The 72,089-nt window shown below is 35.8% G+C and overlaps 1 protein-coding gene across 1 annotated transcript; it reads right to left on the bottom strand.

The window, feature by feature from the left end:
* Nucleotides 1-38,892: 38,892 nt before the first annotated feature.
* LOC114306199 (DENN (AEX-3) domain-containing protein) lies at nt 38,893-71,376 on the bottom strand. Its single transcript, XM_028251398.2, has 19 exons — nt 71,167-71,376; nt 69,553-69,878; nt 69,029-69,217; nt 68,846-68,929; nt 68,127-68,186; nt 67,696-67,740; nt 65,573-65,772; nt 64,077-64,553; nt 63,125-63,251; nt 62,829-63,026; nt 62,546-62,635; nt 60,471-60,533; nt 59,903-59,977; nt 59,699-59,749; nt 59,063-59,140; nt 44,975-45,109; nt 40,482-40,589; nt 39,653-39,718; nt 38,893-39,259 (listed from the first exon to the last, which is right to left on the bottom strand). The coding sequence occupies exons 2-19, from the start codon at nt 69,859-69,861 to the stop codon at nt 39,191-39,193; spliced, it is 2,424 nt and encodes an 807-aa protein (XP_028107199.2). The 5' UTR covers nt 69,862-69,878; nt 71,167-71,376; the 3' UTR covers nt 38,893-39,190.
* Between the last annotated feature and the right edge of the window lie 713 nt (nt 71,377-72,089).

Raw genomic sequence — 72,089 nt, 5'->3', positions numbered from 1 at the left:
ATTTCTTCCTGTTTCGGTGGTTTAAACACAACCCGCTTTGTTACACAATCAATTATGGCACAATATTTAGTTAACCAATCCATGCCCAGAATTATATCAAAGTGCCTAAAGTTCAAGGGCAACAAATCCACATACAGAATAGCATTCCCAATTCGCATGTCACAAAAACAATATACAGATTCACACAATACAGATTGCCCAGATGGAGCAGATACACATAGCAGATATGGCAATAATTCTAGAGGTCTACTCAGTCTAGATGCAAATGCACATGTTACGAAAGAGTGTGTTGATCTGGAGTCAATTAACACAAAAGCATCCTGATTACATATAGAAATAATACCTGAGACAACTGCATTAGCATTCTGTAGACCGCCCGGAACTCCGCTCCGCGTGCGAGGGCGCGAATCGTTGTTCTTAGCTACTATAGTTCAGACTCATGTCACGGTTCTGAATCTAATCTCGCAAAGTGCAATGCAAGACTGATAAATCACCAAAGAGTCCAAATCCAGCAAATCGTTTTGGAAAACTAATTTTTATAAAGAAGTGCCAAATATGGACTGCTTTGCCAGATACAGAGTCACCACCTAAATATTTTATTTTGGGACAATTTAAGAAACTCTTACTCGTGCCTAAAGCCACGTGTCTATCATCACCAAAGTTGCCTCGGCTCGAGAACTTGGGTACGAGAGGCGAAGGTCATGCAATGAGCGCCCCCGCTCGCCCGATCAAAAGATCGGCCTTTGCTAACATGATATTTTATTTTTGAAAACACATGTGTTCTTATTTCGGTTTATTAGCTAGCTTACTATGTGATGCGCACATCATACAAGTATAGACTAGATCGCCTAAATTGGAACAAAACATCTCATGTTTGTTTGTTTGAAAATGGTTTAGAGGTGCTACTCGCAAGTAGGCTAAGTCTTGGATTTTGCCACCCTCAAGTGGGCTTAGAAAACATGATTTTGCCACTCTCAAGTGGGCTTAAAACACACATTTTGATGATTTGTTCCAATTCAAGCAATCCAACCTTCATCCACAGGCATTCATGCAGTTAAACACTAAAGCAGTTAGCCTCATGGCAAGCATGCTAATCATGGCAATCACTTACACACATGCAAGGATGCTAAAGCATAAGGACTCACCGAGTACTCCAAGCCAAAACAAAAGCTAGTTAGTAATCATGCATCATCCTAGCTATGTTGAATGCCTAATGCAACACATGCAAAAGTGCAACTAAGATAGGCTCGGCTATTCTAGGATGGCATATGAAATGCAACAATTTTGGTACATGTATTCAAATAGGAATTGAAATACAATGCAGTTAGTATGATGCGCTGAGCCCGGTGCATGCAAGACAGATGAATGGATGCAAACATGCTAGCATAAGGATGTTAATTGAAATATGCCCTAAAACTAACCATCGAAAGCTGATAAGTAAAAGGGAGAAAGAAATGGGGTTGGAAGACATGCATCACACGCACGCACACTTATTACAAAATTTGCCTTCTCGACGGAGGGTTCGAATGAATAATACAAACCAACTAATTAACTAACTATCGTAGCTAATTGATTATTACAAAACTTTAACTAATTAATCAAATTAATTAATTTACAAAACCAGCTAAATAAGAAGCTAAAATAGGCTACCACAGCTCTGCCTCGGAATGATGGATGATGCGTGCTCAGTTGCGTCCTCCCGGAAATCCACCACTGTGCCTCATGACGCCTCCGTTTGCATTGCTTTAGACCTTTGAAAATTGTGCCAACCTCCAATATACTTCTGATCCACCTCATGGACATTCTGAGAGGTTATCGGCCAAGAGGAATGGCCATCAGCCAAGGTTAATGGCCATCGGCCAAATTTGATAGCCGATCGGCAGACTAAATGGTCGATCGGCCACTGCTTCTTGCAAATTCTCTCTTTTGCTGCAACAGAGTACTAACAGAGGCATGGCAGTGTATTTGCAAGAAAATGTGTGTACAACCACACTCCTTATCATGTCTAAGGCTCAAAGGAGTGTAGTGCTCGGCTCTCGAGCCATCAATCACGCATCTCAATGCATGATGGCCAAAGAGGCCGAGTTGCACAAATCAATGACAAATGAATGCACACCAATATCACATAGGACTCAATGAACCTCCACCTTATCATGCATGATCAAAGGTGTCGGTGACTTAAGGAATGAAGAGCGTTTCATCACGTCAAGTATGAAACGTGCCTCGTTCCTCATGTTTGGATTGACATCCGATCCAAACACAATGCAATGCGACAAACATGCAAAGATAATGCAACATGTAACATGCAAACAACATGAACATGCAACCAAATGCAAACCACAATGTCATACAACAACATGCATACGACAGTGCAATGGCAAGGGCTATGTAATACAACACTTCATGGACCAAACCAAACTCAAAGAAGCCTCATACATGCCAAGACAATGGCCAAATCATACTGAAAATGGAGTCCAAAAGTATATACAAGCATGCATGCCAATTGGTTCACAAACAAAGCATGAAGGCACCAACTCTCAAGCTCATTGAAGGAGTGGAAAATGTGAGAGTGTGGCAATAAAATAGGCTCTGAAATCACATTCCAAAGGATGCTAAATCATGCACATATGGCAAACAAAGCATGCTAGTGGGCTCAAGGCTTAAACCTAGCCACGGGACTCACACTATGGCCAAATCAAGCAAGCCCCAAAGGGCCAAGGCGACTCAAAACAGTCCCAAGGTAGGTCAAAATAAGGCCAAAACATGCATGGAATGAAGCCAAAACAAGCTAGCATGGTGAGCACAAAACATGACGCATACAAGGCCAATGAGGAGGATTACACTACACCTACCAAAACCAAGCATGAGATGACTTCACCAACTAAAATCAGAGTTATGGCATGTCAAAATAACACCAAAAATGCACTAATATGGCAGCCCACAAGCTTAGGCAAAAAGGCATGCGCATGGGCTCATGCTTAAGGCGTAGAGCATAACTCACTGAAAGCATTGAAATAGTGAAACATGAGAGAGTATTGCCACACCATATGCACTAAAATCATATACCAAGTGATGCCAAATCATGCAAATAGCCCAAGCAATGCATGCTAGTGGCTTGAAAACTCAAAACTAACAAGCAAGAATGAACTATGGCTATACAAAGCATGGCATGCATGACCAAAGCAACTTCAAACAGAGCTTAAACATGCTGAAATATGAGTAAAAGCTTCTTTGAGTTGAGCCAAAATCATGCTAAAACAATGGCTTAAAGCACAAAGCATGTTAGGCTAGTGAATGGAATTGCACTACAAGTGCAAGGTGCATGCATGATGTGATCAAACCAAGCCAAAACAGTGTTATATCATGGCAAAACAAAGCCTAAGACATGCTGAAATGGAGCCACAAAGAGGTAGAAAAACATGCCAACTTGATGAGCCATCAACACAAGTATTCAAGAGACGAGGAGGGGGGACAACCCCCTCTTATCTAAGGCCTCAAAACACACTTTCCACTACTGAAATTCCTCTGGAATTCAGTTGTAGAAAGGCTAAATAAAGGCTAAAACAAAAGCCTAAAGAGATGGTTCAAAGCAAGACCAAACAAGGCTCTAAAGGGGATAGACCACCCCCAACACCAAAGAGGCCTTAAACAAACATGTTAAACACTTAGAATCAAAGCCTTTTTCAGTTGAAAGCAAGTCCTAAAACAATATGCAAGGATGGCCAATATGGTATACAAACAAAGGCTTAAAAGGGGAATACACTCACCCTTGAAGCACAACTTCGAAACCAGCAACCTCTGAGGCAAAAACCAACTTTCAGAGCTCAAATACCACTCCCAAGAACCTCAGCTCAAAGATGGTGGTGTGTTGCTAGGTGTTGTAGTGCAAAAATGAAGAGAAATCTCACTTTAAGGCACAAACTAACACAATATAGAGAGAGAGGAAGAAATATATATAGAGAGAGATGTATATCTTCTATATCAGATTTTCAGAACCTCTGGAAAGGGAGAGGGGCCTCCCTTCTTATAGAAAATGAAGTCCCAAGCTTGTTTAGCAAGCTAGAGCTTGGTTCAAATCCATCCATACACGTGGATGGAGGATTCACCAAGTGACCAACAGCTGGCACCAGCTGGAAACAAAATATCTGTAAAAGCAGAAAAAGGGGTCTCTGCCAAAAATATGACCGATCGACCAAAAAGAGTGCTGACCGGCCAACACTTATGGCCGATGGCAAGAAGGAGAGGCCAATAGGCACAGGGCCTGGCCGATGGATTGTGGGGCTGGCCAACAAGCCACCCCCTTCCCTCAAAAACAAAACCACAAGCTCTTGGTCCACAACCAAGCACAAAACAGACAGGTCGAGAGGCTCCAAGGCAAGGCGCGCAGCCGAGACCTTCCGAAACTCAAAACGAATACGAGCATAGATAATCATCGAGTGTTCAAACGATGATGTCTAAGTCTTAAGAACGGTCAAAAATAGGGTGTCTACACATTCCGTGTATCGCCCGGAACAAGCGCGAAGACTTTCCCTTGCCTCATGGTATCTCCGGTGGTAGTAGATGTCATAATATTTCTCGGTTTTGGGATCGATACAGTGGAACTAGCAGCTATCTTCCCACTGTTCTGATTACATTCTCTGGCCATATGCCCTGCTTTTCCACATTTAAAACAAGCTCCCGACACATGGAACATACCCCACGATGCCTTTTACTGCAAATATTACACATTGGGGATGTATCTCGGGAAGAATTAGAAGTACTCGAGGAACCCGTATTTTGCTTCTTCAAAAATTTCTTCTTCGAAAAGAATCCGTGTCTTTTACTACCTTTCTAGTCTGTTGTTGATCTAACCTGTCTAGCTATGTTAGCTTCTGATATTATGGCTCGGTCTAGCACCCCAATACAGGTTCCCAGCTTCAAGACATTCACCCTTTCTAAAATATGGCTTCGAAGTCCACCTTCATAATGTCTCGCTTTCTTATAGTCAGTATCGATCACATGTGGTGCAAACCTGGCCAATTCAGTGAATTTGGCCTCATACTCAGCTACGGTCATACTGTCTTGTTTAAGTTCCATGAACTCCGATACCTTCCTGTCACAGACACATTGTGGAAAGTATTTGTCGTAGAAAATTTCCAAAAATTTTGTCTAGCCAACTTCTTTGTGATTCTCACGCATTAACATCCACCATCTTCTTGCCTCATCTTCTAGCATAAAGGTGGCTAGAAGTACTTTCTGTGCCTCTGTACAAGGAAACACTTCAAATAGCTTTTCAATGCCGAGTACCCATGCTTCAGCCTTCAACGGATCTAATCCCCCATGGAACTGTGGCGGTTTCATTTTTTTAATCTCTTTGGTGAGGGCTATTATTCGGTCATCATTCTGTAAGTCTGGCACATATGGTGCCGGAGGAGGAGGTAGAGGATGTCATTGCTGCCACTGTTGTCATTGCCTCAATGTGTCTGCCATTTCTTGGATTAATCTTTCCATCCTATCCATTCTAGCAATAGAGGACTCTTCTATCTCATCACCTCTTGTTCTCACCATCTGATTGAACTCGCATTATTCTTTATATAGAAGTTTCGCAAGTATGCATATACCCATAAGTATACATATTCAAATAATTGCAATGCAAGTAAGGCACAAACATATAACACGTAATCATTTATCCCGAAGCATTTAAGCACATTCTTGATGCGTTCAGATTTATACTTATCACATGAATGCATCCTAGGTCTTTTCTAGATGCTTATTGCTCTTTTGGACAAGTGTGTGAGTTATTAACTCGTGCTTTGATACCACTCTGTCTTGACCCGAACCCACCCCATGGGTTAAGGACATAACCGACAGTAATCACGAGATTACCTACGGCCTTAAACCGAATCAGATATAATTTAACAGAGTTAAGGGGGCCAAACGGAAGCAATTTCAAACTTTTGTCCATAGAGCTGTGCTTACTTGGCACGTCATAACATTTCATAAACATACATTAATAACTCGCATCAAGGAAACACATATAAGCTTTACACAACAGGATCATTCAAGTCATGGTCAGCCAATCAAAACTATATACAACCGTAATCCAAAGCTCTCGCCAACATGACAAAAATATAACAAAATAGCAAAAGGGCGAAAACAAGTGTCGTGCGTGAGACGTATGGGCTGACTCTTCAAAACCTTGACTGTTTCACACAAACTTCACTGAGGCTAGGTTTGGACCTCCCTTGGCTCACCTACAGACATATGAATGAGCCTGAGCAAAAGCCCAGTGAATAATATCAAATAAAGAAGATACACAAACGGTACTTAGAACAACATACATCAGACGACCTTGGGCCCAATTCATATTTCTATCTATTATATATATATATATATATAGGTCAAGTGACTGTAGTTCCAAACACATCAAACAGCCTCGGGCCCAATTCATTCATATCCGACGGCCTTTGGCCTAGTCGTTCCTGTCCGACAGCCTTTGAACCAATCATTCGTGTCAAACAACCTTTGGCCCATTCATTCATGTCAAACGGCCTTTGGCCCATTCATTCATGTCATACGAACTTTGGCCCATTCATTCATATCAAACGGCCTTTGGCCCATTCATTCATGTCAAACGGCCTTTGGCCCATTCATTCATGTCAAACGGCATAACAAATATTTGTCCACAATTCAATTTAACAAACTTGTAAGACTGATATGGAACTAAGCAATTGGACGAATAACACATTTCAGATATCTTTATTAAGATACTACTCATAGTGTTCTGCTGGTAGATTTTCCCTGGAGCTTGACCCTACACATTACATAACACATATGGGTCACAATCAATTCAATTCGTTCTTAATTCATACATCCCTCTTAGGCTTCTTTCTTATTCTTTTAATTCATTCATAATGCTCAATGCATGCCTAAGAGTACTTAGAAGTGAAAGAGAGAACAGAAAATGAAACACATGACACCTTTACAAATTTTCTGAAACAAGGGTCCCCGCTCAAAGCGTGGGTTCCGCCGCTCGAGCGGACCCTCAAGGTCTGCAAAAGTACTGGTTGCCTCATTTTTACGCTCGAGCATGAATTCGGACGCTCAAGCTGAAAGTCACACTACATGGCTCCCCGCTCGAGCGTGAATGTCCCCGCTCGAGCAGACATTAATGTCTGTAAAAATTTCAGGAGCTCAAATTTCACGCTCGAGCGGCGCTTTCCCCGCTCAAGCGGACATGCCAAATTCTGGGTTTCCCATAACTGTTTTTCAAGTTTAAACTCAAGGTCCAAAGGTTCAAACTCAAGTTTTTTTGGACATAAAAACATATAAACACATTACATAATGTGAGGACACAACCAATATGAAGCCAATTGTTCAAAATCATAATCAAACTCTCAAATTAATCATCATTCCCTTGTACGGTTGAAACCCATGCATTCAAACTTCATTTAATCTTCATATTTCCCTTAATCAAACATGCATGTCAATTTTGACTCCAATTCTAGTGCAAATAACACTTATAATTATGAAACTCATGGAGATCATACATGCATGTGAGATTTGGTGCCCCATTCTCCTTGTTTAACATGATTCATGCTCAACTATGAAAATTCATAGCAATTCTATGCATGCATGTACATATAATCTTTCAATTCTTCAATTTCATCTCAATTGATGTTCTTGATCACCCAACTAGGTTGAATACACAAATTTACAAACTTATACTCATGAATTCATACTCAAGTACTTACCTAGAAGCTCTAATCACCCAATTTGGTTAATTCTTGAGTTGATCTTCAAGATCTTCAAGCTTCTTGATTAATTCTTCAACTTGAGCCTCCTCTCTCTCTAACCGACCCACACACTCTCTCTCTAGAGTGTAATCTCAGCAAAAATGAATTCAAAGAGAGGAATTGTGTGTACAGAGGCCTATTTATAGGCTCTCTTAGTCAAAGTGATTAGAATTACTTAATTAATCGTTCTAAATCTAATTGTTTTGATCCGAACAAACTTTCAACTAAATTTCACCGTAGGCTCTAAAAATTATGCTAATCACAATGGCGTAATCAATTTCGGATTTTGTGGCCGATAGGGCCTTCAATTTAAATTCTAAAGTAGATAATCAAACATATTTTCCTACGGTGAGCAGATAGAAATTAAAAACCATATATATTCATATAAATGGCACTCAAAATCATATCAAACACATAATTACAACCATAATTAGATTAATTAGCGTGATACGGAACAGGGTTATCACATGTAAGGCTTGCTTTAGGGATGCATTGCATAGCCCATTTTTGAGCATTCCTTCTTGTCTTCTTGAAATACATTTAGTGAACTTTGCTATGTATTTGTAGGTCTTGGATTCCTGCCTTAATCCTTGCACCCGAAGAGCTATGTGAGTGGTATTTTTAATAAAGCTATGTTCTAGTGTTTTGATAAAAGCTTTGCTTGCTTCATTTTGGAAAAGTGTTTGTTCAAGTATGAATGATTATTCCTAATTTTGTATCAAGTATTATCTTGTTTTGATGACATTTTTGGAAAGTCCTTAGTGCTAGGGGACTATAATGCAACTAGTACCCTTGTTTGAGATATCTCCCTTGTCACCGACGGTCTTGTACGGGTGGGTTTTTCTAATCGATTCCGAATCGATTATTCCCTTGTTTTGTCACGAATGTCATCCCTTGTATTATATTGATGCTAGTAAGCATCCCTTGAAGCTTTGAAAGACTTGATAGATGAACTTGGTTCATCCCTTGATTTGTACAAGATATACTACGTAATGTTTTGATAAAGATCTCGAATATCATTCATTCAAACCTTTATTACTAATATCATTCACTGAGTATCCAAGCTCATCCTCTCCTTATATATATGTAGGTGACGAGCAAGAAGGCAGTGACGCCTAGATGTATTTTGCAAGTTGTGTTTGGATTCATATTTTGCTAGCATCTTGAAGATTATTCTTCTTATCTTTGTATTTCATGTCTTTGGTATATGTCGGCTTGAGAAGCCTTTTGATCAAGATGTAACATGCACTTTGTTTTATTTATATTCAAGTTGTAAAACCATGTTAAAATGTATGCCATTTCATTTGATCTATGCACAGCTCTTATGGATTAATCAGATTTAAATTTATTGCTTCCGCACATGTAAGCCCCATTTGTATGATCTGATTGTGTGAACTTGTTAAGTTGGCCTTTGGTAATCTCGGATTACTGGCCATCATGGCACCATTCTACTAGGGGCGGAATGGGGTCGTGACAGATTGGTATCAGAGCACCAGTTCCTTATAGTACGTTATTCACACACTTTGAGTCCCAAAGAGCATAGGATTTCCCTTAGAATGATGTTAGGGTTGCATCATATTGCTTGCTACTTGGTATGATGTGCATCATCTCAGCATGATTATATGTTACTTGCATGCATGTCTATTTGTTCATTTTGTTTTAAAGTCACTTTGCATACTTCTAGCATTATGAGAAGAGGTAGACCTCCAGTTGGCCGAGATTAATCCAAGGATAAGTTAGACAGATTGGAAATGTTAGTTAAAGGTTTGGCTCGTGAGTTGAGGCAAACAAGGCAACAGAACACCAGCACTACATCTACTCAGGCCGAGCAGACAAACAGCCGAAATGTAGTTCCGCCCCCACCTCCTCTAGTGCCGCAAGTGCCTCCACAACCAGCTTTATATGGGGACGACACGATAACCTTGATCAAAGAATTCAAGAAAATGAACCTGCCGAGATTCCATGGGTCTCTAGAGCCGATGAAAGCCGAAGTGTGGGTTTTGGAAATGGAGAAGTTGTTTGAGATTTTTCCCAGCACCGATGCTCAGAAGGTGTCATTGGCAGCATTCATATTGGACGACGACGCTCGAAGATGGTGGATGATGATCCGAGAAGGCAATCCAGGTTTGACTTGGGCCAGATTTTTGGAGTTGTTTTATAACAAGCACTTTTCCCTCAGTGTCCGAGATCGCAAGACCATAGAATTCCAGACTTGGACACAGGGCAACAGAACAGTGGCTGAATATGACCGTGCTTTCACCGAGTTGGTGAGATATGCACCCCACATGGTCAATGATGAGTACAAGAAAGCTAGGAAGTTTGAAAGTCGGCTTCGTGGACCGATACAAGATTGAGTTAACATGCTCAACATGTCGACTTATGCCGGAGTACTAGACAAGGCCATCCTGGCAGAAGCCAACTTAACCTGATATCAGAGTTCAGGAGAGAGCCAGAGGAAGAGGCAGAATTATGATAACCGCTGAGTACCGTTTGGTGCCAAGAAGAAGACGAATATGGGCAGTTCAAGCAACTCAACTCAGGAAGGTGATACTAGACCGACGTGTTCCAGTTGTGGGAAGCCACACTTTGGGGTTTGTCGTTGGGCATCCAGAGCTTGTTTTGAATGTGGTGAGATAGGTCATCGTGTGAAAGAATGTCCGAAGACAAAGACTAATGATGGTAAGAAAAATGGGAGTACTTCGGGCTCTACACAGAAAAGCAACGTCGAGAAGGCGTAGATGAGGCAGGGCAGAGTCTTTGCATTAGTGCCAGGAGACACCTAGAGTGCCGAGACAGTAGTGTCAAGTGCCCTTCTAATTTGCTCTCAGGATGCATATATATTAATTGATTTGGGTTCTACACATTCATTTGTATCTGCTAAATTTGCCAAGAGGTTAAATAGGGAACTAGAACCCCTTGGTTATGTGTTATCTGTATCTACTCCATCTGGGAGAACTATGACTGTTGCATCCATTTATAGGGCGTGTGTTGTTGTGATTGAGGATATTGAATTATTAGTTGATTTGATGCTGTTGAATATGACTCATTTTGATGCTATATTGGGAATGGATTGGTTGGTAGTTAATCGTGCATCCATTAATTGTTTCCAAAAGTGTCACATTGAAACCCCCAAACCAAGCCGAGGCTATGTTTCAGTGTAAAGGAGTAGTATCCCCACCTTACTTGATTTCGTCCATGAAGGTTTATCAGCTGATCAAAAAAGGGTGTCGAGGTTATCTGTGTAGTGTACTAAGTAATAAGAATGGAAACGTTGAAATTGCCAATATCCCAGTTCTTAATGAATTCCCCGACGTCTTTCCAAATGACTTGCCTGGCCACTTAGTCGATAGAGAAATAGAATTTACTGTTAATGTTATGTTGGGAACCCAGTCTATCTCCAAAATACCCTATAGAATGGCCCCAGCTGAGCTTAAGGAATTGAAACTGCAACTACAAGAGTTGTTGGATAAGGGTTTTATTAGGCCGAGCACTTTACCTTGGGGAGCACCAGTTCTATTTGTTAAGAAAAAGGATGGTACACTTCATCTTTGTATTATTACCGAGAGCTGAACAAGGTAACCATTAACAATAAGTATCCATTGCCGAGGATTGATGATTTGCTTGATCAATTACAAGGAGCACGAGTCATTTCTAAGATTGATCTCAAGTCGGGCTACCATCAGCTCAAGGTTAAAGCCGAGGATGTTGAGAAGACTGCTTTTCGGACAAGATATGGCCACTACGAATTTTTGGTAATGCATTTTGGAGTGACTAATGCTCCTGCAGCATTCATGGATTTCATGAACAGAGTCTTCAAGCCATACCTAGATGAGTTTGTGGTCGTTTTCATCGACGATATATTGATATATTCCAAGAGTAGTGATGAGTATGAGAAGCACTTGAGGCTTGCCTTACAAATTTTGAGAGACAGAAAGTTGTTGTAGATGTCCCCCGAACGCCCCGGGAGGATGAGTCCCGTTCTGTTCGTTTGTGGGTTGGCTACAGTTCGGACTCGAATTGTCACGGTTCTTAATCTGAACCAAAGAGTCCAAATCTAGCAAATTGTTTTTGAAAACAGATTTTTTGTAAAGAAGTGCCAAACATGGACTACTTTGCCAGATATAGAGTCGCCACCTAAATATTTTATTTTGGGGGAATTTAGGAAACCTTGACTCGTTTGCCTAAGGCCACGTGTCCGTCATCACCAAAGTTGCCTCGTCTCAGGAACTTGGGTACGATTGGGGAAGATCAGCTATGAGCACCCCCTCTCGCCCGATCCGAAGATCGGCCTCTACTAACCATGATATCTTGTTTTGAAAACATTATGCATTCTTATACCGGTTATTAGCCTAGAATTACTATGTAATGCGCACAGCAAAACAAGTATAGACAAAATTGCCTAAGTCGGAACAAAGCATCACATTTCCGTTTGTTTGAAAAATGGTTTGAATTTTGCTACTCGCGAGTAGACTAAAATACGGATTTCGATAAATTATCCCAATTCAAACAATCCAACCTTCACCCACAGGCATTCATGCAGTTATATCACATACGCATATAGCCACATGGTAAGCATGCTATCATGTTAACATTCACACTCATGCGAGATGCTAAAGCATAAATACTTACATCGTACTCCGTACCAAAACACTGAACCAGTTAGTAATCATATGCATGATCCTAATTCATGTTAAGGTGGCTAATGTATCTCATACAAAATGTCACTAGAATAGGCTCGGCTAATCTATGAATGGCATGTGAGATGCGACAGATAACATGTATTCAAGTTTGATTTGAAATACAATGCAGTTAGTATGATGCACCGAGCCCGGTGCATGCAAGACTGATGAATGATGCAAACATACGAGCATAAGTATGCTAATTGAAACATGCCCTAATACTAACCATTGAAAGCAGGTAAGTAAAAGGGAGAAAGAAGTGGGGGTTGGAAGACATGCACACACGCACCCACACTTATTACAGATTTGCCCTCGCTCGGAGGGACCGAAAGAATAATACAATTTAACTAACTATCGAGCTAATTAAATATTACAGACGATTAACTAGTTAAGCCAATTAACTAAGCTAATTAAGCAATAAAAGCAGTCTCGGGAAGAGGGCCCAATGCATGCGCGCTCAGTTCCGCTCGGAAACCCATCACCATGCACAAGTTTGCCCCTGTTTCCCCTACTCTGCTCCTTTGAAAATTGCACAACTCCTAAGGTATGCTCCATGGACACTGTGGATCACCACCGACCAAGTGGAAACCCCACCAACCATGTCCAGATGGTCATCGACCATTTGTTGAGCTCTCGGCCATCAATAATTGGTCGGTCGGCACTCCATGTAGTCGACTAGCCAAGTCTTCCTGCAGAACCTATTTTGACAGCAGCAGAGGGCAAAACAAGGCATGGCAATGCATTCCAAGCAAATGTGTGCACCAACACACCCCATATCATGTTTGTGACTCAAAGGGGCATGGTATTCGATTCTCGAACCACCAATCGCGCATTTCAATGCGTGATGGCCCAAGGAACCAAGTTGTGCATTTTCAATGTAGGATGAAATGCACATAAACAAACAATGTACTCAACCTCTATCATACTCAATTCAAGAGGCAGAGCATGCATGCCAATGCAATGCAACCTAGGCATGCGAACTAGGCATGCAATATGAACATGAAGACAAGTATGCTAGGCACACAACCTAAGCTACCAAGCATGCAAGCATGTAATAACTATGCTAATGATCAACATGCAAGATGTAACCTAATCATGCAAGTGTGTAAGGCGTGCAACATGTTATGCAACCTAGTCAAGGAAATGCGTGCCAAATGCAAGTGTCACTTAAACATGCAACAACAATACATGGTAAGTCAAGTATGCAATCAACACACAAGATGAGCATGCCACAATATGCAAAGGAGGGACTTACACTAATTTGGACAGCTCTCTATTAGGCCCAAAACAGTGGCCAAATGCTATGGAAATGAGAGGCAAAACACACACAAGCATGCACATGTTAAGGCCTAAACACTTAAGCATCAAGAAGCATCTTTTAAGCACACTTAAAAGGGAATAACCATGGACATATGGCATACATAATAAGCTTTGAGAACATGTAGGAAATGATGCCAAATCAACCTACCAATGCAAGCTAGGCATGCAACCAAGCCCAAGGACCTAAAACATGATCATATGACACATGAAACAAATGACCAAAATGAACCAAAACAGTCCTAAATCATGCAAAAGTAAGCCCTAAGAACCACTTAGATGGCATTTAAATGACCTAATCCTAGAGGCATACACAATAGCACAAACATGAAGCATGAAACACCAACCTCTTAACACATTAAAGGGGCATCAAATGTAAGCATTCAAGCATACCATGAGGACTAAAATGACATGGCAAATGGTTCCAAACCACTGAAACAAAGCAAATAAAGCATGCTCCACACTCACACACCCAAGGCTAACAAGCCAAAATGCAAGGTGGCTATACTAAGCATGTCATGGTCAACCAAAACAACCAAAAATAGAACTTAAGCATGCTAAAACAAGCACAAAAGCTTCACAAAGCTAGGCCAAAACAAGTAAGCATAATAGGCTGAATGCTAGGCACATGTTAAGGCAAATTATGGCATTACAAGACATGTATGCAAGCCAAGCATGGTGTGTCTAAACCAAGTAAAAATAGTGCTATATTATGGCATAATAAGCACAAATAACACTTAAGACATGGCCAACATGCACTTAAAAATGGTGCTCACACATGAGGTTAAAATGGCACATATTGAAGACAACAAGGAGAGGGGGTGGCCCTCTCCTTCTTAGGACCTTAAACCACTATCCTCACCACTGAAATCCCTCAAGATTTCAGTGGTGAGGATGCCCAAACAAGGTGGTCTCGGAGCTCACCAAAATAGCACAAAAATAGGGCCTAACAAGGCCTAAGAGGGGTCAAACAACCCCAAAGCTAAAAGCAACCTTAAACAACTATTTTAAGCGGGTAAAAACAAGAATTTTATATGTTATACACTAAGCTTGAAACAGTAAGCAAGGTAGGCAAAAAGACTATGCAAAAATGGGGAATAAAGGGTGAAGTTGTTACCCTTGAAGACCTCTTTCAAGAACTGAGCTCCAGCCCCTTCTTCAAGCTTGAATCCACTCAAGAACACCAAGAACAGCTCTCTAGCCCCTCAGAAACCATGAGAAGGTGTAACTCTATGTGTTTGTGTGCAATAGTTAGACTAAAACACACACTTTTGCACTAAAGAGAGAGATATAGAGATAGAATAGCCACAACTATGAACTAACCCTAACTCAGAGCTCCCTCTATATTTTTTTAGTGTAACCCTAATGGAGGGAGAAGAGGCTCCCTCTTATAGAGCTCACTGTTGCAAAGCTTCTCAAGTAAGCTAGGCAAGAGTAAAATCCCTCCATACACGTCTATGGAGGGGGGCAAAGGTGTATGCCAGCTAGCACAGCAGGCATAAAAATATCTGCAAAAGCAGATGCACAGTGATCAGCCAGCCAAAAATGCTTTTTGACAAAAAAAGATGGCCGGTCGACCACAAAGAGTGCCGGTTGGCCAAACATTTGGCCGATGACAACAAACCAATGGCCAGTAGCCTCAAGCCATGGCTGATGAGGTGTGAGGATGGCCAACAAGCCATTCCCTGCCCTCCAAAGCAAAAACACAAGTGTTTGGTGCGAAATCAGACACAAAATAGTCGAGTTGAGAGATCCTGAGGCAAGGCGCGTAGCCGAGACCTCCGGAAACTCAAGACGAACACAAACAAGGATGATCACCGAGTGTTCAAACGGTGACGTCCAAGTCGTGAGGATGGTCAAAAATGGGGTGTCTACAGCTGTATGCCAAGCTTAGCAAGTGTGAGTTTTGACTTTCTAACATTTCATTTTTGGGTCATGTGATTAATGAAGAAGGTATTTCGGTTGATCCTAGTAAAATTGTAGCCATTATGAACTGGCTGAGGCCGACTAATGTGTCTGAGGTCCGTAGTTTTCTGGGTTTAGCAAGTTATTACAGAAAGTTTGTGAAGGACTTCTTGAGGATTGCAGTACCATTGACACAATTGACTCAGAAGGGAGTGGTATATAAATGGACCAAGGATAGAGAGTCAGCTTTCCAGGAACTAAAGACGAGGCTAGTCACAGCACCGATCCTTATACTACCGTCAGGTAATGAGGAATTTCAGATTTATAGTGATGCTTTGCATAAGGGTTTGGGTTGTGTATTAATGCAAGGGGGTAAAGTCATAGCATATGCATCTCGCCAATTGAAACCTCACGAAAAGAATTATCCTACCCATGACTTAGAGCTAGCAGCCGTAGTGTTTGCTTTGAAAATTTGGCGTCACTACATGTATGGAGCTTCTTGTCAAGTTTTCACTGACCACAAGAGTCTAAAGTACTTGTTCACTCAGAAAGAATTGAATATATAAGGCAGAGAAGATGGCTTGAGTTATTGAAAGACTACGACATGCAAATTCAATATCACCAGGGTAAAGCAAACTCAGTGGCCGACGCGTTGAGCAAGAAGCTAGTTGGGAATTTGGCTTGTTTAGCAATGATTTTAGTAGAGCCGACTATTATTGAGGAGGTAAACACCAGACAGATGGAGGATGAATTCTTCAAGAAGGTAATTTATGAGATTGCCACTAAGCCGAGGCCAGGGTACACCATCGAAAATCAAGTACTTAAGTTTGATGAAAGATTGTGCGTGGCCGACGTCCCAGAGTTGAAAAGAAGAATTTTGCAGGAAGCCCATGGTTCCAGATTCGCCGTCCATAGGGAACACCAAGATGTATCAAGATGTGAAGCAAACCTTTTGGTGGCCAAATATGAAAAGAGAAATAGCCAAGTTTGTATCCCAGTGTTTGTATTATCAACAAGTAAAAGTAGAACATCAGAGACTAGCAGGACTTCTTCAACCTTTATCAATTCCTGAATGGAAATGGGAACACATCTCCATGGATTTTGTGGTTGGTTTGCCGAAGACACAAAAAGGTATGGATTCGATTTCGGTTATCGTTGATAGATTAACTAAGTTAGCACAATTCTTGCCCGTTAAGACTACCTTTAATGCCGATTGACTTGCTTTGTTGTATATGAATGAGATTGTTAGACTTCATGGAGTGCTGATGTCCATTGTGTCAGATTGAGATCTGAAGTTTGTTTCTAGATTTTGGCAGAGTCTACAAAGAGCTTTGGGAGCCGAGTTGAGGTTTAGCACAGCTTTTCATCCCCAGACCGATGGGCAAATAGAGAGAACAATTCAGAAAATTGAAGATATGATTGGACTTCAAGGGAAGCTAGGAAGTGCATCTGCCATTAGTGGAATTTGCTTACAACAACAATTATCAAGCTAGCATTGGCATGGCGCCATATGAAGCTTTGTATGGAAGGAAGTGCAGATTGCCGATATGTTGGACCGAGGTAGGAGACAAAGCTTTGATTGGTCCCGAGGTAGTCCAAGTGACGACTGAGAAGGATTAAGCTCATTCAGCAAAGAATCAAAACCGCTCAGAGTCGATAGAAGAGTTATGCTAACCAGAGGAGAAGGGAGTTAGAATTTGAAGTTGGAGATCATGTATTCTTGAAGATTTCGCCGATGAAAGGAGTTTCAAGATTTGGGAAGAAAGGTAAGCTAGCACCCCGATACATTGGGCCATTCGAAATTCTTGAGAAGGTTAACCCCGTTGCCTACAGGCTTGCTTTGCCACAAGGATTAAGCCAAGTCCACAATGTGTTTCATGTTTCGATGTTGAGGAAGTATATTCGGGACCCACTACATGTGATTGATTATTCCAGAATTATGGTTAATGAAGATTTAGGCTACAAGGAGAAGCCGATGAGAATTATTCATAGGCAAGTGAAACAGTTGAGGAATAAGTCGATACCGATGGTGAAAATTGAATGGAAGAAGCATTACGACAAAGAGGCTACATGGGAAATGGAAGAGGAAATGAAAATCCGTTATCCGGAGTTGTTTTCAGGGCAAGGTAACTTAAGTTTGGAGACCAAACTTCTTCAAGGGGGGTAGACTGTAATGACCCTATCCTCGTTTTAGCCATGTTCATGTGCATCTGCATGATTTTGTTTTGTTAAGCTTGCATTTGTAGATTTTGACTTGTTTTGCCTAAAGTAAAGATCCCTGTCTTGTTTTGTGCTTTTGTGATTTGCTTGAGTATTGCTTGTATGCTTTGTTCCTTGCTTGGTGTGTGTAGCCTAGGTCACACCCTTGAACCTCTTACACCTAGGACCGTCTTGGAACCACTTTGGTTGACCTCCACCTTCACCCTGACATATTGGCCGAGATGTCATCATCTAGGCCGAGGTGTGCATCACCTAGGCCGAGATGTGTATCATCTAGGCCGAGATGCTATCATCTTGGCATCCAACATCCTTGATCCTTGCACCCAGTGATCTTGTTCCTGGACTGGTATGACCTAGACCGATGTGTGGCACATCTAGGCCGAGGTGTGGCACAGCTAGGCCAAGTGTTATCCTTCCTAGCCGAGATCATCGAAACCTTCTTGCCCGAAGCCTATGTCTTGATCCGAGGTCATTGCCTTGTTAGAGTGCCCTTGTCACCTTACTTGTTGTACACCCTTTGTCATGCTCTTGTCTTGTCATTCAGTCACCTTTTGAGGAAACCCAACCAGACGTTGCCACGTGTCCCAGCAGAGGGTTAAGTCAGTAAGCTATTGAGAAAACATATCATTTTCTATATATCTTTTCCCTAAAAGAGAGAGAAGCTCTAGGAAGAGGAAGGAGTTCTTGAGAGAGAAGCATATTTCCAAGCTTGATCCTTAGAGTTTGAACTGTTTGATCTGTGTTTTGAGGTTAGAATCTTGATCTTCTCTTGTTGTTCTTTGTATATATATGATCACATTGCATGATCTAGCATGATTCATAGGCCATGCATTGATTTAAAGTTGTTTTAGAAAGAAAAAGTGATGTTCATGTGTTCTTGAAGAAAAGCCTTGTTTTGATCTGAAAGTTTATAACAAGTTCCATGTTTGTGTTTGTTTTCAAGAAGATCTTCAACTACGGGTACCCACGTCCATGCTTTTGAACTCATCTCATGAAATCTCAGATTTTGAATAAAGAAGTAATGATTTTGGCATTCATGCGCTTCATGTTCATGTTCTTCACGTTCTTCAAGAGGAAACTCAGATTTTCCAGACTTCATTTCCCTAAGTGTGGTCACCGAGACCCACTCTTGCCTAGATCTCACACTTAGGCCAAGTATCGTATCTCACCTTGGTCTTCCTTGCATGATCACCTGCACTTTAGTCTACCTTGCATGCGCACCTAGGCCTAGGAGACCATACCTCGGCCAAGAGGTGTGGGACCTCAGCCAAGACCTGGTTGGTACCCAGCATGTTTTCCCGAGATGAAAAACAGTGTTTTAACTCCCAGCACATGTTTTGCTTTGTCTTGACTTAGTTTTGAAAGAAATGCCGGGATCATTTACACTCATGTAAGGCTTGCTTTAGGGATGCATTGCATAGCCATCTTTTGAGCATTCCTTTTTGTCTTCTTGAAATACATTCGGTGGACCTTGCCATGTATTTGTAGATCTTGGATTCCTCCCTTAATCCCTACACCCGAAGAGCTATGTGAGTGGTATTTTTGATAAAGCTATGTTCTAGTGTTTTGATAAAAGCTTTGCTTACTTCGTTTTGGAAAAGTGTTTGTTCAAGTATGAATGATTATTCCTAATTTTGTATCAAGTATTATCTTGTTTTGATGACATTCTTGGAAAGTCCTTAGTGCTAGAGGACCATAATGCAACTAGTACCCTTGTTTGAGATATCTCCCTTGCCACCAACGGTCTTGTACGGGTGGGTTTCTCTAATCAATTCCGGGTCGATTATTCCCTTGTTTTGTCAGGAATGTCATCCCTTGTATTATATTGATGCTAGTGAGCATCCCTTGAAGCTTTGAAAGACTTGATAAATGAACTTGGTTCATCTCTTGATTTGTACAAGATATGCTATGTAATGTTTTGATAAAGATCTCGAATATCATTCATTCAAACCTTTATTACTAATATCATTCACTGAGTATCCAAGCTCACCCTCTCCTTATATATATGTAGGTGACGAGCAAGAAGGCAGTGACGCCTAGATGTATTTTGCAAGTTGTGTTCAGATTCATATTTTGCTATCATCTTGAAGATTATGCTTCTTAACTTTGTATTTCATGTCTTTGGTATATGTCGGCTTGAGAAGCCTTTTGATCAAGATGTAACATGCACTTTGTTTTATTTGTATTCAAGTTGTAAAACCATGTTAAAATGTATGCCATTTCATTTGATCTATGCACAGCTCTTATGGACTAATCAGATTTAAATTTATTGCTTCTGCACATGTAAGCCCCATATGTATACTCTGATTGTGTGAACTTGTTAAGTTGGCCTTTGGTAATCTCGGATTACTGGCCATCATGGCACCATTCTACTAAGGGCGGAATAGGGTCGTGACAACTAAGAATTTACTGAGAAATTTATTGAATACTTTACTGAGAGTTTACTGAGTATATATTGTGGAATTTTTTGAGAATTTACTAAGAAATTTATTGAGTAATTTACTAAGAATTTACCGAGAATTTACTTAGGAATTTACTGAGGAATTTACCGATAATTTACTGAGTAATTTATTGAAAATTTCATGAGAACTTACTGAGAATTTATTGAGTAATTTACTAAGAATTTTTTGAGAATTTTATGGGAATTTACTAAGTAATTTACCAAGAGCTGAATGAGTAATTAACTAAGAATTTCTTTGTAATTTAGTGATAATTTACAGAGTAATTTACTAAGAGTTGACTGAGAATTTACTGAGTAAGTTAGTAAGAATTTAATGAAAATTTACAGAGTAATTTAGTAAAAATTTATTGGGAATTTACGGAGAATTTACTAAGTAACTATGTGGGAATATATTGAGAATTTACTAACAATTTAATGAATAATTTGCTTAGAATTTAGTAAGTAATTTTTTGAGATTTTATTGAGTAATTTACTGAGAATTTACTGAGTAATTTAGGAAGAATTTTCTGAGAATTTTCTGAGTAATTTACTAGGAGTTATTGAGTTATTAATTGAGAATTGTTGAGTAATTTACTAATAATTTACTGAGTAATTAATTGAGAACTTACTGAGTAATTTGTTGACAATTTACTGAGTAATTTACTCAGTATTTTTAGAGAAATTACTTAATAATTTACTGAGAATTTACGAGGAATATACCGAGAGTTTATTGAGAATATATTGTGGAATTTTCATAGAATTTACTAAGAACTTACTGAGAATTTTTTTTTGTACTATACTGAGAGTTTGCTGAGTATATATTGTGGAATTTTCTGAGAATTTACTAAGGAATTTCTTTAGTAATTTACTAGGAATTTGCTGAGAATTTACTTAGGAATTTTCTGAGAAATTTACCAAGAATTTTCTAAGTAATTTATTGAGAATTTCATGAGAATTAACTGAGAATTTTTTGAGTAATTTACTAAGAATTTACTAATACTTAACTAAGTAATTTACCAAGAGCTGACTAAGTATTTACTGATAATTTACTACATACTTTAGTAAAAATTTACTGAGTAATTTACTAAGAATTTATTTGGAATTTACTAAGAATTTATTGAGTAATTTACTGGGAATTTATTAAGTAATTACTGAGAATTTAGTGATAATGTATAGAGTAATTTACTAAGAGTTGACTGAGAATTTATTGATAATTTACTGAGTAATTTACAGAGTAATTCAATAAGAATTTACTGCGAATTTAGTGAGTAGTTTACTGAAAATTTAGTGAGCAATACTGTGAATTTGTTGAGAATTTATTGAGTAATTTATTGAGAAATTTTCAGAGAAATTACTGAGTAATGTATTGAGGAATTTACTAAGTAATATACAAAGAATTTACTGAGCATTTACTAAGAATTATTCATAATTTTTCTCAGAATTTAGAAAGAATTTACTGAGTAATTTACTGGGAACTTACTAATAATTTACAGAAAATTTGTTAAGAATCTACTAGGAATTTACTAAGAATTTTTAGAGAATTTAATGAGTAATGTACTGAAAATTTACTAAGTAATTTACTAAGAGTTGAATGATAATTTACTGACTAATTTACTAAGAATTTATTGAGAATTTACTGAGAATTTTTTGAGTCATTTACCGAGAATTTAATGAGAAATTGCTGAGCATTTATTGTGAGATTTACTATGAATTTTGAGTAACTTGCTGAGAATTTACTGAGTAATTTAGAGAGGAATTTCCTAACAAACTTACTAAGAATTTACAGAGTAATTTACTAATAATTTATTGGGTAATTTTTTGAAAATTTATAGAGAATTTACCGAGTAATTTACTGAGAATTTATTGATAATTTACTAAAAATTTACTATGTAATTTACTAACTAATTTACTAAAATTTTGCTGAAAATTTTCAAAGTAATTTATTAAGAATTTATAGAGAATTTACTGAGTAATTTACTAAATAATTTACTGAAAATTTACTAAGTAATTTACTAAGATTTTATTGAGAATTTATTAAGTAATTTATTGCGAATTTACTGAGGATTTTACAAAAAACTTACTTAGAATTTATTGAGTAATTATGTGAGAATTTACTGAGAATTACCGAATAATTTATTGAGAATTTATTTAGAATTTTATGAGAATTTATTGAGAAACTTACTAAGTAAATTACTGACAATTTACTGAGTAATTTTCTGAGAATATTTTGAGTAATTTACTAAGAATTTACTGAGAATTTACTGAGGAATTTATTGAGAATTTACTGAGTAATTTATTGACAATTTACTAAGGAATCTACTGAGAATTTACTGAGTAATATACAAAGAATTTACTCATAATTATTTAAAATTTTTCTGAGAATTTCTTAAGAATTTATTAAGTAAATTTACTAAGAATTTGCTGAGAATTTCCTGAAAATTTACCGAGTCATTTATTGAGAAATTATAGAGTAATTTACTAAGAATTTACTGAGGATTTATTGAGAATATATTATGGAATTTTCTAAGAATTTACTAAGAAATTTATTGAGTAATTTACTGAGAATTTGCTAAGAATTTACTAACGAATTTACTAAGAAATTTACCGAGAATGTAGTGAGTAATTTACTGAAAATTTACTGAGTATATATTGTGGAATTTTCTGAGAAATTACTGAGAAATTGATTGAGTAATTTACTAAGAATTTATTTAGGAATTTACTGAGAAATTTACCGAGAATTTACTGAGTAATTTTCTAAGAATTTACTGAGTAATTTACTGAGAATTTATGGGGAATTTACTGAGTAATTTAATGAGAATTTTTTTTAGAATTTACTGATAGTTTGTTGAGTAATTTACTTAGAGTTGACTAAGAATTGATTGATAATTTACTGAGTAATTTAGAAAAAATTTACTGAGAATTTACTAGGAATTTACTAAGTAATTTACTGATAATTTAGTGAGTAATTTGTTGAGAATTTATTGGAAATTTATTGAGTAATTTACTAGGAATTTACTAAGTAATTTAGTGATAATTTACTAAATAATTTACTAAGAGTTGATTGAGAATTTACTAAGTAATTTACTGGGAATTTAGTAATTTACTAAGAGTTGACTAAGAATTTATTGAGTAATTTAGTAAGAATTTACTAAGAATTTACAGTAATTTACTAAGAATTTAGTGAGTAATTTCCTGAGAATTTATTGAGAAATTCATTGAGTAATTTCCTAAGAATTTACTGAGTAATAAACAAAGAATTTACTCAGAATTATTCATAATTTTTCTTAGAATTTACAAATATTTTACTTTGTAGTTTACTGAAAATTCACTAGAAATTTACAGAGTAATTTAATGAGATTTGTTTGAGAATTTATAGAGAATTTACTAAGAATTTACTGAGTAATTTACTGAGAATTTGATGAATAATTTACTGAAAATTTACTGAGAGTTGACTGATAATTTACTGATAATTTACTTAGTAATTTACACATAATTTATTGGGAATTTACTCAGAATTTACTAAAAATATCTGAGAATTTATTCAGAAAATTACTGAGAATTTATTGAGTAATTTACTAAGAATTTACTAAAAATTTACAAAGAATTTACCGAAAATTTATCAAGTAATTTACTAAGAATTTATTGAGTAATTTACTAAGAATTTATTGAGAATTTACTAAGTAATTTACTAAGAATTTACAAAATATTTTACTGAAAATTTATTGAGAAATTTGCTGAAAATTTATTGAGAAGTTGCTAAGATTTTACTGCGTAATATACAAAGAAAATAATTGAGAATTTATTGAGAATTTATTTAAATTTGTTGAGAATTTACAGAGAATTTACTGAGTAATTTAATAAGAATTTATTCAGTAAGTTTCTGAGAATTTATTGAATAATTTATAAAGAATTTTCTGAGCAATTTACTGAGAATTTTTTGGGGAATTTATTGAGAAATTTATTGAGTAACTAATTTCGAAATTACCGAGTAATATACAATGACTTTATTGAGAATTTACTCAGAATTATTCAGAATTTTTCTGAGAATTTATTAAGAATTTACAAAGTAATTTACTAAGAATTTATTAAAAATTTACCGAGTAATTTACTGAGAATATATTTTGGAATGTTTTGAGAATCTATGACAATTTACTGAGAAATTTATTGAGTAACTTAATAAGAATTTGCTGATAATTTACTAAGTAATTTACTATGAATTTACTCAGGAATTTATTAAGAAATTTACCGAGAATTTACTGAGTATATATTGTGAAATTTTTTGAGAATTTACTTGGGATTTTATTTAGAAATTCAATAAGAATTTATTGAGAATTTTCTGGGAATTTACTGAGAATTTTCTTGAAATTTACTGAGTAAGTTAACTCCCAATCTCATGATTCATTACAATTTGCATAAAAATATAAACTTTTGTATTTATATAAGGAAAATACCACAAATCTATCTATATATGAGAGTATTGAAAGAGAACTAAGAACCCCTACCTCTAGAAGCCAAGAGATGGCGACCCAAACATCAATGGCAAAGAAACCACGAACTATTCAGACCAAAAGGATGCCGTTGACGAGATCTACACTCTTTCTCAAAGGACCATGGTGAAAAGATCACTCTAGGAGATCATAGTGCCAAAAGCTTGAGTTTAGAGAGAGAGAGGAGAACTCACGGTTTGAGAGAGAGAAAAGAGGAGAAAAGTGAAATGAAACTATGTTTGGAGCCTATTTATAGTAGTAGAAAAGTAACCATAAGGTTAATAAAAATAATAGGCCCAAAAATCCCCCCAAGGTAGGGCCCATACAAACCCCAAAAATCTTAAAAAAAACATGCAGGGGTGACCTTTCGGGTAGGGGGTCGACCCTAATTTCCAGCAACTAACACAGATTCTGCAATATAAGAGGGTCGACCCTCCCAGACTGGTGTCGACCCTATATTCCAGCAGCACTTTCAAAAACTTCACCAACAGGTAAGGGTCGATCCTTAGAAAGGCTGGTGTCGACCCCAGAATAGAATTTCTAAGTTCGTAAGGAACTTTTTGACAAGAATAAGCGCAAACAAACAAACTCGATGAGTTTAAATCGAATCATACTCCTCCGAAACCAACATTCAACAACTCCAAAGACTCCCAAAAAGAAAATAAGGAAATTAAATACACTCTCCAAAGGATTAAAGGATGCGGGTGTTACAGTATATGACTTAGTAAATTATTTAGTAAATTACTCAGCAAATTATTTAGTAAATTCTTGGTAATTTACTTAGCAAATTATCAGTCAACTCTTTGTAAATTACTTAGTAAATTCTCAGTAATATACTCATTATATTTCCAGTAAATTCTCAGTAAATTCCCAGTAAATTCTTAGTAAATTAGCCGGTAAATTTTCGGTAAATTACTCGATACATTTTCAGTAAATACTCAGTAAATTCTCAGTAAAATTCTAAATAATTCTCAATGAATTCTCAGTAAATTCTTTGTATATTACTTAGTAAATTCTTAATAAATTCCTTAGTAAATTCCAAACAAATTCATCAATAAATTTTTCAGAAAATTCTCAATATATTCACAGAAATTCCAAAATATATACTTAGTAAATTCTCAATAAATTCTCGGTAAATTTCTCAATATATTCTTAGGAAATTACATAGTAAATTGTTAGCAAATTCTAAGTATTTTTCACAGCAAATTCGTAGAAAATTCCACAATATATTCTTAGCAAATTTCTAGTGAATTCTCAGTAAATTAATCTATAATTTCTCAGTAAATTCTCAATAAATTCATAGAAAAATTCTGAAATATATACTTAGTAAATTCTCAGTAAATTATTCACTAAATTCTTGGTAAATTTCTCAGTAAATTCTCAATAAATTACTCAGTAAATTACTCTATAAATTCATAGTAAATTTTCAAAAAATTCTGAATAATTCTCAGTAAATTCTTTGTATATTACTTTGTAAATTCTCAGTAAATTTCTCACTAAATTCTCAGCAAATTCCTCAATAAATTTCTCAATGAATTCTCAATAAATTCATAGAAAATTTTGAAATATATATACTCAGTCAATATCCAGTAAATTACTCAGTAAATTCTCGAGAAATTTCTTAGTAAATTCCTCAGTAAATTCTTAGCAAATTTTAAGTAAATTTCGTAGAAAATTCCACAATATTTTCTTAGTAAATTACTCTATAATTTCTATGTAAATTACTCAGTAAATTTTTAGTAAATTCTCATAAAAATTCTAAATAATTCTGAGTAATTTCTCTATAAATTATTTGTATATTACTCAGTAAATTCTCAGAAAATTAGTTAATAAGATTCTTAGTAAATTCCTCAGTAAATTCCCAGCAAATTTTAAGTAAATTACTCAGTAAATTCTCAGTAAATTACTCAGAAAATTCTCAATAAATTTGTACTAAATTACTTAGTAAATTCTCAAGAAATTATTAGTCAATTCTCACTCAACTTGGCCTCGTTTGGGAACAGGCTATTTTAGTAACTTTTTGGCTTTTTACGAAAAGATGTGCAGAAAAGTAAAGAGGTGATGTGACTAGTTTTAGTTGGCTTTTTGGCTTTTTAGCTAAAATAGCCACTCCCCAAACGAGTTAGTAAATTAATCAATAAATTATCAGTAAATTTTCTGTAAATTCATTAGTAAATTCTTAGAAAATTCTCAGTAAATTCTTAGTAAATTACTTAGTAAATTCCCAGTAAATTCTAAGTAAATTACTTAGTAAATGCTCGGTAAATTTCTCAGCAAATTCTTAGTAAATTTCTCAATGCATTTCTCACTAAAATTCTCAGTAAATTCTCACATAATTACTCAGTAAATTCTCAATAAGTTTCTTTATAAATTCTTTAGTAAATTCTTAGTAAATTACTCAGTAAATTTTTAGTAAATTATTCAGTAAAATCTTAGCAAATTACTCAATAAATTCTTAGTAAATTTCTTAATAAATTCTCAGTAAATTACTTAGTAAATTCTCAGTAAATTATTTAGTAAATTCTCAATAAATTCTCAATAGATTCGTAATAAATTAGTCAGAAAATTCTCAGTAAATTTTCAGTAAATTCTTGGTAATTTACTCAGTAAATTCTTAGTAAATTATCAGTCAACTCTTTATAAATTTTTTAGTAAATTTTCAGTAATATACTCATTATATTTCCAGTAAATTCTACGTAAATTCCTCGTCAAGTCTCAGTAAATTACGCAGTAAATTTTTAGTAAATTACTTGATAAATTTTTTAGTAAATTCTTAGCAATTCTCAGAAAAATTCTGAATAATTCTTAGTAAATCTTTGTTTATTACTTAGTAAATTCTTAGTAAATTTCTCAGTAAGTTCTCAACAAATTCATCAATAAATTTCTCAGTAAATTCTCAATAAATTCATAGAAAATTCAAAAATATATACTTAGTAAATTCTTAGTAAATTACCCAGTAAATTCTTGGTAAATTTCTTAGTAAATTTTTTAGTAAATTCTTAGTAAATTACTTAGTAAAGTCTCAGCAAATTCTGAGTAAATTGCAACTAAATTTGTTAGTAAATTCTCCGGAAAAGTCCAAAATATATTCTCAATAAATTTTCAGTAAATTTTTAATAAATTCTCATAAAAGTTCTGAATAATTCTGAGTAAATTCTCAGTAAATTATTTGTGTATTACTCAGTAAATTCTCAGAAAATTACTCAATACATTTCTCAATAAATTCCTCAATAAATTTTCAACAAATTCTCAGTAAATTACTCAGAAAATTCTTAGTAAATTCTTACTAAATTACTCAATAAATTCTCACTCAATTCTCAGTCAACTTTTAGTAAATTAAAAAGTAAATTATTAGTTAATTAATTAGTAAATTCTTAGAAAATTCTCAGTAAATTACTCAATAAATTCCCAATAAATTCTCAGTAAATTACTCGGTAAATTTTTATTACATTCTCAGTAAATTATTTAGTAAATTCTCGATAAATTCCTCAATAAATTCCTAAGTAAATTCTCATTAAATTCTTAGTAAATTACTCAAGAAATTTCTCAGTATATTCTCAATAAATTCTTAGAAAATTCCACAATATATACTCAGTAAATTCCCAATAAATTACTCAGTAAATTCTTAGTAAATTTCTTAGTAAATTTCTTAGTAAATTCTTAGTAAATTCCTTAGTAGATTCTCAGAAAATTCCACAATATATTCTTAGTAAATTCCCGGTAAATTCTCAGTAAATTACTCTATAATTTTTGAGTAAATTACTTGGTAAATTTTTAGTAAATTTTCAATAAATTACTCATTAAGTTCTTAGTAAATTCTCAGAAAAATTATAAATAATTCTGAGTAAATTCTTTATATATTACTCAGTAAATTCTCAATAGATTCATCAGTAAATTGTCTGTAAATTACTCAGTAAATTTCTCAATAAATTCTCAGTAAATTACTCAACAAATTCTGAAAAAAAAATTTGTGTGTAAATTACTCAGTAAATTCTATTAAATTACGTAGTCAATTTTCTGTAAATTTTCAGTAATTTACTCAGTAAATTCTTAACAAATTCTCAATGAATTAGTCAGTAATTCTCAAATAATTACTCAGTAAATTTTCAATAAGTTTTTTTTTTTTTTTTGTAAATTCCTCAGTAAGTTACTCAGTAAAATCTTAGCAAATTACTCTATAAATTCTTAGTAAATTTCTCAATATATTCTTAGTAAATTAGTTAGTAAATTCTCAGTAAATTATTCAGTAAATTCTTAATAAATTACTTAGAAAATTCTCAGTAAATTCTTACTAAATTATTTAGTAAATTACTTAGCAAATTACTTAGTAAATACTTAGTAAATTACTCAGTAAATTATTAGTAAATTCTCAATAAATTACTCGGTAAATTCTCTTAAAATTTTCGATAAATTACTTAGTAAATTCTCAACAAATTCTCAGTAAATACTTAGTAAATTTTTAGCAAATTACTCAATAATTTTTTTAATGAATTCTCAGTAAATTTCTTAATAAATTCTCCGCAAATTCTCAGTAAATTACTCAGTAAAGTTCCATTAAATGATGCAGAAAATTTTTAGTAAATTACTCAGTAAATTCTCAGTAAATTCCTAATAAATTCTTAATAAATTACTTAGTAAATTCTCAGTAATTATCAGTCAACGCTCAATAAATTTTCAATAAATTATTCATTAAATTCCCAGTAAATTAGTCAATAAATTCCCAGTAAATTCTTAATAAATTTTCAGTAAATTCTTAATAAATTGCTCGATAAATTCTCAATAAATTACCTAGTAAATTCTCGGTAAATTTATTCGTAAATTCCTAAGTAAATTCTAAGCAAATTCTTACTAAATTACTCAATAAATTTGTCAGTTAATTCTTGGTAAATTCTCAAAAAATTCCACAATATATACTCAGTAAATTCTCAGTAAATTATTCAGTAAATTCTCGATAAATTTCTTAGTAAATTTGTCACGACCCTATTTCACCCCTAATGGAATGATGCCATGATGGCCAGCAATCCGAGATTACCGAAGGCCAACTTGCAAAGATTCACACAAACAGAGTATACATATGGGGCATACTTGTGCGAAAGCAATAAATGTAAATCTAATTAGTCTGTAAGAGCTGTGTATAGGTTAAATGAAAGGACATACATATTAACATGGTTTTACAACTTGAGTACATAATAAAATAAACTTAATGTTACATATTGATCAAAAGGCTTCTCAAGCCCAGAACATATAAAAGAAATGAACTGTAAAGCTAAAAAGCATAATCTTCAAGATGCTACAAAAATGAAAACCAAAACACATCTTTCAATAAAGCTTAGGCGACATCGCCTTCTTGATCATCACCTACATATACATATATATATATATATATATATATAAGGGAGAGGGGTGAGCTGAAAACTCAGTGAATGATATAAGTAATAAAGGTTTGAATGAATGATATTCGAGATTTTATCAAAACATTACATATCATAGCTTGTAACAAATCAAGAGATGAACCAAGTTCATCAATCAAAGTCTTTCATAGCTTCAAGGGATGTTTACTAATGTCTACATAATACAAGGGATGGCATTCATTGACAAAACAAGGGAATAACATTTGCGGATTGAGTGACTTAGGAATTCATTGTGTGGTGAGATTTGGTTATGCAGGTTTTGTATTATCTGGATATGATGTCTACTTATGTGGAGTGTCATTCTCAGGTTTTGCTAATATCAATGGTGACAGAGGGGAGGCTACAGACATGAAGACCAGGCTATAATGTTACGCCAGTCAAGTGCTCTCTGCCTCATAGGATATTGTTGCATTTCTTTATGTACAATGGAGTTGTTACTATTTCTGTGTTGGTACCTCAAATATGGAGCTGGTTAGGCTACACTCTGGTGGTCTGTCTACACATTCTACTGGAGTGTGATGTGTTCTGCTATGTAAAACTGTCCAGGTGCCGTGTCTGCCTGCTGTTACTGTCTATAAATTCTACACGTTTGTGATGTGTATGCTTTAGTTTAGCTGCTATAAATAGCTACCCAGGTGCTGCGTGTGAGAGTGTGTCTCTGCCTTGTTACTGTTGATTCTTCCTTACTGCTGCTAGCTTTGTTTGCTGGCTGTTTAGCAACTGCCCACGTGTAACATGCCCGGGGAGTACCCGCGCGCGTTAAACAGTTAGGACTCTCTAGCTCTTTGATCTAGTCTCACGAGTGCAATGTGAAATATAGATGAGAGCCCAAATTTGGTAACTTTATAGAAAATCCATTTTATTACAAAATTATTTCCATAAATGGACTACATCACCAGATCTTAGAGTCACCACCTAATATTTATTTTACAAAAATTAGGAAACCTGTGACTCGTGCCAATGCCATTATTCGTCGTAACCAAAGTTGTCTCAGTTCAGAACCTTAGGTATGAGAGGAAAAGGTCATTAATTGAGCACCCCCGCTCACCCAATCAAAAGATCGGCCTTTACTAACCATGATATGAATTTTATTTTCTTTATATGTTCATGTTATGATTATTTAATAAATTCTAAAATTTATTATGTGAAACATACAAGTATAGACTGTTCCATTCATTTTGGAACAATTTGATTTCATGTATTTTGAAAGAGTTTTGATGTATAACCCAAATAAATTGAGTTTACAAACATGAAAAATTAACATCATTCCAAATTAAGCAACACAACCTCCATCAACTGGCATTCATACAGTTATATCAAGTAAGCGAGTAGCCACATGGTAGGATGCTAAACATAGTAAGAAAAACACATACAAACAGGATGCTAAAGCATAAAAACTTACTTGTTTGACGTCCCGCGAACATGCTACAAAACAAAGTTAGTAAAACATGCATGATCTTATATACAAAATCCTAATGCAATTCACTCATGAGATTCAACTAAAGATTCAAATTCTAAGATATGACATGTGAATCATTTCAAGAACATAAGGAAGCGTACATAATCACATAGGAATTGATTAAATCCACAAATGTAAAATTAGCTGAATTAAGATGTATGAAACATGGATGCAAAACATGGATATAATAAAAGACAAAATATGATGCATATTCACAGATAAAGAAAGTAAGTAAAAGAACAGGATAGAAAGAAGTGGGGCGGGAAATTATTACAATACTTTGAATAAATTATTACAAACCGAATAAGAGAGAGAGAAGGTGTAGACGTCCCCGAACATCTCGGGAGAAATCCCATTTTGTTCATTGGGCTTACTACAGTTCGGACTCAATGTCACGGTTCTTAATCTGATCTCGCAAAGTGCAATACGAGATTGATAAATCACCAAAGAGTCCAAATTCGGCAAATCATTTTGAAAAACTGATTTTTAGAAAGAAGTGCCAAACATGGACTGCTTTGCCAGATATAGAGTCGCCACCTAAATATTTTATTTTGGGGAAATTTAAGAAACCTTGACTCGTGCCTAAGGCCACGTGTCCGTTATCACCAAAGTTGCCTCGGCTTGGAAACTTGGGTACGATTGGGGAAGGTCATGCAATGAGCACCCCCGCTCGCCCGATCAAAGATCGGCCACTACTAAACATGATATCTTGTTTTTGAAAACATATGTGCTCTTATTCCGGTTTATTAGCCTAGAATTGCTACGTGATGTGCACAGCATACAAGTATAAACTGGATTGCCTAAGTTGGAAAAAAGCATCGCATATCCGTTTGTTTTGAAAATGGATTGAAGTTTGCTACTCACAAGTAGACTAAAATACGGGTTTCGACGAATTATTCCAACTCAAGCAACCCAACCTTCACCCACAAGCATTCAGGCAGTTATATCACATAAGCACATTGCCTCATGGTAAGCATGCTATCATGGCAATCACTCACACACATGCAAGGATGCTAAAGCATAAATACTTACCAAGTACTCCGAGCCAAAGAAAGAAGCTAATTAGAAAACATGCATAAATCCTAACTATGCTGAGATGCCTAATGCAACATAGGTAAGAATGCAACTAAGATAGGCTCGGCTATTCTAAGATGGCATATGAGATGCTACAGGTAATATGTATTCAACTTGGAATTGAAATACAATGCAATTAGCATGATGCACCGAGCCCGATGCATGCAATACAGATGAATGAATGCAAGCATATGAACATATAGATGCTAATTGAAACATGTCCTAAAACTAACCATCATAAGCTGGTAAATAAAAGGGAGAAAGACGTGGGGTTGGAAGACATATATCACACACACGCACACTTATTACAACATTACCCTCTCTCGGAGGGTCCGAATGAATAGTACAGAATAAACTAGCTAATCTAAACTAATTAAACTAATTATTATACAACATTAATTAATCAATGAATTAACTAAGTAACTAAGGAAACTAGCATGCAAATTAAACAAAATGGACTGCCTCAGCTCTGTTCCGAATGATAGGGATGCATGCATGCTCAAGTCGCCTTGTCGAGAAATCCATCGCGATGCCCCGATTTGCCTCTGTTTGCAACTGGTCCCAGAACACTGTACAAAGCTCCAGAAAGCTGTTGACCAATTTTTGCTGCTGGTTTCCAGTTTGCTGCAACAGAGAGCGAGAAAGGGGCATGGCAAAGTATTTTCAACATATGTGTGCATGACCACTCTCCCCGTCATTGCACAAGCTCCAGGGAGTGTAGTTCTCGATCCTCATGCCACCAATCACGCATCTCAATGCATGATGGCCGAGGAGTCCGATTGCACGCCTCGATGTAAAATGAATGCACATATAAACACAACAAGGCCTAAACTCCATCATGGGTAACCTGGAGTGTCGGCGACCGAGAATTGAGGCACGTTTCGTCACTTGGAGTACGAAACGTCCCTCGTTTCCCGTGTTTGGACTAAACCCTATTCCGAACACAATGCAATACACATGGCATGCATGAATGCAACTCTAACATGCAACCTAAACATAATGCCACTAAATGATGCAAACATGCAAATGATGATATGCAAACATGCTACTAGCATACACAATGCTATGAAATAATCAATGGCATACTCAATGCACATGAAAACTATATGGCATACGCAATGCACACATGGAGACTAACAATGAAATGATCGAGGCATACACAACGCAATGGTCAATCATGCAACAACATGGACTAAATGGCATATACAATGTAAGATGGACTTAAACCAAGATAGGTGAGCCTTAGCCACACCCAAATCAGTGGCCAAACATGATGAAATTAAGGCAACAACACTTATGCAAACATGCACAATGCGAGGGACCAAACCTAAGGTACAAAGTGCAACTCTACTAAGGCATGGCAAGGGATTAAATATGGCATACAATCACACATTTTTCAGCTCTAAAATGTCATACAAAGTGGCTCCAAATCATGCAAACACCTCACACAATGCATACTAGATGGCCTGGATACCGAAACTAGTGAAGTGCATTACACTAAAGGTATGCAAAGCAATGCACAAATGACCAAACCAGCCCCAAACAGTCCCTATGCAGGCCCAAAACAGTAGGAAAATGGACTAAAATGATGACTCGAAAGGCATGGAAATGAAGCTCATGCAATGGCCCATAAATGAGGTATTTAAGCACGACTCTCAAACACATTTAAAGAGTGAAAAATATGGGAATATGGCATAAGTATAGGCTCTGAAATGACATGCTTAATGACCCCAAAACATGAAAGCACCACCATTCAAGCATGCAAGAAGCTTCAAAACTCAAAGCTAGGCATGGACATTACACTACAAGCATGCATAGCAAGCATCATTCGACCAAGAGGTCTAAAAACAGAGCTAAGGCAGCCCAAAACATGCACAAAATCAGTTTGGAGTATGGCCAAAATATGCTAGAATCAAAGGCCAAAATAGCATGCAATGTAAGCTAGTAAAGAGGATTTACACTACAAGCATATGAGGCATTCAAGAGGTCACTAAAACAGCAAAACTCAGAGGTATGACATGCCAAATAAAGCCCAAAAACACACTGAAACATAGTCAATGCATGCAAGAATGGCATGCTCCTTTGATAAGCTATGAAGAGGGTTGTTCTACACATGCAAGATGGACACCCAATATGGAAAAAAAAAGCTCTGGACAGAGCCTATGCAGGTCCTAAAACTCACCAAAAATGGCCTGAAACATGGCTCGGAAGCATGCAAATAAGGGCTCCTTTGTTAGGCCAAATATGCTAGGAAACAAAACAAGGGGATAGAGGGTCACCCCTCTCTCATTTTGGCACTCAAAACAACATTTCAGTGGCTAGAGGGCCAAACAAAGGTCAATGCAAAGGCCCTAATGCATGGCTCAAAATAAGGCAAAATGAAGCATGCAAGGGGGTACATGACCCCCAACAAAAAAATGATCTGAAATAAACATGTTAAGGACCTCAAAATAAGACTTTTTCCAGTTGATGACAAAGCTCAAATATTCTTGCAAGTATGGCTAAAAGTTGAAGCAAAATAAAGCCTTATTTTATCCCTATACCTATTTTAGCCAAAAAAAACCAACTTTCTAACCTCGAGAAAGAGAGGAAAGCCCAATTGTGCTTTGATCAAAGATATTTTTCAAAATTGGTGGCCGGTTTTATTAAAAACATTGATCGAAAAGTAATTCAGGCTTACTTGGGCACAAGCAAGCCAAGGGTATGGGACCCTGCACTTGTGCATGCATGGATGGCACATGTATCGAGGCAAGTGGTGCGCATGCACGTGCGTTGTGCGTGCGCACTTCCAAGTGTGGCAAAACGTATTTTAGAAACTCAATTTTGTTGCATTTCAATGCAAAATTGTTTGTTTTGCATACTTTTATGAATATTATTTATTTTAGGTTGGGTTTATGGCTATGGATTGATAAAATCCACTTTTATTGAAAAATCATTGTTTTTGGAACAATATGACTTTATTCTCTTAATCTAAAATAAATAGTATTTTTATTTATTTATCTAAATCACATAGATTTAGGTTAGTTAAGGGTTTTTAGGTTCAAAACGATTTGTATGAATAATTAACCATTAAAATCATAAAATAGAGAACTAGTAGAGGTCTATCTTTGAATTGAACAAAAGGAAGTGCTTTCATTCAATAACCTTCCCCTTTTATACCTTAGCTCCCGAACTTGTAATTTCTGATTATGACAAGTCAGGTCTTTAACTTAGTTTTCCTTGTTAAAAGTTTCTTAATTCCCCTTTGAAAAGTTAAGTGGCGACTCTATGTTGATTAAAGTAAGTTGGCACAACATTTGAGTGGAAATGTATCTAATACCTAGAAAGGCACGGCGTCCACAATACCATCGAGGGAGGTACCACCAAGGTAAGTGATATCGCAGGAGGTACCATCGAGGTACATACCAAAATAGTAAAGACCGAGGGACGCACTGAGGCCCTGCGGTTAGGACAAGGAATATTTCATGTGATCCTAAAGACGCATGTCATCACCCTATTGGCCATTTGGTATTTTCAATATCAAGGAAAATGCTATAAATAGGGCCCATTTCCCAAGATTTGAAAAGAGGATTTTGAGGATTTGGGGAGATGCTACCAATTTGTTTTGTTACCATATTCCTTCATATATTGCTTGCCCTACTCTCACTCGGCTACTCGCTCTCCAAGCCCTCAAATTATTTACTGGTTACATAATTTTGTCTCTCTAAGTGATATTATTTACATTGCACGTTTCAAACCTCCTATACTAGCGGGAGGTGGTTGAGGATGGTTTCTAACCACCGAAGGTGGTGATTGGCAGTAGTTGTCATAGGTGATAGTGACTAGATGTGGTGATAAGCAGTGGGTGATAGCCAGAGTTAATAAGAATTTTGAAAAATTTGTAAACTATTTATAAAATGTTTTAAACAAAAATAGATAACAAACAAATTTTGTTTATAATTTTCAGTTTTTTTTAGTAAAATTAACAGAAAACTATGCATTACCAAACAATTGATATTGTTTTTAATTTTTGTTTTACATTTTCATTTTCAAAAATAAACAAAATTTGTTTATAATTTTTAATTTTTTTAATTAAAATTAATAGAAAACTATGCGTTACCAAACAATTGATATTGTTTTTAATTTTTGTTTTACATTTTTTTTTTCAAAAATACACGGCTTATTTGTAAAATTATTTTTTTAAAACTATATTGGTACAATATTCTGACAACCACCACTGTTTACTAAACATCAAAAGTTATTTTTCATTTTCCTCAAATTGTTTTGCAGAAGAATTGTGAAAACGATACAAAATGATAGGGTATTGTTTTTGTTTCTAAAGATGAAAAACGAAAATTAAAGCCTAACCCCTGCCCATTTAATAAACTGGTTTAAACAAACTTGGTTAAATTGAGTACAAATCAACCCAATCAACCAATTTAATTATTTATTTGATAAGTATAGACATATTATTATAATTATAAATAATTTAAAAGTAAAAAATAAAAAATAAAAAAACGTCCAGATGATGCTAACGAATACAAAAGAAAACACCCCAACCACTGCCCACTATACAAATTCCAAAAAATCTAGAAATGAAAACATATCCAGATCCATTCTCCCCAAAACCCAACCATACAAAATTCCCAACAGCCCACACTTCAACTGAACCACCGGCTCTTCCTTCTCTAGGAAAATCCTTTGATTTTGCTCTAACCAAATAAACCACATAAAAGGTAGGGGCGCAAGAGACCAAGCCTTCCGGCCATGCTTACCAACCCACCCCCGCGCCAACTACAAAGAACACGCTGTCCCAAACTGAACCAAGGACAACCCATTTAATTAATTTAACTCTTTGTCTAACGGTGGTGGGATGGTCCAAGAAGAGGTGGCAGCAACGGCGATGGTGGTTATGGTGGAAGTGGAGGTGAGATTGTGGTGGTGGTAGTTATAATATATACAAAAATACCAAACTTCAAAACCCGAACAAACAATCACACGCACAACAATTCTAGAACGAAGATAAGGAAAACAGAGTCCCAAAGCAACACAAGAGATCTACATGGTTCGCCCAAATTCAATGGCTATGTCTACGAAGTCACTACGGTTTCACTTAGATCAATATAAAAGGAGTTTGGAGCTTGGCTTCAATATGAAGGGAGTTCATACTTAGAAACTGGTTTTAAATAAAAGTAGGTTCCGAGGTTAGTTTGGAGTTTTTGGATTTTCGCACTTCTAAGTCTTGAGTGTCCTGATTTGGTGGGTTGAGGATACAGCAGTAGTCATGAGGACTGGAGGATGGCCTCCACTTGTAGAATCACAGTCAGACGAAGTGTTAGAAGTAATGTCAACCACCACCAAACATAACTGAGTTGGCTCTTGGCTGGCTAGGGTTTGGAAGAATGTGGTTAAAGGATTCTAGTGGTTTAGTTGGTTGAGGATACAGCAGTAGTCATGAGGACTGGAGGATGGCCTCCACTTGTAGAATCACAGTCAGACGAAGAGTTAGAAGTAATGTCAACCACCACCAAACATAACTGAGTTGGCTCTTGGCTGGCTAGGGTTTGGAAGAATGTGGTTAAAGGATTCTAGTGGTTTGGTTGATCAGATTCAACTAAAAGTTCTTTAGCCTAGGCTGGGGAAGAAGCAGAAGTTGATTGAGACGGATTGGAATAGGCACCGGGATAAACAATTAAGACATTTTTTGTTTTGGATGATGTGATAGAGTTACTTGCGCAAGTTCACAGAGGCGATGAGGGAGAAAAGAGGAATGGTTGAAAAGATTATAATCGCCAAATGGAGAGAATTATGCAAGTGGTTGGGACATGGTTGGCAAAGAGATCAGGAATGACAGACTTGGGAGTAAAGAAAAAGGATCAAAAGATGGTCAAACAGACTTTGGAGGAATTGGAGTTGTGCCTTCAAGCTTCCTACAGAGAGATGGCCATTATGCTTAGGATGGTATAAATTATGCAGAGACTGGTAAGCAAATCAGAGCAGCAATAGAGTTTGGAACTTATCTCATCGCACAACCTCCATGTGGGCTTCAGTCTTTGATTGCGTAATTCGAGCTTCATTTCCTGTTCATAGTTTATGGGTCTGGACCACCTCCACCACAAAATAACAGGGGTAGAAAGGAATACATATAGAATACAATATGACTCATATTTCATATGGAATACCATTACAAGTCTGATCATGACACCAAAACTGCTGTAAAACTAATCTTTTGTTTAGGTATATGATTACAGTGAAGATTTGTGAGGATAAGAAGAAAGAAGAGATATAATGCTTATCAAACACAAAACGGGGAAGAGGGGGGGGGGGGGAGATAAGGTAGAATTAAATTAAAATGTCAGCTAAAAACAAAATTTATAAGCTACAGAACTTGCGTTCTCTAGATAAAGAAAATTATACATTTCCAGCCAACCTTGCGTGGCAGCACTACTCCTTTTGAAAGAAAGAGAGTACAAGATCCGTATGTACAGAGAAAAGTTGCGTGTCCACAAAATGCTGTATCACAGAACAAGAAGAGAATTAATAATATGTTTTCTACTTTTACTACCTATACAAAGTCGCAATTTAAACAGCACTAAGAGAACAGGAGGCAATCATATGGCCACTAACCACATGAAATTTGTTCCAAAACAACGATATGAAAGATTAGAACTTTCGATACTGAGATCCCAAAACAAATGTGAAAGAAAATAAATTATCCAAAATAAGCCCAGTAGTAATGTATACACTAACAAACCATTGAGCACACTTGGAACAATGTCATAAAAATACAGAGACGGGTGCCAAGAATAAGAATTTATCAGACTGTAGTCAAGATAAATGAACCAGTGTCACTGAATTTCCACAACTTGCATTAAACAGCATAAATTATATTGGCAAGGAACATACCTTCATAAAAGGTCGGTCACGACTGGGAAATGACTCAAGGAAACTCTCCTTTAAAAGCAATGACACCTAAAGGTCAAAGAGAAGATTATAATGAACAATTTACTGATGTCAATTCTGGAATATAAGGAGTGTTCATCAACAAACTATTCAATGATTGTGGGAATGACTACGCATCAAAGCCCTGCAGTGTCCTTTGCAAAAGAGTGTGATGAAGAAATATGACCTCACTTTCATAACTAAAAAAGAAAGGGCTTCTTGCAGTGAAAGCTTCGAAATCAAAAAACATGCCGATTGTCTCTATATAAGAATATCTTTTTAAGTAAATTCAAATCGCTGGTAACACTGCTAAATAACCCATGAACAATACATACTCTGTTGCCAAGTTTTTGCATTGTAAGCAGTTAGGGGCAATCTCTGCAGAAGGCTAAGATACCAATTAATTTTGCATGCAAATTACAAACGAAGTATATACTAGTTACATGTATAGGCCAACTTCCATCCACGATGAAAGTATAAATATAATGAACCTTATACCTGTTCCATTGAGTTTGGTTCACTGGAGAAAGGAGTACATCTAGACACCCATTGAGATATTTCTAACTACTACACATCTTGAATTTTATCAGTTTATCCCATATTTTAAGACTTAATTGTGTAGTAATATCTATAATTTAGTTATTTAAGGAGAAAGCATTAAAGTAGGAAAATAATTTCCTTCACTGAAGAAGTAATGAAGAATTTCCTGATTCTTTCAGCAAATTCATTCAGTCCATTCTTTCAGAAAACCCAGCTACAAAAATACAAAAGAACAAAAAAGAAAAATATAAACCTTATCATCATTGGACTGGACGTTTGTAATTGTATGAGAACGAAGGTTAGAGCAAAGAGAATCCAAGTAAGATCTCAATACTCCTAAGAAACCCTTGGCAGCTTCAACCTAAAATAATAAGAACACACATAAAACAGTAATTTGGAAGCGAAGAAAATTACTAGGCAATATTACCAGATACACACTTCAATTATGTTGCATTAAATAAAATATGGAAACATGAAGTGCAAACAGGAAACATGTAAATACTAAGACAATTATTTTTCAAAGCTTTACAAATGTTCAAATCACCATGCACAATGAAGTCATAAAAAGGCAAGAAGCCAATGGCCCAAGAACGCCTAGCAGGCATTTGGTATAAGAGGTCAGGGAAAAAAAAAAAAAAAAAAAAAAAAAAAAATTTGTGGGTTTCTAGTCTGGGTGAGAAAAAGAAAAGAAATAATTACATTTTCTCACTATCTTGTTTGGATGGGTAATAAAGCAAAGCATGTAAGAGATGGATATGACTAAGATTTCTTTCTCTTTGTGTTTTTGTAACAATCCCAATTTTGTTTATTTAATTTAGATTATTAATTGTTTTCTTTTAAAATTATTGCCACCCTAGATTTATTTCATTGTGTTAATTGGGTTATTGGAAGATGGATTTAGTTATGTTTGATTGAGCTTCAAAAGTGAGAGAACTTAGCAGTATATGATGTATGCTTTTTGCAGATGATATCATGTTAGTGAATGAGACTAGAGGAGTTAACTCCAAGTTGGGGACTTGAAAAGAAGCACTTGAATCTAAAAGATTTAGAATAAGCAAAATTAAGACAGAGTACATAGAGCGTAATTTTAGTAATAATAACCATGGAAACAAAGAAGTGAAGATTGAGAACCAAGAACTATCTAAGAGTGAAGATTTTCATTACTTAGGATCGATTATCACAACGGTTGGTCCATAGAATTAAGGCGGAGTGGCTTAAGTGGAGGAGTGTGTTTGCGGCGGTATTGTGCAATAAATGAGTACCCACTAGACTTAAAGAAAGTTCTATAGAAACGCTATTAGACCAGCAATGTTGTATGAGACTGAATGTTGGACAACTAAAAAATAGCATATAGATAAGATGAGTGTTGCTAAAATGAGGATACTAGGGTAGATGTGTGGCAAAGCTTAGGAATGAGTATATTCGTGAATGGATAGAAGTAGCATCGATAGAAGTAAGCTGAGAGGGAATAGATTGAGATGGTTTGGTCATATACAATGGAGAATAACAGAGGCAGTAGTGAAGAGATGCTATACAGTGACAGTAAAGGGAAGTGTTAGAGGAAGCGACAAACCTAAATTGACATGGGTTAGTGTAGTAAATAGAGATATGAATTTCCCTAATTTGACTAACCAAATGGTCTTTGATAGAGTCGGGTGGAGAAGAAAGATTTATATAACCGACCCCATTTGATGGGACTTAGAACTTGGTTTGGTTTAGGTCAATCGGGAGGTCCACGAGCCCTCCATTCGCGGATAATACCTTTATGGTATCCCATTTTAATTCTCAGAGCGAACAACTGCTCTATAAGATCCAATCAACCAGCTAGTGTATTTTTGGCTGCATTGTTTTCTCCGTCATATGCTATATTAGTGGGTGTGGGCTCCACACTGTATATACATTTATAACATAGATACATCAACTTATACCCATTCTTACACTCTCTGCACTTAGTTTTCTCACTCACTAACACTCTAGAATGCTCACACCAATACTATCAAGAAGGAAGAAGTAGAGACTAATCCCAAATCTTGTAAAGAGTAGTCGTAGATTGTCCAAGACTCTTGTTTTTCATCATTTGGATCTGTAATTTTTACCAACATTTCTAGACCAAAATTTCTTCATTTGGACACTAGGTAGGAGGTTTCAACCTTTTACATGTATTCCTTGGTGTTTTGTGTTAATTTCTAAAATTATTCATGAGTATGAAACTTTCTCATATCTTTGTTTCTTACAAATATGAGATGAGCACGATTCTTTGATATTCTTTTGAGTTGAAAATACTTAAATCCCACCCTAATTTTATGTAAAACATGTTGATATTGAAAAACCCCAAATTGATCCTAACCGTAGGAATGTGAATTCTGAAATTGTGAGATTTTCATTGCATTAACATGAAATTTGATTTGGAATCTTATTAAAAATGTTAGAACTTCATAAATCTTGTTACAAGCTCTAATTGTATAACTTGGAATAGGAACCCTTTTGGGAGGAATTGTTGTGCTAATTATGTTGGGGATACTCCTCGAGGGAGGAATTGAATTGAGATAAATTGATGTACATAATGCACTTCTTTGGGAAGGAAACTGTATGATGTAGAATGTGTGGAATAAAATGTGGGTGTTATACTCCAAGGTTAGAGACCATAAACTTGGCCAAGTGGGATGACAGGTCCCTTAGGATAGCAACAGGAAAAGCCAAAAACTTAGCCTATGCCTAAGGCAAGGTGCAATGGATAAGCAATCCCACTGTCTGTGTGTGTGTGTGTGTGTGTGTGTGTGTGTGTGTGTTGTAAACTAGTAATTTTGGCAATGCCTGTTAACTATCTGGTTAATGCAAAGTTTAACCCCTTGTTACTCTATATGTGAATTCTCTCATATGTTCTCATTTTGTTTATCATAGCCAACTGCACATGTTATACTCTACTCCATGCTCACTCGCACACTTCACCATTGTGGTGCTGGTACCTGTTATTGGTAGACGTTATCTACTGATATGGGCTCAAACCGTTTTATTTTCCATTTTAGATGCAAGTGGGTCTTAGTTGGGTGAGAAGCTATTTGTGCTGAAGTTTTGGCGCTTTCATGTTTTAATCTGTTAATGAGCATTTACCAGTGCAAATTTGAAAGTATGTCGGAAATTATTACATTTTTATATATTTAATCATTTAAACTATGTTGTACGGCGTAGAGACTTGATGCACGTATTTTGGCCCTGGCGTTGCAATGTTTTGTAATCCTTATATTTGGAACTTGATTGCCTAAACTTGTATGCTTGGATGGATTTGGATGCTTGCATGTGGGGAACAGGGAAAATCTTATAAATGATGCATCACGTGACAAACTTCTTTGATAAATTTTGAATGCAGCGTAAACAAATATTTACTAATTTTAGAAATATGTTTTCAAATATATGAATAATAATTAAATAATTGTTTTAGAAAAATCGCGGTGTGACAATTTTAATGGGCAATCTCGATATTATGAAAATGTTATGGTAAATTACAAATACACCCCCTAAGTTCTCTTAAAATACGATTTGTCCCCTATTGTTCCTCAAATTACATCACGCCCCTTGAAATTTCCAATTTCCTAACAAATGACCCTTTTTATTAATAAATCAAGTCAATTAACTGTTTTTAATAATATTACAAATTCATTTCAATTAATAATTCAAGTAATTTAATCTTGATATAGAAGAGTAGTTAAGAATTTCATTTTTTCATTTTTTCAGTTAATTCTGTTAAATAAAAAATTCTGACAATGGGATATTTATAATTTTTCAAACCACGGGGAACAATCAGTATTTTAAACAAACCTCAAAGGGTGTATTTGTAATTTATCCAAAATTTTATAACCAAGCAATTTGTTTCTCACCACTTTTGGTGAGAGATGAAATAGGCAAAATAAGAGAGCTAGTTCTCACCATTTCTCACCTAATTTATAAACCAAGCATGAGAAAAAGTTATGTTTCTCTTCATTTCTTATCACTTCTCACCAAATCACCCCATCCAAACACTGTTAAAGTTTGTAAGTCAAGTTATGAATTGATGGGGAACACAAGCTAAACAGTGTTAAACTTATATATATCATTCAGTTATCCAGAAGAACACCAGTTGTCATATTTTGAGCCATGTAACTTATTAGGTGTAACTATGGTAAAGAGAAACTAATCACCATGCTCGGTTTCAATTTTTCAAAAACTGTTTTCAGAAAATTCTACTTTCTTATTTTCCGTGTTTTTTTGTTTTTACTGATTTTTTTAATATTTTAAGTAATTTTTTTTACTTTTTAGGCATACCTAACATAAATATACCTAAAAAGTAAAAAATTTGTGAAAGAAACCTTTTAAAAATTCACTAAATATCAAAAATACAAAAAAAAATACGAGAATTCAGTACATTTTTTGTATTTTTATGTATTTATTAATTTTTAAAAATATTTTTTCACAAATTTTTTACTTTTTGGATACATCTAAATAAGGTGCATCTAAAAAAGTAAAAAAAATATTTAAAATTTTAAAAAAATTCACTAAAAACAAAAAAACACGAAAATCAAAAAACTCAGTTTTCAAAAAACTTAACTCAAAAAACTCAAACCAAACACACTGAATAAATCCTTGAAGGATGCATGGTACAGGGAACACCTGCAGCCATTTGATCAGATAACCATCCATATATACTATAGTTGAATTTTCAGTTAAATATAACTGGAAAATTGAAAAAGAATAGAATCTTGTACAACATACCTGTGCATCAGTACATTCATACGCTGGCCTTTTTCTCCCCAAGAAACTCTCTCCCACAAGTTTTGCATGGTAAGGAATTAAGTATGAGTACAACTCCTTCTGCTGGGGTAGTTGAGGTATTGTTGGCGACCTCACCTATTGCCTCATGCAATAGCAAAAATATATGATTGCCGAGTTTGAAAGTGCGTTAAACTAAAGTTTAATATGTAACAACAATATGAGGCAATGAAACAACCAAATGAAAGCAGCAAAAAGAAATAATGTAAAAAGATAAAAGCAAGCAATTGCAAGCTATGCTAGCGGGGCATATAACGATAAGCATACTTGTACTAGCATATTTTAGAGCTTTGATTAAGACTGACCCACATTGCCTTGCATATCCATGTCAAAATCAGTCCTAATTGTTAAATTAAAATACTCCAAAGAAAAATTTAATGGCCTAACAATAATATTTAATCCCCAATCAAGGCCACCCCATACCTGTAACCAAGATTAATCATATAGTTCACAGAAAGGATCAAAGTATTTTATATGTTTTATTAATCACAGCTCATTTGAATCCACTGATCAATGTCCTAAGAATATGCACTTTGATGCATGTCAACCCTTTCCCCACCCATCAGCTTGATGAGACAGATTTATGAATAATCGGATTCTCCTGCATATGTTATTTGTGAACTGGAATAGTTTTTAACCAAACTGCATATAGAAATCAAATACCATGTGATTAAGCTTATTGCCCTCTTAATCAATCAGTAAAAAAATGGAAATTCAGGACTATGTCTACTTTGCGCAGCAACTAGTCTCAATGTAGGTGTTCGTAAGATAGTGTCGGTCCTGGCCTGACCTGGCCTCCTTGAATCCCAGTTATCTGACATTTTTTCTCTATGTTGAGAGAGAGAGAGAGAGAGAGAGAGAGAGCTACTTTTCGAATAGTTTGTACTACACCTATATGATTCTTGATCATGTAACCGTATCAATTCATCAGGAAAAAAACATCAACTTGTAAAAGATGATACCAAGTGTGTGGTGGGTGGTGAAAGTGAGGCTGGACTTCTTTAAGAGGAAGGAGAGAGAATGATCAATCTATTGGCTAAGCCGGAGGTTGGTCGTCGGCAGCGGTGGTTATTGTTTTTGGGTCCACGTTCGTTTGAGATTGAGGAAGCAGCCGATTCTATATTTGTTGATTGTTGAAAGAGGTCAACAGTTGTGTAAGGAAATCGACTTGATTTGTGAGGAGATTTGTTGGTTGGTAGCCAGGCTGCGAGCGGCAGCAGAGAGTGATAGGTTTTCTAGGTCGGGTGTGGGGTCGTTGGCGGAGCTGTGCATGTTGGTTGTGCAATGATCAGGAGGCAGACTGGTCAAATGGTGGTGATGATGGGATCTCAACATCAGCAAATTTTCGTTCCTCAATCAGAGGGTCATTGGAAGGGCCTTGTTTTGGTCCTCGAAGGTTTTGATCCGAGTGGTGGTTAGGTTCACGGGCAGCGGCCGTCGATGGTGGTCGATAAAGGGTTGGGGCGAACTGACCAGCAGTGTCTGATTCATTTGGAACAAGGGCGTCAAACTGCAAGTCAGCGGTTGACCAAGATGGTTGTCGTGATTTTGGGCTAGATCATGGAAGTAGGTGGTGGGTCGTGCTGGCTCTAGTTTGAGGGTGAAGAAGTTTGGGTCAGGTTTGGAGCAAGGGCGAGGTCTGGGGTTGGGGGTTGGGCATTAATCTGTTTTGGCTGGTTTGGGTTGGGCCAAGTGATGAAGCCTACGGTTGGGCTGCCTAGGATGGGGAATGGTTTGGACTACAGGGGTTTGGGCCAGTGGAGTGCTCACAGACAGTTGGGTGTTAGAAATGGGTTTGCTAAAGTGGGCAAGTCAAGGCATGTGGTTGGTATGGGCTGAAATGTGTTACAGACTGGTCTGCTCCAAAATGTGGGTGCCAATCCATTTATCCATCCAGAGGGTTTTCGGGTCCATCCATAGTTCTTTCGGCCAGGGCGGGGCTATGGAAGGCAGGTCAGAGCTAGTGGGGGAAGGTCATCGTCGGGAGGCAAGGGCTTATTAGCATGCAGCTTCAATGCAAACCAACGACGACTTGGGTCTGCAATGCCATGACAACTTCGGACAGGGTGTGTGGGGAGGATGACTTTGATCAAGAGTACGTTATGGAGTATTCCGATGTGTTTTATGTCGGTGCATGTCATTCCGGTTTCAGTGGCTGGAAAAGTAATAGCATTATTTTCTTTGGGGTGGGATGGGTGATGAGTTTAAGTTTCATTTAGTGGATTGGAAGTCAATTTGTAGTCCAAAGTTAGTTAGTAGCTTTTAATAGGGCGTTGTTGGGGAAGTGGCTATGGCCATTCGTGGGGGGAATCAGATCAGCTTTGGCGTCGGGTGGTGCTTGCGAAATATGGAATTGGGTGGGGGAATGGTGCCCTAGGGAAGTAAGGTTAACTCAATAGTAGTGGTTTGTGTAAAGGTATTTGGCTAGGGAGGGGAGAGTTTTGGAGGTGGATTAGGTGGGTAGGGGTGATCGGGGTACGGTTCTAAAAGAATAGGTGGTTTGGTGCTCAAACTTTGGCATCTCAGTTTCCGTTGCTATTTCGGCTTGCCAATTAGAAGGATGCGGAAGTGGCTTCTTATTTGACTTTAGTAGGTGGACCGTGTGGGATGTGAGGCTTCGTGGGGCAATGTTTGTTTGGGAGGTTGGTCAATTAGTAGATCTTATGGTTTAGGGGGTTGGGTTGGAGGAGGATGGTTTGGTGTGGTGTTGTAAGGAGGCTAAAGGGGGTTTTTCGGTGTCATTGTTTTATCAGGCCCAGGTGGGACCCTTGGATGTTGCTTTTCCTTGGCAGGGTGTGTGGGTGGTTGTTGTGCCATCCAAGATGGCATTTTTTATGTGAACGATTGTGCATGATCTGATTTTGACTTTGGATAATTTGATTCGTCGTGGTTAGATTCTAGTCAATTGGTGTTGTTTATGTTGTCTAGATGCGAGTTGAATTTTGTAATAAGGTACTAAGGTTGAATACCATACTAAACCAAACCAAACCAAGCCTTAAGTTCCATCAACTGGGATCGGCTACATGAATCCTTCTTCTCTATTCGACTCTATCCATGGCCATTTAGTTAGTCAAATTTAGAAGATTCATATCTCTATTTACTACACTAACCATGTCAATCTAGGTATGTCTCTTCCCCTATTAGTTCCATCTACCGTTATTGTATCGTATATATTCACTGCTGCCTCTATTAGTTTCTGTTGTATATGACCAAACCATTTCAATCTATTCTCTCTCAACTTATCTTCTATCGATACTACTCTTGTCCATTCACGAATATACTCATTCCTAACTCCGTCTTTTCTAGTCTTACCACACATCCACCATAACATTATCATCTTAGCAACACTCTATCTTATCTACATGTTATTTCTTAGTTGTCCAACATTCCGTCCCATACAACATCGCTGGTCTAATAGTCATTCTATAGAATTTCCTTCTATCTAGTGGGTACTCGTTTATAACACAGTACTCCCGACGCACTCCTCTACTTAAGCCACCTTGCCTTAATTCTATGAATCACATCCGCTCCAATCTCCCCAACCATTCACAATCTTCACCTCTTCTCTGCTTCCATTGTTAATATTAGTAAAATTACACTCCATGTACTTTGGCTTAATTCTGCTTATCCTAAATCTTTTAAATTCAAATGCTTCTCTCCAAGTCTCCAACTTAGTGTTAACTCCTCTAGTCCCATCCACTAATACGATATCATCTACAAAAAGCATATACCATGGCACACCATCCTTAATATTTCTTGTCAACTCATCCATAACTAAAACAAAAAGATAAAAACTTAAGGTAGATCTTTGGTGTAATCCCACAATAATTGAAAATTCACTTGTCTCTCCAGCGGGCGATCTAATAGTGGTTACCATACCTGCATACATGTCCCTAATCACATCAATATAACCTTTTGTCGCCCATTTCTTCTCTAGCACCCATCAGATTATATCCTGAGACTCTCTCTCATATACTTTCTCAAGATCGATAAAAACCATATGAATGCCTCTTTTCTTTTCTCTATATTTTTGTATTACTCTCCTCAAAAGATAGATCGCTTCCATCGTTGACCTGTCAGGCATAAATCTAAATTGATTCTCTGACTCCTCTGTTATATCTCGCAATCGACGTTCAACCACTCTCTCCCACACTTTTATTATATGACACTTTAGCTTGATTCCTCTATAGTTGTTGCAATTCTGAACATCTCATTTATTCTTATAAATTGGCACTAAAATATTCTTTCCCCACTCCTCTGGCATTTTCCTAGTCAATAAAATCTTGCTAAATAATCTAGTCAACCAAGCAACTCTCTTCTTACCCAAACATTTTCCAAACTTCAATGGGGATATCATCCGGTCCTAAAGCTTTATTCGATTTCATCTTCTTAAGTGCAATTTCTATTTCAAAATTCCTAATCCTACAATAGAACTTGCAACCTTGGTTTTCCTTATTACTGGCTACTTCCTCCCCTTTCGACCTTCCTCCATGTTTCTCATTTAATAATTTCTCAAAATAGATCTTTCACCTCACCTTAATCTCTTCATCCTTCACCAACACCTTAGAGTTCTTACTCTTGATGCACTTAATTTGATTAAAATCTCTTGTTTTCCTCTCTTATCTTAACAAGTTTGTATATTATCCTCTCCCTCCTTACTATCTAATCTAGTGTATAGGTCATCATAGGCTTTCAACTTAGCCTCTCTCACTACTTTTTTGATCTCCTCATTAGTCAATCTGTAACTCTTAAGATTTTCCTCAGTTCTATCCTTATGCCACTTTTTAAAGCACTTTTTTTGTCTTTACTACCGCTTGAACCTCCTCCCTCCACCATCAAGTTCCCTTAGAGTTGAGTCCCTTTCCTTTCGCCCAAAGGACTTCCCGTGAGATTCTCCTCATACAATTAGCCATCGAATTCCACATAGCGTTAGCATCATCTTCCAAGTCCCAAGTACCTTCTTCATCCATTCTATTCTTAAATATTTCTAATTTATCCCCTTTTAGGCTCCACCATCTCGTCCTACGATACCCAATATCCTTCCTAACTTGGTATTTCCCTTTAAAGCATAGATCTAGTACCAAAATCCTACGTTAAGACGTCAGGCTCTCTCTTAAAATCACTTTACAGTAGCTACCTTTTAGACGGTCCACTTTTCTTACTAGAAAGTAATCTATTTGACTCCTAATTGACCCACTCTTAAAGGTTATCAAATGCTCCTCTCTTTTTTTTTTTTTTGGGTGCATAAGTCATAAATAAAAACAAAGGTTGCTTTGGTAGAGCTTTCTAAATATAATTTGAATGTAGGAGTTGTATTTTGAGTTTGTGAGTTTTGAAATTATGATTTGAGTGTGAAAAATTTGTTTGGTAAAAGAGTTTTGAATTAAATGGAAAATTTTTGATGTGACATATGATATTTGATACAAAAACTTACAACTCATAACCAAACATACAACTTAAAATTCTATTAAAGCACATAAATTTTTTTTAAAAATTCGGAAAATATTTTTTTCAAATATATAAAAATTAACATATGTCAATTGTCAAAAAAAAAATTTGCACTGTTCCGGTCAACCGGTGGGACGACCGGTTAGGCTAAATGTTAAAAAAAAAAAATTGAAAATCGCGCCTCTGTGTGAGTTTTCTACAGAGTTTTCTAAATGTTGTAGAAGTATACTTTGAACATCCTATCCAAACATCATATTGGAATATGGGGGAAGAATCATAGTTTGGAAATCGTTCCAAACATAGCCAAAAGATTTACAAGAATACAAGGGGCATACCCCAGGACCTAAAGCAGCTACATACAAAACGAACCGAGAAGACAGAACAACTGGAAACCAGAAGACAAAAATAAGACAAACTTTAAATGAAAAAAAAACAACCAAATGACTTGTTCAAGATCCATATTCCAATCAAAAGATAGGGAACATGAACAGATACATTACCTAGATATCAAACACCTATGCAACCATATGTCACAAGCCTTAGACCAACTTAAGCCTTAGACCAACTTAAAGGTTATCAAATGCTCCTCTCTCTTTGTAAACATAGTATTAGCTACCACTAGGTCAGAAGCCAATGCAAAATTTAAAATACTCTCTCCAGCCTCATTTCTATCACCAAAACCATACCCACCATGCACCCTCTCATAACCTAGTTTATGTATTCCTACATGGCCGTTGAAATCTCCACCTATCACTAGGTTCTCTCCTATGGGTATCTCCTATAATACCTCATCCATTTGGTCCCAAAAATCTCTATTAGTCTGATCATCTAATCCTACTTGGGGGCCGTATGCATTAATAACGTTCACTATATTCTCTCTAACAACTAGCTTAACTATTAGTCTGATCATCTAATCCTACTTGGGGGCCGTATGCATTAATAACGTTCACTATATTCTCTCTAACAACTAGCTTCACTAACATAATCCTATCACATTTCCTAATGACCGCAACTACATTTTCTACAAGACCCTTGGCAACTATTATTCCTATCCCATTCCTGTGTCTATCTTTGCCACTATAATATAGTTTAAAACCGATATTCTCTATTTCCCTAACTTTCTTACCTATCCACTCAGTTTCTTGTACGCAACCTATACAAACTCTCCTCCTAATCATGACATCTACCAATTTCATAGTCTTACTAGTTAAAGTTCGTACATGCCATGTGACTACCCTAAACCTATAGTTTACCCATGCTCATCCAAAAAAATGCAAAAATCTTTTCCCATTTTTCACCGCACCCAGGCGTCGATGCGGTGCCCTTTGCTCACTTTCGAAACACTCGGAGGTTAGCGCAACGCATCACTTAACAGAAACAACTTAGCATTTAATCGATTCAAAGTAGGATTCATTTTCAGCCAATATCAGCTTATATCCACACACACAAAGCCCTATGGACTAAATCTTCCATTCACTCAACTTAATACTCTTGTTTATATGATGCACCATATATATAGAGTGAGAGATACAATCAAATCCTTTCAGATAAGGAATTGAAATAAATCTAAGTTACAAAAAATCATAAGAAGTACAAATCATGATATCTCCATATATTTTAATATCTTTCATATTTTCTAATATCTTTGACAATATAATCTTATCTTCAACACTCCCCCTCAAATTGGAACACGGAACAGTTGAAGTGAAGTGTCCAACTTGAACTTAAAAATAGGATGATCATCACAAACAACTATAATGAAGTTGTCAAATGACAACAACAATTGTAATAATTCCCTTCAATGACAACTTCACTGAACATAGGTAAGGAACCAATATCTTGTAATAGAGAAACGTGCATTGAATCAATCATGATAGCAATAAAAGAAACCAACTGAGAGAGAGAAAGCAACAAGGCCGAAGCAACTACAAATCACCACAAACAAAAAGGCCATAAAAAGGGCATTTCACAAAGAATGCTACCGAACACACCGGTAGCCTAAAAAAAAAAAAGAATCAAATATGTGCTTCTCATATCAGCACAAGGACCCTAAAAGGGTAGAGAAATAGCCAAAAAAACTCGGCGTATCACAAAATAATGCTACCAAACACACCAGCAGTCCCAAAACAAGTAAAAATCACAAAGTTTGCTTACTAAACCAACAAACTATTGATCAACTCAAGGAAGAGGGAAAACACCTTGATAACAAAAAAGGTGGAGTGAGAAAGCACTCTAGAGAGAAACAAGCCAAGGGTTTGGTAGGCTCTAATAACAAGTTGAATTTTGTAATAAGGCAATAAGGTTGAATATGAAGAAATAATAGAGACAGAAAAGAGAAAGGAAAGAACATAAAGATTTAACATGGTTCAACCAATATTAGCTTACATCTACACACACAAAGCCCTATGGGCTACATCTTTTATTCACTTAACTTAATACTCTTATTTACATGATACACCATATATATAAATAGAGTGAGAGATACAATCAAATCCCCTCAGATAAGGAATTGAAATAAATCAAAGGTATAAAAAAAAGTAAAAATAAATAAAAATTCATAATAAGCACAATTTATAGGATCTTCATATATTCTAATAGAGTCTGTGTCACATCTTCTTCTTCATTGCCCACATTTCAGATTTGGGGATTATTTTTGCAGTGTTTGGTCTGGATTGGGTGCAACCAGGGATTATGAAGGAGGTGTTGTAACGACCGAAAAAAAATTTGAGCTTTTATTTAATATAATTAAGCACCAATTGAGTTTAATTAATTATAACTAAGTCCACTAGTTTCCCTAATCATTTGAGCTTTTATTTAATATAATTAAGCACCAATTAAGTTTAATTAATTATAACTAAGTCCACGCGTTTCCCTGATGGTTTTAGTTTAGAACTTGTTTATTAATTTTTTGTGCATTCATGTACCTCGTTTTGCATGCACTTGAGCACGATATCCAAGACATGGAATTGCCAGATCTGGTATTAGATGTCCTTATGCTTGTGCAATATTACTGGTTAATCTAGAGATCCTAGTGAATTGGGAATCCCAATGCATCGATTACCTCATTTCGCATATTGCACGCACGCGAGCCTGATCCGATTTGAGATTTGAGACATGGACTCTCCGAGTTCAGAAACTATTATTTGTGTATTTAATTATTATTAGTTGACTCCACGAATTTCGTGAAATTCTAGTATAGAAATTGAGCATTTTTTTTGTCCGAAACTATACAATTTTTAGCTAGGGTTTTAAGGGAAGCACAAGACCCTTGAACTAAGCAAATATAATGTTTTTTTCTTTTTTTGGAATCCTGGAGGACCAGCTGAATCTGTCTCGCTCTTTTCCCTCACATTTGTCATCTTTATCTCAAATAATGCATACAAACACTTGGGTTTTACTTGCACCTTCTTTTCCATTCACCATTTGGGAAATGTATATATATTTATGTATACTTGAATCTGATTTTTGAACCTAGGGTGAGGAAGATTCAAACTTAGCATTAGTTACAACTTTGGTTAAGGGTTAACCTAGGGTTAGTTTAGGGCTGTTAGGGGTTGAGTTAGAAGGGAAGAAGCCCTCATTTCAGTCACTTCATCCCCCAAACCGTGACACTCTCCCACTCTCTTCTCTCTGTAAATTTGTCCCCTCCTCCCTCTACGATTCTCATACAAAACCCTTGCCTCGATTCTTGTTTGTCAAAGCAAGTGTCCTTGTGTTTTTAGGCTTAGAACCTTACTTTAAGGAGTGATTAGAAGACTTGAAAGTGGTTTTTAGTGTGTTTTGAAGATCAAAATTGAAGGACAAAGCTTGTTCTTGGAACATCTCTCCCTTTCAACCTCTTTCCTCCATATGTTTAGTTGTTAAAGCTTCAAAGAGGTAGGGTTTTTCTCATATCTTGTTTAGAAAGCATGCTAGCGTTTTATTTCAAAATTTATGGCATGATTTTATCTATGGAAGTATGATTAGTGTGTACTTGATCTAAAATATGAGTTATTTAGTTGATTCATGCCTTTGTTTGTTTCTCATTTGTTGTATGCAGATGATGCCCTAATTTTTTGTGGGGTGGCGGTGGAGCAGGTGGTTACTTGAGATGTATTCTGTTGTGTTTTTTAGGCATGATCGGGCCTCCGGGTGAATTTGAGGAAGTTCGAGTTGACTCCAGTGGGGGAGGTGGAGAGGTTGCCAGTGCTAGCGGCAATGTTGGGGTGTAGGGTATCGGCTTTACCGGTGACTTATCTGGGTTTGCCATTGGGAGCAACGTTTAAGGAAAAAAAGGTATGGAAAGGGGTTGTGGAACGCATTTAGTGCTGGTTAGCAGGGTGGAAGAGGCAATATCTTTCAAAAGGAGGGAAGATTGACTTTGATAAAGAGTGTTGAGCAACATTCCGACATACTTTTTGTCTTTGCATCTTATCCCGGTGTCTGTGTCACGACGGATTGAGAAACTTCGAAGGGAGTTCTTGTGAGGTAGTGGAGGGAACGTTTTTCGGTATCATTTGGTGGATTAGGGGAAGATTTGCCAATCCAAAGTGGCAGAGGGTATAGGGGTGCGGAGTTTGGTGACTTTTAATAGGGCTTTGTTGGGTAAATGATTGTGGCGGTTTGCTTGGGAGCCAAAAAAAGGTGTGGAGATAGGTGGTGGCTGTTAAATATGGTTTAGGTAGGGGGGATTAGGGGACTGGGGAGGTGACTGGCTCTCATGGATGTGGGTTATGGAAAGGTATTTGATTGGGGAGAGTAGAGTTTTGGGATCAGGTGGGGTTCCGGGTAGGGGATGGGTCATGAGTGCATTTTTGGAAGGATTGGTGGTGTGGGGATGTTTTGATGGAAGATCGTTTCCCTTTGATCTTCACTATTGTGATGGATCGGGAGGCTATGGTGGCATCTTATTTGGGGGGTGGGGGATGTGGTGGTTTGGGATATTAGGTTACAACGGCAGGTTTAGGATTGGGAGGTTACTCAGTTGGTAGAGTTATGAGGTCACTTGTATGGGTTGGGGGTGGCTAGGGTGGAGGAGGATGCCTTGGTGTGGAATGTGGTGGGGACTAAGGGTCGTTTTTCTGTTTCATCATTCTACTGGAATATGGTGGGGGAGGTGAGAAGGGATTTTTCTTGGCAGAGTATTTGGGTTCTGAGGACTCCGTCTAAGCTGGCCTTCTTTATGTGGACAGCAACTTTGGGTCGGAATCTCACACTTGATAATTTGATGCAACGTGGTCATATTTTAGTCAATTGGTGTTGTATGTGATGTGAAGATGCAGAATCTGTGGATCATTTGTTCTTGCATTGTCGTGTGGCTTTTCGTTTGTGGGGCTCTATATGTTCTCTCTTTGGGATTGTTTGGGTACAACCGCGGGGTGTGTTGGACATGTTGTGGAGTTGGTGTAGGGTTCGGGTTGGTCGTCAAAGGCGGCATGTGTGGGCTTTGGCGCCGTTGTGTTTGACGTTGCTAATGTGGTTCGAGAGGAATAGACAGACGTTTCAAGAGGCGTCTCATTCTGTGTCTTGGCTCCAAGGTCGTTTACTTACAGTTTTATACAGTTGAGTTGAGCGGAAGGTTGATCCAGATATGTTTGCTTTTTTAGATTTTTTGAATGATGTGATTGGGTAGGAGTTGGTTTTTCTTTTCGGTTTTTCTGTATTCATTGCATCATCTTGATGATTTTCCAATAAAATGTTTATTTATTTATCAAAACAGTTAAGTTGGATTTTTGTCTTGAAATCTCTAAACATGTTATTAGTACATGATTTCATGAACTTTGAATATAACATTACCTTTCTTGAAATCATGAAAAGTATTATTTCATTAATTTTTGGTTTTTTTGGGGTTAAAACCTCAAAAAGTGTAATGGCCCCGTTTGGGGTAACTGTTAAAACAGCTTATAGATTATACCTTAAAAGATTATAGATTATGACTTTAATCAGAAATTGTTAATCTATTTGGTGTAGCTGTTGGATTATAGATTTAAGTTGCTGAGTAGTGTTTGTTAAATAAGCTGTGAAATAGCTTTTTCAATTAATTTTTATTTTTTGTTTGTCTACATTTCTCATAAAAAATAATAATAATAATCTATAGTCCATTTGGGTCTTTTTCTATTTTTAAAAAAATAAAAAATAAAAAAAATTAAGAGTATAACATAAATTAACATGTCCACAGCAGAAGCTGATAATCAGAAGCAAGGGGTGAGCAGCTTCTCAGAATCAGCTTTTTTGAGTTAAAATAAGCTGCTAGAATCAGAAGCTGTTTGAAATAAGTTTAACCAAACAGTCCAAAATAACTTTTTCAAAGCTAAAAGCCATAAGTTAGCTCTGAAAAGCTGAAACAAACACCCCCAATGTATGGCATGTTTGATGACTAATAGTAAAAAGAACATGTGATTTGGACAACTTTGAATTTTGAGAAATTGGGGAAAATGATATAGTTAGATTAATCATGGGTTAAAATGAGTTAGTCTAAAAGATGGTGTGATTTAAAGTTGAATTACTATTTTTCCCATGATTTTTACCCTAGTTGTGCTTTTTAGTTTCTTAAAAATATATGTTTCCATGACTATTTTATTATTTTAGTTGTGTTTATAAGTTATTTGGATTATTTTATAAAGGCAAGAAAGGTAATTTTCACACTCTAGGGGTAACATAGTCATTTGGGAATATTTGCAGTTATTTAATTGAAATTGCCACGTAAGAAATTAAATTGGGGTTCATGAAGGGCAAATTGGTAATATCATGCTTTGAGGGCATTTTGGTAACTAAAACCTTAGGGGTAATCTGGTAAATTGTGCTTTAGGGGCATATTGGGCATTTCACACTAAGAGTATATTACTATTATAATCGTAGGGGCAAATTGGTAAAATTGGCTAAAAAGAGCATTGTTGACAAAAAAAAATGGCTAAGTGTTGGAAATTACTCTAACTATCGAATAGTGGGAATAGGTGGATGTGTACGTATGGCAAGACTAGAAAAGATAGAGTTAAGAATGAGTATATTCGAGAATGGATAGAAGTAGTACTGATAGAAGATAAGTTGAAAGAGAATACATTGAAGTGGTTTGGCCATATACAACGAAGATCAACAAAGACAGTAGTGAAAAGATGTGATACAACAACGGTAGATATAAGTGTTAGGGGAAGAAGCAGACCTAAATTAACGTGAGCTAATGTAGTAAATAGAGATATAAACCCCTTGAATTTAATTAACAAAATGGCCTTCGATAGAGTCGAGTAGAGAAGAAGAATTCATGTAATGATGGGATTTAAGACTTGGTTTGGTTTGGTTTATCGAATAGTGGGAATCTAAGTATTAAATAATCAGTTTTGGTATTTACTATACTTAGTTGTTTTTCGAGTGCGTCCCAGCATTATTGATTTTACGGGCTTGGCCCGAGTTATAGGCTTATAGCCGGTATTGTGGTCCAGCACACTTGAGAGAGACAGTGGATCTAGCTATTTGTGGGTTAGACCCCCGGATGTTGCACAGTTTAGAGCAGTAGTAGCCTCCGGTGGTTGAGCATGGAGTTCCTTTCTAACGTGCAACCTGGAGGGAGCCTGGGGCGTGATCAAGGTAGGACCTATTATGTACTTATTTACTACTTGGACACGGTATGTATTAGCAAGTCATTGTTAGCGGTTATTGATTTCGGATTATTTCTTTTATGTAATTGTCCTAGTGTGAGTTATTAAATAAGATGAACTTAATAAGATTAAGCAAGTTAATCCGGAAATTGGGCATTTCATTGCATAATTTTACTTGTCACGACACTAACATGTTTACTAAGTAAGCAATGAGATTACTTTTGTCTGTCGGCATGAGTGTCGAGACTTACTTGTTTTGCTAAGTTTAGATCCTATGTTAATTGGGCTTGTGTGCCTTTACACCTTTTTTCAGATTATTGTATTAATTAATTTTGGATTTGTAAAAACATTTATTTTCATTACCACATAATATACTTCATTTTGTTAGTTTGTGCGCTGATATGTTTAGTACGTAGGAGAATGCTAGAGTTTTTAAACTTAAAAAGGGTGAATTATTTCAAAAGCTATCAAATGACATGTTTCTCAATGCAAACCAAATTTTGCGAATTTATTGAGAATTGGCTAAGGAAAGTGATTTTGAGTATGAACTAAGTAATAAAGAGAGTTTTTACTTAAAAAGCTCACGCTTAGGTTTATTAGTTTCCACCTAATTGATCTTTGAAAATCAGGGTATGACAGGTGTCGTGTAGTTGGAAGGGGGGTGTCAAGTGGGGAAGAGGCGTCAGAAGGCTTGGGTCTTGGCACCTTCATGTTGATGCGGATGGTTTGGTTGGAGCGTAATCGGTGGGTTTTCCAAGGGTCAACAGCTTCGGTGCCTTGTTTGAAGAATAGGTTTTTTATAGTTTTGTCTAGTTGGGTTTTGGGGACAGTGGATCCGGATGTGTTTTCCTTTATGGATTTCATTGATTCTTTATATGTTTAGATATAGATGAGGTGTTGCCTGTATGTGTTAGCATCATCTTGATGCTTTTTCTATAAAATTTACTCCTTATTTATCAAAAATAAAATGTAGGTGTGCAACTATAAAGAGGGATGTGCATGAGATACACACCTGGTTCTTGTTTGCATCAACGAGAATGGCATTTGTTAATTTTGACTGCACTTCAGTGGTTTTGTTCTTTACACCAACCTACTCCAATACAATTAAATGTCAGGATGTGCTACGACAGAAAGGAAAGAATAATGATCATATGACAAATAAAGAAATATGAACCACAGAGCATTCTTACAGAAGAAATATGAAATCCAAGAGAAAAAAAGTGCAATACATGCACAACTCAAATGACTTCTTATAATACTGGAAAAGTAAAACTTCAAGCTCAAAGAGATAAATCAAATGCTACATGTTTAAATAACAAAAATATCACCATTGGAAAAATCGCATTTTATCAACATATATATATTTATAACATTAAAACAATACCAAAAGAATAACGAACAAGTAACAATTCTGGCCAAATAAATTATGCTATGAAATTTTTAACTCAGGACAACCAACACCAGCATCTATAGGCTGTAGCATCCTCATATAGTCAGACTTGCAGTATTTATGGATTATAGATTATAGACTTACAGACTTATCGTACATATGACATGGTTTGAAGTACAGAAATGAGATGCACAAATCCCAAGTATTGGAGATTTCTTTTTTCTTTTCTTACTGGACCATACAGAGTTGAGAACTTACTACATATGGGACTGGGGCATCCAAAAAGTCCAGCATGTCATTTGGCAAAACCTGGAAGTTCATACATACAAACAATGAAAATAATAGTCCAAACGAACAACCAGAAGAAAAATAAAAGAATTTGGCAACAATTCAATGCCCCGGAAGAAATAATTGTTCATGAAAAGCTGAATTAAACATATCAAGTTCAGGAAGGAACAATACCGGCATCAACAAGCTCTGCCATTGGTAAGGACGAATCAGTGGGATTATGGACAGGACCAAAGCAGACAATATACCCTGTAAACCAAACAAATTAAACTTTTGATCTAATGGATTTGACAGGCACAATGACCTGTGGTTTTTTACAGGAGGAGATTATTGTTCCCAAAGGTTTTTGTCCTTTGTCTGTATTTATTTTACTGTGATATTGTGCGGATGGCTTATCAGTAATTGATATATATATATATATATGATGTCATTGGATCATTGAATTATTTATTTTCCTTGATGAGTTTTAATTGTGGTAATTTGAATTGAGAGTTTGGCCTATTCACTCCCTTCTAGGCAGAAACATGTCCGCCTCCGGCTTATGATTGGTGTTCAATATTTTTTTTCTTGGTGTGGGCATTAACAGTCCATATCAACGAATATGATATGTCCTAGATTTATTCTGTGAGAAAAAAAGTAAAAGCAGGGGTTGTGTGTATAAAGCACAGGAACCAAATTTTCTCACTACAGAACGAATGACATCCACATAAAATCATGATCAATTTGATGCAAGTACACGTACCAAATTTGAAGAAATAACCACAATTTGCTTCTCCAGGAGAGCCCCAGCAAACAATGTTAACACCTGTAATATGCGAGTAGAATCAACACCTCATAACTTTATTCAACCATCATATAAAATTCTAGACAATCACTGTAGCAAAACATAGGTTAAAACCACCAAGTAACAACATATGGGACTCGACAAAATAAACATATTCAGTCTGAACAACACAAAATTGAGCAAAACTGAATTAAAACCAATTGACAGATGTCATATCACCTTTCAGTTCCTGTTGTTAGAACACTAGATAATTTATGCCCAACAATCTAATGATTTTGATTTTGGTTTCACTTATTTTTTATTCTTTATCACAAGAAATATAATTGAAATTTGGGGTCTTTCAGATCCACTGTAAGGGCAGATTCTGGTGTTCCAAACCACCAAACAGGTCATTAGAGAAGAGTTACAGCTTGAAAATCTGCAATATCAAAAACCTGGAAGCAATTGCACGAGTCTATTGTGTATTCATGTGAATCAGAAAGCCAACAAGGACAATGATACTTCGGTGGGGGGAAGGGACAAAAAAAAGTAATCTAAACCTGCAAAAAAGGTGCCTCTAGTCCATGTGGTACCCAAAAAACCACAGATCCCCCGCTTGGGAATAAAACATGTATCAGCATTACTAGTTTAAAAAAGGTTAATATAGCCAAGCCATCACAAAATAACCAAACTCTTGAGTTGCACATAGAATATCTTAAGACTGATTCTATCATCTTTCCTATATTTTCTAATATGTGATTTGATAATATTCATAGACCTTTGCCCATGCACCAAGCAGGACCTACAAACACCCCAAAACCATCCAATGTACTTCAGTGACAGTACAAAATGTTCAATTTTTTTATTTTATATTTTTTTTATTGCCACTGGAGTGTCTGGAACAAAGCCCGACTACTCCCCAGGGTGCACAAGCCCTCGGCAAGAAGTTTCCCGCAAGTGCATCACCGTTAATTCAAGGGTTTTCTCCCAGTCCGATGGCCCCAAGGAATTGTTAGCACCTAAAAGGTTTCGATCCCTGAACCTTGAAAGAAGCACACCCCCAAGACCCAAGGCCTTGCCACCAGGCCAACCCCTTGGGGTTTACAAAATGTTCAATTTATCTTGTTTCATAGTATTAATCTTAAGAAGATAGAAGTGGGTACATAAAAAAACCACATATGAGGCATTTGGGGTACTCTGCCAAGGTTGCCTTTTCAATCATCTGAAGTTTGTATCCCAGCTTGTTCAATGGATCCTGGTCGGTAATCATGTTTGATGATCCACTTTTTTAGTATTGATATGTAATCCTTCTTGTTCATTTCTTTCAACAAAAAGATCCATCCTTTGTTCTTGCAAGTTCAGTGTTCAGTTAAGATAGTTTCCAACACAACTACAGAGAGTCATATCCCAACTTGAGGCAAAGAATCTATTGCACATGTTTATTTCATCATCTACTCTATCTAAAGGAACATCTTCAATTAAATAATAGCTAGACATACCTTTTCTCATAACATTGTAGACAATTGTTTTGGGTTTTCCCTCTTGATATTGTACTAATTTGACTTTGAAAATTAACTATGTTTAAAAAAAAATTAAATATCCTTAAATTGGAAGACAAGAAGGCACACAAGAACAGATATCACAAGTTCCTGGAGCATAAAGTGAAAAGGGAAGTACACTGAAAAATGATGGACACAGCGTAATCCCAATAAAGCTCAGGTTAATGTTGAAGAATCTCTATATGACTGTAACATCAATACGAAAGAACATTCAAAGCATAACAAGAAGGTTATCAACATCTTCGCATTAAGTTGACATTATCAATATTGTGCAACAACTGTCACTGTATTTGATTCATTATTGTTAAGAAAATGAAAGGTTCATGATAAAGTGACGATGACATTTGTTATTGATATGAAATTGAAACATGATTCCCAGAAAATTGATTACAAAAATCAACAACAATCAAGAAACATGGGAAAACAAGGATATACATAAATGCTTTCTTTTGAAGGACACAAACATGCTACTTCCAAACTGGACCACAGACTCACATTCTCAAGTCGTAAGGAGCCACATAGCAATGCAACAGCCCATACAGATAAAGACTTTGCCTCCTCCTCCGCCATGAGGGCACTGTGTGCCTAAAGAAACCAGACGCATGTAAGAGAAGACAGAAAACATAACGAACACCAAGTAACGAAGTTTATCAAAAGAAAAACATTAAATAATAATAAAAAAAATATAAAAGAGAATAAAAACAAAGTAAAACATAAACACTTCGGATTAGATTAAAAACAGGCTTAGTTTCTCTATCATCACAATCACAAGATGTACCTCTGCTAATTCCAAACTACTGCTGCATGATTTCAAATCAATTGTTGACCCAGCAATATGTAGAACTGTCTCATCAGGTCTATGAAATTCCAAAGGATGCAGGTGCTCCAAAGGGTGGAACGTAATTGTAGAACCCCTTGCAGGGATAGGTAACCGGTAATACTCACATATTATTTGTAAGGATCCGTGGTTGTTCCCCTGCAAATGTGAACAGCAAGAAAAGACTTTACACCCACAGTAATGGTATGGCAAAGAGCTTAAGAAATACATGGGAATTTCTTAAACAAGATGCAAACCTTAGCCCAATCAAGAATATCACTGTGGTCACTGGAATATTCCTGGCCTGAAAAGGATGCCTCTTCTGTCTCTACTTCATCGAGGTCACTCCTAAAAATTCTGTCTTCACTCGGAGAGCCCTGGAAACTGCATGGAAATAGCATCAAGTTAACTCTAAAAGTTAATGTACTACATACATAATTTCCATTCGGTTGTGATATATCACAGATCAAAACCAATTAGTCAACGCATCCATGCCTTGATCAGGTTTTTAGGCTCTCTATGCAAGAAGTGGCATAGACTATACACCATGACAACAAAAACTACTACTTTTATGTAACATAACTAAAGCAACATTAGTGACTAATGGACACACAAAGCATACAGGAAACATATTGAAATTCTCACATTGTGGTCTTCTTGCACTATATCTCCATGATTCCGAATCATACTCATCAAGAGGAAGACTATAATTAAAGTATATTACAGTACATGGGCAATTTAATAATAATATTTATGTGCATAAGGTTAAACACATTTTAGTACTTTACTTGCACAAAGATACACTAAAATGAAAATGGTTCAAGGCCTTCTTTTCACTGACATCTATTAAAGTTATTTTGTTTTATGCCTTATAAAAAATAGATTGATTGTAAAGATCCCCTGCGGATTCCAGAAGACATTTCATTTCTTTTCTTCTTTTTTTTTCTTTTATATATACGAAAAGGAGACAAAATAATTTTAATCCATGGCAGAAATCACAAAGTCCATTGACTAAAAAAGAGAATTTTTTTTTTTTTTTTTTTTCCCCTTTTGATAGAAAGAATTCTAGTTTAAATAGAAAAGAGTTGTGTATGCTAAAGCAATGATGAAATGTTAATTATTCACAACAGCAAGCCTTTAGATTATATGGGTTGCATCAAGAGAATTCTGGTTCCATGACAGCAAAGAATGACTACAAATCTAAGATACCTTGTGGAAGATTCAGAGCTTTCATATTGTTGATACCGCAGAAGTGGTAAAACAGCATTTGGAAAACATCTTTCCACCAGTTGCTTGTTTGTTACAAAATCATCAACATGTGTATCACAAGCTTCAGAGATCTCACTTGTAACTCCATTTTCTCTTTTATCTGGAAGTTTCCCTATTGCAGGATCAACTGGGACAACACCACTGCCATTCATATCTCTCTTCAGCAAGTGGTTATTCTTGAGCATTTGGTGCTCCCTGTGACACACATCATCCATGACTTTTTCAGAAAGAGAATCATTTGGGCTTAATTGGGGAGTATCTACCGTTCCATTCAGCACGTCATTTGCTCTATCTTCCGATGAAATACCATCAGAGTTTTCTTTTAAATTTTCTTCCTTGCCATGCCCCTCAGATGATTCCAAATCTAAATCACTAATACCTCTTGTTAACCGTTCCAACCTTTCTTCAGTGAAAATGCTACAGGAGAGAGAGAGAGAGAGAGAAAGCAATAACAAAAAAAACAGTTAAACTAGATTATGAAATTGTTAATAGAATCTTCTCCAAAAATGCATCCAAATTATAATAGAAGTTCAAAGAATAATAAAACATCAAATAAACTGAACACATATATTTTTCTACTGAACAACAGAGGTCAACAAACAGAAAACTTGCATTTGATTTATATTTATCATTGAGCAATTGCAGGAAAGAATAAAAACTTCGCAATATCGCCTTCTGTATGTAAATCCTAAAGAGATATTCACTTCCAAAAGGCCAAAACGAAATAACATTTGAAGAAGATATAAGGCTGCACATAACATTTGGAGCCTAGAGTTAAGTCAAAAGTTATGATATGTCCATATTTTGATCCATGTTTAGAATAGCATATATTGATATATACATATTAATATAACTAAAAGTACAACTATGCCTACTTGCAATACTAATATAATTGGGCAGTTAACATCAGGTATTATAAATACTTTAATAAATAAATATGCATAGCGAGATGCATGTCTGCAAACAGTTACACATGGATTATGTTTGGGATGAGTGGCTTTTACCCAAAAAGTCACTATAAGTTGTCATATCACTCTCTTTACTTTATACATATTTTCGTGAAAATCCAATTAAAATAGTCATTTACCAAATGGGGCCATAGTACTAAAAGTTTCGGTATATGTAGCTAATAGTAGGCTCTTCTCACTCCCCAACATTGAACATCTGGCATTTCTTCATCCCCACTCCCCACCCAGTTCTACTGCTATTAAATGATATGCAGCTTCAGAAGTACAAAACTCTTCAATGGGGAGCCAAAACTTTCTATTGGGAAATTCACACAAAGGTTTTTGCAAATTACAATCACAGACACTACTCTTAAACTAAGCATTTGGTTATAAACATCAACAATGACACATACCAGCCTTAAGTACTCCTTTCTATTGTGAATTAGGAAGAAGGCAGGCTACAAAAGACACAACCATTTGAACATCTACCTTTTCAATACGCTGAAATGCAGTTCAAAAAATGGAAACCTTGAAAGAATGCAATAACACCGCCGTGTTGTTAACATATGGCGCCTCAAACCTGACCGGGGAGGTTGTCCATCTGAAATCATCGAAATCAATCCAGAGGGTTTTTGTACTATTTCCTCAACTAACACACAGCAACCGTACAAAGTTGAATCATCAGCAACCTGGATAACGAAGATAATGTCAGAATGTCTATTTCGGAAAAGTAAGATGAATACTATAAACACAAATTTTAAGCACATCTTATTACATGATAATATAAAACTAATTAAGTTATAAGGTTGAAGCAAAACAAGATTTGCTCACAACAACATGCATAAAATCAACAGTTGGCATATACGAAAGGAACTCAAACAAAATAGGCATATCAACAGTAAATGAAGTAAAGTTCTTTTCATAATCAAGACCAAACAGGAAATAACCAACTAATTAGGTCACCTTGGCCATGTTTGGTTTCTCCGAATGATAAAACTGTCTAGATTCTTGCTTGCCTGATAAGTGACCAGGAAATCTTTGACAGTATTTGAGTTGTCTAAGTTCCACTTCCATGAGCCATTAACTCAGTTATAACATACAATGCCATACCAAAATCTTTTGGTTACAAAGAGAAACTTAAAGAAAATTTTAACAATAAAAATATCAGCCATCAGGTATCCTACAATGTAACCCTGTAAAAATCGAAACTATGGCGTTCAACATGGATTCAAAACTTTATCTAGAATATTTTGAAGATTGCCTCATCGTACTATCTACATTACAGTATTATATCCATGTATCTCATTACAAAATACACCATAGGTATCTTTGAAACATTAACCTTGTAGTCAAGGTTTTAAAAAGCGGCCGCAACCATTACGTAACGCCGTTACGTAACGGTTTTGGCGGTTATCGCCACCCATTACGGCAGCTTTTGCAGTGTGATTGAGATTCACAGGTGTGTCGGCCGTAGCGACTGTCGTAGCGGTCATAACGGTGCCGTAACAGCCTGTTACACACCGTTACGTAGCGGTTCCAAACTGTTTCTTTCGAAAAAAACACACCAAAAAAAAGTTGAAAATGAGGGAAGAGAGATAGAGAGAAAAGGGAAGATAAAGAGAGAAAATGGAGGAGCAAGAGATAGAGAGAGAGAAGAGGGAAGATGAAGAACATGTTATTGATTTGTTGAAACTGTAAGACCTACACTATTCTATTCAGCTGCTATTACTAAACCATTTTGTTTGTGTGTGTCTATCTATATATTGTTTGAAAATAATAATAATAATAATAAGTGTGATCATTATCTATTTGGCTTGATTAAAATATATATATATATATATATTTAGGCTCTTATTTATTCTATTATTTTTGTCATTATTTATCTTATATATAATAGTTAGTGATTAATCTTTTGTATAATATAAAGTCATTAATTATTAAAATAAAATGTAAAAAACTCAATTTATAGTGATTTAAAAATATAAAATATATTGGATCATACTTAAAAATTTACAAAAATTGATCAATACTTATTTTTAATCCAATAAATATGATTATGGAAAAAAAATATGCGTATCGGTAAGTTTTTTTCAAATTGTGTGAAAAATAAAAAAATTCACGGTTCCGGTTACCGTAACCGTTACACTACGGCCTTTACACCCCGCAACCGCAATCGTGTCAGCGCCACCGTTACAGCGACCGCAACCGCTTTTCAAAACCTTGCGTGTAATCGTATTTTGATACTATGCATAACAATAGCTTGAGAAGAATCAAGTCAGGATATTAAGAAATGATAAATATTAAAACAAAAACAAACATTGCAAATAGACAGAAATTCACTGTATAGGTCTTCATAAGTACTGCAATTACAGTTGAAGTAGTGAGAAACCCATTTTTATTCCATGAACTATATGGAGTTAACATCAAATAGAAAAGTAGTAGAGCCAACAGTTTCTTGAGTGTAACTGCAGAATAGGCAATTTTCTCTAGGTGTGGGAGTGCCCTTTGAATTAGGGGCTACCCCTTTTAAGCTTAAGTTGAATTCGAGGAGCCAAGCAGCACATGGTAATACAAGAAGCAGAAATGAAGTAATATGGTATGTCATAAATTACCTGTAACCGGAATACAAATGACAGGTCACTTTGTTTGAGGTGGTCCTGTAAAACTAGCAGCAAGTTAACTAAGATCATTGTCTCACAATCAAATGATATGAATGAACTAAAATGGTAATTGAATTGACTTGGCAGTCATAAGAGTTGCACACTGGAGGAGGCTAATGCAGAAAATTAAACAAAGGAATGACTTCATCTTGAAATGGCAGAAATAGTAAAGATAAGAAATAGCAGAAATAGTAGAGTCACACACAAAATCAAATTGAAATAAAGAAAATAGAAGAGAAACATACTAAAGCATAACAAATAGTTAAGAAGGTAAGATAAAGTAAACATTAGCTTTTATCTGCTCACTTCACTAGATGATGAAGGTGATGATGAGGATGATAACAAGAATGTCTAATAATATGATTGGGGAAGCTTTAGGATACCTGCCCAAGAAGTATTTCATTCAACTCGCTCATTGAAGAAGTTTTTTCAATAGCATGAACCTGAAATCACATGAACCAACATTTAAAACTCTAAAAATCACTTCCATATTGAATGATGGAAAATTTATGAACAAAAAGGCTACATAATGTTGGGCAAATCTCCTTTGAGAGTAAACAAAAGGATATATTTTTAATTCTACAAAAGTTGAAATGTGCACATCGATAGCCATGTACTAGTTACAATAAGAGAAAAGGAAAAGAATTCGAACCCACAAACAGATAATACAATTAAGAACTAGAAAATGCATAACCCTAATTAGCATAATTATGTGAACATTATCAAATGCCAAAACATCAGAGAATATGATAATATAGCAGATAATTGATAACTAAGTTTGTTCAATCATTTTAAGTCTTCAACTACTCTGCCAGAAATGATGCATCAAGATGGTCACACTCCTTTAATTATGATGAAATGGAGATATGTGAGTGACATCAAACCTCATCTGTGACTTCTATGTGCCCATCCATGTGTTCACGAGTATCTCTCAGAACTTCCAAGGTTTACTTTCTTGAATTTAAATAATATTAAGCATAATTAAATTCTATACAGCCAAAATGCCCATGTAACTACAGTACATATCTGGAAATAATTTTCAATTAGCACCCTATTCAAAGTACATGAACTCATTGACGAATAAATCTCATATCCAACTAACCTCCACGCCTCCAGGAAAGCAGAATGAAAGAAGATCCTTATACTTAAGTGGCAGCTGTTTTTCAGGAGGATAAACAAATAAGACCTGAAAATAAAAAACTGAGAGGTCATCTATCATATCCAAAACATGTCCAATGATCTATAAAATTATTATGTTCAATGTTTAGCATAAAAGAATTAGCACCTGGGGTTCAAGGTTAGGTTCTACACGAGACTGATGCTGACCACTGAATGCACTTCGAAATTTACCCGAACCTTCAGACTTTCTCCCAAAGTACTGCTTCTGAAGTGCCTGAATATCACAATTAGGATGAAGTCCAACAACCACCATGCTCTCAAAAAGCCTTGATGGCTCTTTTAAAGGCCTATGATCCTGCAAATTTGAATAACACACTTAGTAAAAACCAATGTTGCTATAAAACCTACCATAGAAACACAAAGGAACAAAAAAATTTCATTTTTATTACAACCATCTGTATAAAAAGGAATGGGAACACACAAGAATCGAAGGCATTTGACATTATGAGCAGGTTTGAACTCAAATTGCACAACTTCGTATAAGCTTTCCATTCAAAGTAAACACTACATGGTGAAACAACAAGACATATGCAAGATGACAACAAGTACCAGAGCAAAATGAACAGCTGATTGCTAAAGAGATAAGTAACCTGGACCAAAAAGGGTTTTACTTGAGATAAATATACATACCAGGGACTGCAATTGGACGCTTGCCCATTGACGCTTTTGGCTAGTTAGTACTTCTGGGTTATAAGTTCCACTTTTCACTTCAGGAGGCTGTGAAAAGCCTTTTAGTACTCTAGAAACTTGGTGTTGAAGTTTATGTAGTGGACTATTGCCGTTGTCATCTTTTGATGAGAATACCACAGATGGACGGGGTGAACGAACAGTAGTGGCAGCAGCAGCTGCAGCAGCAACAGCTCTTGCAACATCTTCTGTTGTCTGCATAAAGAGTGAAGCACTCCAGCTCGGGCTACCTGAATCTTCATTCTTCACCATATTTGAAATTTCACCTCCTGCAAAGCAAAGAAAAGCATACATAAATAAGTCCAAGTCCCACATTAAAATAAAATAAAAATAAAAATAAGATAAAAATTAAAAATTAAAAATTAAAAATTAAAAATTATTAATAAAGAAAGAAAACAAGGAAGCATTCCATAATAAAGAATTAAAAGACGGAAATCAAGACATGAGATAACACCCTGAGGCTTGAGGTTTGAATCTACTTTGATGATTATTCTTCATAGGTATGGTAGGGTAAGGTGCACCTAAGATGAGCACAGACACAGAAATCCTTCCAAGCTCAACTGATGTTTGAGGACTGCAACTTACATTGTATATTGGCAAAACCATTCATTTTTCTTATTGTTGATTTTCTCTCTAATTATACTGCCATTGTTTCCCATATTTGACACATATTTTCAATACTTATCAGGCATAATTCCTGGTATAATTTTAAGAGATGTATATAGCTTCTTTAAGCTGCAATTTGATACAAATACTTTCTTTGTTGGGCAATAACATTAACAACCACGAGTACTACAAGAAAAGCACATCCCCAAGCATGTAAAAGGAGCATGGGTGCATAACCACACAACAAAACACACAAAGGGGTGGAGAAAGCTTAAGGCTCGTCAACAGGACTCGCTCAATGCATCGCCCCTATTGCTATATGGGTCAGTAAGCCAACTAATCACAATCAGCAAGATAAGTCATATTCCATGAATTCAGTCCTATCAAGCTTCGGTTCGTAATTTTCTAACTCCTAAATAATATCAGCCTAAATACACAATCCGTTCTACCACATTTGCAGAGTGTTGAATTCTACTATAATTTCACTAGTCAAAAAGACAAATAAAAAATCACTGAGGCAATACAAAGAACCCTGAGCTCGAACTACACACACAAAAGTTGCAATCGTTCGAGTTATTTCAAAGCACACACTCACTTTTACTTCAATCAAAAGGGTCGGTTTCAAGGGAAAAAGACCCCAAATTACAAACTTCCATCAAACCTGTCCTCTTTTTGAACTTCAAACGGTCCAAATTCATACAAAGACACCAAAGACTCTGACTATCGATCAAAAACGCGCGATTAATCATAACCAAAACATGGAAATTGAAGACAAAAACATACAAAATTTCAAATAAGGTGACCACTAGTTAAGATGAAAATTTGAAAATTCAATCTAAGTTACCATCAAATCAGAGAGAAATACAATAAAATAATTGCAGGAGATATTGAAACAAGAAAATTCACTAAAAAAAACTTTTCAAAAAAATGGAAACGAGACCAACAACTCACCTTATCGAAGATCAATGAATAGAGAGGAGAAGAAGTAGATATGTATAGATTATATATATATATAGAGAGAGAGAGAGAGAGTTCAGGCGGCCATAACAAAGACAGCTCCTTTGTGTTTTTCCTTCTGCAATTGAAGAAACCCCAAAACACACAGAAAAAAGCAAAAAAGTAGGGGGTTGAAGAAGTACTCAATTGTATAGAATACAAATATCATTAAAATATTTTAAATATATATATTTATAATAATATTATTATTATTATATTATTTTTATATATATTTATAATAATATTATTATACATTATAATATTATTATACATTATTTATTTTAAAATTAAATATCATATTATATTATTTTTATGAAATTTTTTCATAAGAATTTTATTAAAATATATATATTTATAATAATATTATTATTATTATAATTTTTTCATAAGAATTAGAATTTTTCTAAAAAAATTCTAAATATAAATAAAATTTATATAACAAAATTGACAAAAATAATGTGATAATGTTATTATTATAAATAAATTTATTTTTAATAATATTTTATTTTAAAATAAAAAATTTACAATGAGGCTCATTATTATCTATGAATTTTTATTTAATATACTCATTACATAAGAAAATATTTTTATTTTTAAAATAAAAAAAAGAAAGCAAAGATAGGTCTCGCGTGCGTCAATGATCAAACTGCATTTAGGACGGTCTTTTCAATTTTTTTATTTTTTATTTTATTTTTTAATTAATGTTTAATTAATGGCTTTGACTAGTTGCTAAAATATGGAATGAATATGCGGATAGAGATGATGTTTGGCGACAAGAGCAAGAATCCGAGGTCTTGCCCTTTTTTTTGGTAGGTGGGGTCTGACTCTAATACTAAGATTTTTTACCTATTTTATTGCTTGATTATTTTAGTATTTTT

The sequence above is a fragment of the Camellia sinensis genome, chromosome 13, assembly GCF_055761805.1.
Source record: "Camellia sinensis isolate YWXY chromosome 13, ASM5576180v1, whole genome shotgun sequence".
NCBI lineage: Eukaryota > Viridiplantae > Streptophyta > Magnoliopsida > Ericales > Theaceae > Camellia > Camellia sinensis.
This window is presented reverse-complemented; position numbering and strand designations above follow the sequence as displayed.

Excerpts from the sequence above, each read along its gene's own strand:
- LOC114306199 (XM_028251398.2), bottom strand. The coding sequence starts at position 69,861 with ATGGTGAAGAATGAAGATTCAGGTAGCCCGAGCTGGAGTGCTTCACTC. Across the intron at positions 69,218-69,552 it reads GCGTCCAATTGCAGTCCCTG|GATCATAGGCCTTTAAAAGA; the intron begins GTATGTATATTT and ends TCAAATTTGCAG. Across the intron at positions 59,978-60,470 it reads TGGTTATTTCTTCAAATTTG|GGTATATTGTCTGCTTTGGT; the intron begins GTACGTGTACTT and ends TTTGGTTTACAG.